The sequence below is a fragment of the Colius striatus genome, chromosome 11 (genome assembly GCF_028858725.1).
Source record: "Colius striatus isolate bColStr4 chromosome 11, bColStr4.1.hap1, whole genome shotgun sequence".
In the NCBI taxonomy this organism is placed as follows: domain Eukaryota; kingdom Metazoa; phylum Chordata; class Aves; order Coliiformes; family Coliidae; genus Colius; species Colius striatus.
In genome coordinates this window covers 2606743-2677168 of record NC_084769.1, presented here as the reverse complement: position 1 = coordinate 2677168, position 70426 = coordinate 2606743, and the positions used below count along the sequence as shown (strand labels likewise).

At 47.6% G+C, this 70426-nt stretch overlaps 2 protein-coding genes across 3 annotated transcripts; one reads left to right on the top strand and one right to left on the bottom strand.

The window, feature by feature from the left end:
* The first annotated feature begins 30817 nt into the window (after positions 1–30817).
* On the top strand, positions 30818–39010 carry LYPD6 (LY6/PLAUR domain containing 6). The gene is made up of 4 exons (XM_062005146.1): positions 30818–30932; positions 34775–34873; positions 37612–37742; positions 38807–39010. The coding sequence occupies exons 1-4, from the start codon at positions 30818–30820 to the stop codon at positions 39008–39010; spliced, it is 549 nt and encodes a 182-aa protein (XP_061861130.1).
* A 10271-nt stretch (positions 39011–49281) lies between these two features.
* Positions 49282–61160, bottom strand: MMADHC (metabolism of cobalamin associated D). Of its 2 annotated transcripts, none has more exons than XM_062004698.1 (8): positions 61089–61142; positions 60615–60665; positions 58081–58225; positions 57624–57841; positions 55100–55205; positions 53779–53909; positions 50842–50928; positions 49282–49606 (listed from the first exon to the last, which is right to left on the bottom strand). In XM_062004698.1, the coding sequence occupies exons 2-8, from the start codon at positions 60621–60623 to the stop codon at positions 49412–49414; spliced, it is 891 nt and encodes a 296-aa protein (XP_061860682.1). In that variant the 5' UTR covers positions 60624–60665; positions 61089–61142; the 3' UTR covers positions 49282–49411. The 2 variants fall into 2 exon arrangements, with proteins under 2 accessions (XP_061860682.1, XP_061860683.1); XM_062004699.1 differs by having other exon boundaries at positions 49424–49566; positions 61089–61160.
* Positions 61161–70426: the final 9266 nt, after the last annotated feature.

The window sequence follows — 70426 nt, the reverse complement described above, 5'->3', positions numbered from 1 at the left end:
CTGTATCCCACCACCAACCCTGGGAGGTTTGGGAGACTTAATTCATTACCTTTTGTGCCATGCTTTGACAGACCCTGGTCAAAGGCACAACAGGCATATAGACTAGTAGTATGTTGATGGAAGGTGAATTTTAAAGTTGCAATACTGCACACAGAGGAAGAACAGCAAGAAAGCTTCTACTGGGGCGAGATTGAGGTTGTCACAAAATGATGAGCAGCTCCCCTGGCAAGTGTGAGTGGAGACAGGCAGATGTGCTTGCATTTTCACACAGACCTGAGAGAAAGAGTTAATGGAATACAGAGCTATCAGGTTCATTTCCAATTTTCCACCAGCCTGTAATGAGATGCCACAATGCCTCAAACCAAGCCTCTCATTACTTTCCTTATTAGTTTTCACTCTAGTAAATAAACTAATGGTGCTACTAGCAGTTAATAGTAGGCAATCAGTCTCTTTCATGCCTGTCACTTTTCTCCTTGCTCTTTGCAAAAAACACCAGCTTGTAGAAAAGAAAACAGCCCCCTTTTTATTCCACTAATTCTCCTCCCTCCCTTTCTTTTGTTTTAATCCTTTATTTCATGATGCCACAGGTTTTGTGGCTGCTGCTGATCCTGAAGCACACATCTGGTGAAGCATCCTTCATCTAACAGAAAGGCTCCTGACTCATTCCTCTGGTTGTTGCCCACCTCTGCAATTCCTTTCCTGGCACAGAGGTGTCATCTGGCAGTGAAGGCAAAACATGCCCTAAAAACACCTTGAATGCTTGTGAGCATTGTTCTTGCTGGTACAACAGGAATAGTGAAACCAGAGTTTATGAATTGCAGAGCGTGTTGTTCAAACATGTCACACGTCTTCAACAGCTCCTGCTAGGGAATACATGGCTGTGTGGCAGTATTCTGGTGCTTGCTACTTGCCTACAGCTTCTGTCTTGTGTTTCTTAGTGACTTGGGCACTTTTTAATCTTAGAAAAATGATTTCAGGCATGTCTGTGCTGCTGCTGTGGCACAGAACCCTGCCCTACCTGATTAATCTAGCTTCTTGTCAGGCAGAGGCTGGCAGGTCATTGAGGATACAGGGATTTCCCATCTCACAACCATGGATTATCTTAAATCATCTGTTCCCCTTTCCCTCCCCTTGCATTATTTCTTCATGCTGTTACCTCTGCTTTTTCCCTCCAACTTTTATTTCCCTGCCCATCTTCCTGGAAACCTTCCCTCATTCTTTCCTGTAGCATTTTCATCTTGATTCCATTTGAATAAAGGGAGGCTTTGTTCTTACAGCAGGTAGGTGTTATGTTTTGTTCTCTCAAAGGAATGTCCAGAAGGAATTATGTTTGAGAGTAACCATTTAAAATGAGAGGATGCTCAACTGGTGTGAAATCCTTTTCTTTTTGAGATCACCTTGGTGGTTGGGGTGTTGGACTGGATGCAATTAGAATAAATAATTGATCAGCTCCTATTTAATCCAGGAAGTCTGAAGCCAAATGATGAATACAAGAATGTCCAGTAGATCCTGTTCTTCATGAAATGCTGTGATTTAATAGTGTGTTCCCAGTTTTACTACTGGGAAAGTACTTTCCAAATGCTAGATACCAGTAACACCATAGATATTTACCCTAATTCCCTCTGTAGGACTGGAAGATTCAGTCTTGCTGATGCCATAAAAGGCACCCATTCAGTCTTCTGGCTCTGAGTGTCTGTTGAACATCATTGAATGCTGTTAATTATGTCACTAATTCCATATGAAACCAAGGGCTGTTTGGGCATGCAGGATCCTGAGCCTGACATTTGTAACATGACCATAAAACAACGATAGTTTGGGATATGTCTCCAAGGTCTTGTCCTTGAATCTTCTACCAAATGAGCCAGTTGGGTAGAACTTTGGTAGCAATGGGACTTGGAGGTTCAAAACTCAACACTTTGGACTGTGTTCCTTTTGGTGTAAAGGGGAATATCCTTGTCACTGGTTTGGAACTCTTTCTTGCTGGGTTTTGGGTGGTGGTTTTTGGGCTCAGCACACCAACACCTCATTTCCCTGAGGTTTTTAGGAAGCAGAAGGGAGCTGGAGGGTTATAGTTTGGACAACCTCTTTGTATTTCTCCTGTATCTCTGATGATGTGGAGATTCCATTCCTGTCAACAAGCAAAATGGTCATTACAGCACAGCCAATACCTGGAAGTGTTGTGTTTTACCATCTCTTTATAGTCCTTTTTCTCTCAGGCAGTCAACAGCCAGGAGAAGATGGGCTGGAAGGGCTGCTCAGAGGTGTGAAGCATCTGAGCACCTATGTCTTGCCTTGGCTTTTGTACAGCCTGACCATGGGTGTCCAGCCCTAATTCCACCAAGGCCAAAGGTTCATGATTTACTCATGCTTTGTCTTCCAGAATCTCAGTCTAACTTCAGGAGGTCTGGGGGCTATCTGCTGCTGCAATCCCCACCCTGTTCTTTCAGAGAGACCAGATATGCTGGGGGCTCTTTTCAAAGCTTCAGCAAAGAGAGAAAGGTGCTTAAAATTGGCAGGAGGCTTTTAAAACAGAATATAGCAAAAGCTAATTTAGACAGATGTGTTTATATTTGGTACTGGTAGTGGTGAGCTATAAATAGTAGTAACAAGGGTACTAATAGGAGAGTTACTGTTCTGAGACACAGATGCAAAGCAGCTCAGCCTTTGTGCCTAAACTAGACTAGGTCATGATGGACACAGAGAGTGAAACGATAATAGTCCCAGTTTAGCTATTTTCCCAGTGCTTAGGGGGAATCTGAGGAATCCAATCTAGCAGTGCTAAGAGCCCCAGATGCACACTGCTGCTTGTGTAAGCTACAGAAACGGCTTTCACGTGCCCCAGCTGTGAAGTGGATCACTCATGAACCGTCACGAGCGAGTGGATGAATCGAGTGCATTGAGTGCTGGCACAGAAAGCAAGGGCTGCACTGAAGATACTGTTAGTATTGTGTTTTCATGCCTGCCCAGTTAGGAAGCGTCTGAGGAGATGTGAAGATTTTCAATCTATTTTTACATAGTGCACAAAGGCAGAGTAATCACAGCACTTTTAAGGCCCCCCCCAACCCCCTCCCAAGCATTTCTGAAGGGATAGCTATCACTCATTCATTCACCATAAGGACAAAGCAAGGGTTTGCTATCAACAGAACTGATGTTGCTGGCCAGTTGTTAATTCTTTCATGTCATCTTTTCACTTAATGAATTCATAATAGGTATTAATAGCTGGCTTTTGGTGCTTCAGGATTGCCCAGTTTAACTTGGCACTTACTGGAATCGCTGTGGTTAATTGCTGCTCCCAAGCCTGCTCAAACACCACGTGCCAGTGCTCAAGCTCCCAGCAAAGGGATGTATATTGATGCTTGGCTGTAGTGAGCAATCCTCCCTAGGAGAAGAAATAGATGTCTTTCACAATAAATTGCCTAGCTCTTTCAAGATGAACATTGACAGTGTCTTTAATCCTCGAGTCTGTAGGGGACTCTTAAGAATACTTTACAGTTTATTTCCTAACTTAGGTAATTTCAGGAGTGATTTTAACAATGGTGTTGTGTAGCAAGTTTCCAGACTCTGAAGTAACTCTCTAAATGCAGGTGCAGTCAGGTAGGAACACCTTGTGTGGATGCTGATGGAGTGAGCTGGAATAAATTGATTCCTATAAAACTCTTTTCAATTCGACATTTTGACCTCATAATCTCCTTACAGAAACACAAGGCTTTCGTAACCCTCACGAGACTTTACAGCCCTTATAATCCCCATACTGTTGTGGCATTTCTTGCCTGTCCTTTTCAACTCTTTGTCTCCATGATGCCATCCCATAGCCTTGCTGCTCCCTTTGTCTGCCCCTTAGTAAGCTCCTTGTCTGTATTGTTATGATTGATTCCCTGGGATGACTCACGAGCTCTGAAAGCTCCAGCCCATCTCCCTGTTCATGGTAGTTGGGAGAATAACTCTGAAAGCAGTTACTAATTATTAGACCCTGTCTGTCACCTTTTTTGGGTGGGTTTTTTTTGGTCTGAGGCACAATCTTTGAGCTGAGTCAGGAAATCCAGCGTGCAAACCCAGTCAGATCCCATCCCTTGGCCCAAGCAATGCCCTCTGTCAGACTGGGACTGCCATAGCTTCCTCCTCACATGGGCTTCCTGGTTCCTGTCCTCTCCATCCAAGCCCTGCCTGCTCAGCACCAAGCTCCCTGCCTCCACACCCAGCCCTGACTAAGGTCTTACACCCAGAGCTGGCATCTGCCTTTCAAATCACCTGCCCCAGCAGCTCCTTGTCCAGAAACACCCAGCAGCTCTGGTCCTGCAGCACGGCAAGGAAGATCTGGCCCTACCCACCCAGAGGTATGGTCCTGGGTCCCTTAAAGGCTTTCCATTTATTGCCTGCTGTGCTGGAACATTTCCCTCTTTCCCAGTCGCTTTAAGTCCTCCTTCAGTCTTTAGCTGACTTGTTGGATAACAGAGGTCTAAGGAGGTCTGTCCTTGGCTCTTACTTTTGTCACCTTGAGTCAGGGCTCCGTTCTGCAATATTTCTCTTGCAAACCTCTAGGGAACCTGTAAAATGAGTATTTATGCTACAGTAACCCTAAGAGGAAAACACAGACCTCTCCAAGTTGCCATGTAGGTAAAACCTAAGCAATTAATTCCAGAATTGGGTCTGACTTTACAGCCTCTCCCGTGAGTGAGTGATGGTTTCATCTACAGAGCAACTCTTAAAAATGATATTATGCATAGGAGCCTGGCAGTGCCCAAAAACTCTTTGGTGATGCTGGAGAAGTGTTGCAGTGAGCTTGGGATTCCCATCAACATGGCAAGAGGCGACGGGCACAGCGTGGAGCAGGAAAGACTGGTGATGCTCCTGATCTGTATGCTGGGAGTGGGGGACAGGTTGTGTAGCTTCTCCCATCAGCGAGAGCATTCCTGGCTTTATTAGAAGCTTTCAACTGGCAGCCAATGCTGATTTCATTTAATACTAATGCTTATTTTTTTTGATGAATTGTTGCTTAGTCTGTTTTGAATACTTTCGGCATGACTAATTAATGCACCGAAATGAATTAAGCCGTGGCGTTCAGCTTCACGTTCCTATGTGCAAACAATGGGCTGGGAGTCCCAGCTCCTCTTCAGCGTTTTATCTAATCTTTGCATTCCCAGGGACGGGGCATCGCTCGTTATCTAAACGCCACTTAACTGAGCTAAAATGTGATGTCACGCTTCTCTAAATACGTGTAGGTATTTCTGTTCAGTCTCTTGAGCAACAGGCTCGAATGCAGCGAGATAGACGTAATTAACGTTCTTTTAACGATAACAAAACCCACTTGGAAATTGGCAAGAGATGAAAAACCTGCAGGCTCACGGGAGGGAGTTTTGCTTGAGCACAGCGTTCTGTAACATTAACGCTGGGATCAACCGGCATGATTCATCGCTGGAAAGACACTCCCAGGCGGAGCAGAGTTAGACATCACTCCCCGCTGCCCCTTGCGAAGAGCGGCAGCGGCCGGCCGGAGCGCAGCAGCTGCCGGGACGAAGGTAACGCCGCAGCCCGGGGCTCCCGGCTCCGCGCGTCCCGGCCGTGCGGGGCGGGCAGCGATCGCTCCGCTCCCGCTCTGCCTGCTTCCCCCGACGGCTCCCCAGTCCCTCTATTGTCCGTAGATTATTTATTTCCCCCCCTCCTCCCCTCCCCACCTCCGAAACAAAGCCGACTCGTGTAAGAGAGCAGAATAACAACGTCATTGTTTGCCGTGTGTATTATGCTCGAAATCACCCACCACCTAATTTTTAACGAAGCGTGAAAGAAAACTAGAGCTCGGCACAATCCGTGCCCGGCGAAGACCCTAATCTTTCCCCCTTCCACCAGCGCCGGAGAGCTGCGGTGGGCGCGTTTCGTTCCATGCCCGAGCGGCTGGGCTGCCGCTGGCCCCGGGCACCGAGCCGGGCGCCGGCCCGTGGGAGCCGCGGGGCCGTAGAGAGCAGCGGGGGCGCGGCCCCGGGCTCTGCCGACGGAGCCATGGAGACCCCCTGAATGAGGAGCTGGGAAAGACAGGCTGCAAAGGTACATCCCCCCCGCACCCCCTTCCCGTCCCCTTTTGCGCAAAGTCTTTTGCCTCTATTACGGAAAAATGGGCTCTGAAGCTAAAAGTCACCTCGGCTGACACGGGCTTAGGAAAACGTACCGAGTGTTGTGTAAGGTCAGAGGGAAACCTGAGCCTTTTTAGTTCATTCAGCTATCCCGTCCGATCGTTTCAGCTCCGGGTAGCGATTAGTCGCTCCATGAAGGGAGCAGAGCCGGACCCCGAGAGAGGTCTGGCGGGGTCTTTGCGAGAGGACCGGCGGGGATGGAGGTCAGCACGGTGATGCTGAGCCCCAAAGGTTGGTACTTACAGGGCAGAAAGCCGTGTCCCGCCGCTTGTCCGACTGCTTTTCCGCCGTGCAGGTGTGGTGATGGAGCGGGCAAGGCACGCTGATGTGTCTGGCTGGTCCTGCCCTGCTCCCCAGTGGGGTTATTGGGATTTGCCAGTGAGTTTTGAGTTGGTTTGGGGTTTTCTTTTGAGGATGTAGTTCTTTACAAGTTGTTTTCCAAGTTAAAAGCAAACGAAAGCGTTAAGTGTGAAGTGAGTTTGCGAGAGAGAACCACACCGCTGATGCAAAAGAGTTCTCACTCTACCTTGTTGTTTAAAAAGCCCCCAAATCGCTAATTAAATGAATTTCTTAGACAAATGGTTGTGTTTCCAACTGTAGCCAGTGCATGTGCTCTTCTCTGCTAAAGTATACTCTCTTTGGAGGGAATAGTAAGAGTTTATTATCGTTCCATAGCAAGTTTCTTCGTTAGGATTCCCTTTTATAACTAGTGTGATGGAAAACACCAAATGACATCACTTGCCAGTACAGCAGGCAAGCTGCATGGTTCTTTCATGCATCCATATGGTTTCCTTTCATTTTGGAAGCTTTTAGTTGTTGACAGGGATGAAAACCTGCCCAAACTGTGGAAGTTCCTGCAGGAGTGCCCGTTGTGTTTCACAGCACACATTGTTAGGTGGCTGTTTGTTGGTTTGTTTTCTGAGCAGCAGAAGCTCAGGCTGCACGGAAGGGCTGTGGTCTGCCTGGTTTTTTGTCTCTGTGAGATGCACTGTAAAGCCACACCAGAGCACAGGGCTGATGGTTATCATGGGTTGTGAACTTCCAGTGGGCAGAACTGGCACAATATAGGTATCCTGTCTCAAAACAAAACTCCTAAACCTTATATTGCCTCAGAGATCTTGTTCTGTGGAAATCAGTGGCAAATAACAAAGGTTTCAATGTGAACTGAGTGGACATCCCCAGAGTAGCCATTAACATACCTTCAGAGCTGTCTTTGTTGAGTGGTTATACTTTCTTTTGCTTTTATTGCTGTGGAATCCCTATTTTGCACCAAGACACAACTGTCTCTATGGATCAGAGCTCAGGGCTGCTGCTGGATGGTGGTGTTGGGGCTGGGGGGATCTGCCTGGCTCCAGCACCCTGCTTGGGCTTACAGCCGCCCAGCCCCGAGGATTTCACACCCATGTGTTTGCTTTTCTGGCCTGGAGATGTAACCATGTGTACCAAGCACTAAGGGAAGGACAGCTGGGATGCAAATGGAGCTCCTTCTGCTTTAGCATGTGATGAGTTTGTACCCTGTGTGCGTTGGTAGAGAGAGGAGGTGTCGGGATGAGGTTTCTTTCATGTTTGCTTTGCTGTGGAACGATTTAAAATACATCACTGGTGAGGCGCTCACAGGTCGGTGCTCACTGCAATAATCACAGTGATTTAGCTCATTAGTGCTGCTCAGATAAAACCATTCCCAACACTCCACTGATTAGTTATGCAAACATCCAGGACAGCCGTGTCATCAGGCTGGGTCTTGGGTCTAACCCTGCTGCCTACCCTGCAGCCCTGGGAAGTGCCAGCAGCCAGGGAATCCGACCTTTTGAGTTTCCACCTTTTTTTAGGCCAGTGCTGACATAAAACCCATTTGAAAAGTCCTGCTGGTTGTGTTACAGTGGAACACTTGTTCACTCTCCATCTAAAGCTTGATTTATGCGCCAGCGATCCGCTCGTTTCATTATCTGGCATTCACGTGGCTGATCTTGAGCCCGATTTCCTCCAGCTCTCTGGTGTAAAAGGTAAAGTGTAAGTTACAATGGAGTTTGGGAATAGAATCAGCTATTTTTTTCTCAGGTTTTACTCATGGGTAAGATTGGAGTTTTCCAATGGAAACCCAAGTCACAATCCCTTGGTTTGTTCGGACTTCCCACTACTGCGTTGATCAGTGAGCAACTTAAGGAGTGCTAAAGTAATCACTGTACATCCTTCAAGATGTTACATAGCTATGTATGAACCTGACTGCAGTAAGCTACAACCCTCCTCCTTTTCCTGGGCCCCAAAGTGATGTGATGGAATGGGCAGAACAACTCGCAGGGGCCAAGTGATGCAACAGCCGAGCTTAGAGATGGTGAAGAGATTGAAGTGTGTATTGGTGCAGCTGCTTCAGTGAAGCTCAGTAGGGCATAGTTTTTGTTAAAATGAGCTCATTTGCCTTGAAAACAAACTCTTGTTTTAATCCTAGGGTGGCTGATGTGGTCACATGGTGTATCTCTATTGCTGATAGGTATCTTCCTTCGGTAAGAGGATATTTACTGGGTGAGAATGGCACAAAGTGGTGCTGAGGTAGAATTGCTGGTACTTCTTTGGCACTCTGGATAGTTTTTTCCATTAGACAATACCTTCTTGTGATGGAGCTGGTGAGGAAGGACATGAGCACAAACATATCCCAAGTTTATTTCATCTTTTTCAAGAAAAATAGTGTTGGATTCCATTATGTTTTGAGAGGGGAGGATGGGTCAGTTGGGTTAGTTTAGTTAGAGGGCAGCTGCCTGCTTGCTGGAAAGCCCCCTTTCCCTTGGGAAGGGAATCATTCTTTGAAGTTTTCCTCGTTGTCAAGTATTCCAATAGCTGAGGTGGGCCTTAGATGTCTGTTTTAGCCTGGTGAGTTGGCTTCTGTTTTGTTGTGTGGTTTGACCTCCTCCTTGGAGCATGGTTCTTATCCCCCAGTCACCATATGTTCACAGCAACAACCGTCGTTTGCCAGCGCCAGGAGTTGGTCTGTTGTGTGTACACGGGACTTTAATGCCCCTGGCATGGTTTTTCCTGAGGCTGCTGTGGAAACAGTGAGGGATTGACGGTAGAGATCTGTGTCTGTAGGCAGCAGTGCTTCATCAGGGACCATCCTTAACTTCTGAAATGGTTTTGACAAATGAAGCCCAAATGAAATCAGAGTTTATCACATGTGAAAAAAACAAGGGGAAAGTTCTCTCTGACTGGCACTGCCATTCGTGCATTGCCCAGCTTTGTGCCTACGTGATCCCCAGTTCAGACCCTTCCTTCGCGCTGCGGGGCGGGATTGGGTCTGAATCCACAATATTGCTATTTATTTGCCTCACAGCCGTGCCAAGGCAGGGCATGAAGACTGAGTCTCTCTCAGGAGGGACCCTGCAGATGCACACAGCAGGAGCTGAACTTTGGGCCAGGGCTTGACTTTGCTCTAATAGCCAGAAAATTCTGCCTGGAGACCTTGGAGTCGGACCCTGGGATGTATTTAGGATGAGGACGTAGAGCACCCCGTGTGCTCCCCCGTCGGCGTGCGTTTCTGAGTAAGCTGTTGCAGGGACTCACTGCCTTCCCTGGCTTTGTATGAGCTGCTAAATGTGCTGTATGAACTGCTAAACGTTCTAAATAAAATAGGAAGGGATGGGAGGCATAAAGTCAGTGATAATTAAAAGGGTTTTGTGCTTCCTTTTTATGCCTTCATACAGCGTACAAAATTCCTCGTGTGTCATATTTAAGTTGTGGGAGTTGTATCTGACCTTTCATTCTCTTCCTCTACGGCTGCCTTTCCTTTAATAGAATTACATAAATTACTGTCATTGAATTCTGCCTGCAATTACTCCATATCAGTCAACCTACTGCTCTTGTGTGTATCTGCTTTCATCTCATTAGCTGTTGTACAGACGAATTATGACTTGTAGGTACTTGACTGGCTGGCTGTGGGATGATTCCTTTGTGTACCCAAAGTATTTGGCCAGAAAATGTTAATGTAAACATTTCAGCACTAGGCAGGTTACAAAATTAGTGGGGTTTGTAGTGACAGGGGTGTTTCCATGCTAAGGGATACGCTGTGCTAAAGAAGAAAAGCGTGTGAACAGGTTAACAGACCCAATTCTTTGGATTCAGAACGGGGTTGACACTGCAGCTGAGTAAAATGATTCTGAATGACTGGAAGTCACATCAACAAAGTGTTTTTTTCCTGCTATTTATGTTCAGAGATGCTGAAGGCTGCACACTGCTGACCATCCCTTACTTTGAGCTGATTAGATACAGCTATTAAACACCCAAGGGCAATTTAACAAATCCTCATAACCAAAAAAGAGGTTTTCACAGGGACTCACATGAAGTGCTGCTGGGTTAGTGTTTGGGGTTTATACTCTCTTCTGGGTAGTTGGAAATTGGTATCTCCAGTCCCTCCCCCACCCTTCCCTTTCACTGCTTCCTTTATTCATACAGAGATTTTCAGATGGAATCACTTGGCAATGCAAGTCCACATTATTTCCCACTGTTGGTGGGGGTGATTGTAGCTCTTTGTCCTTTTATGCCCCAATATTCACGTTACTGTTCTGGAAATCAGGGGTTTTGTCTCTGTGGTGGAGGGAGGGGCCTGACAAGCTCATTGCTGGGCTTTCATCAGCTGTGGGTTGGATGTTTTTAAAGTAAATCACGTATGTCTACGGTTGTGCTTTGGAAGAGAGAGATATTCCATAAAGGTTTTGCTCCCCTGCAAACAAGGTTGGTAGGAAGGAGAAGGACAACCAAACCAAAGTGGTTTTCACGGGAAGCACTGCATTTGTTTGCTTGCTCTAAGCTTTCTTGTGCAGATTAGGATTTGTGTGTTGGTTCATATTGGTTTCCTATTGATTCACGTGTGATCTTTTTGGAAGTAAATGACGTAGATTGAGTCAGGTCACTTCTCAGATGTTCTTTTTGAATCAATGAATAAACCCCAGTTTGGGCAGTTGTGTGTATAACCAGTTTCCAAAAATAACGATGATGTGAGTGGGAACAGTGGCTCTTGTCTCCAGAATAATGGAAGTCCTTGATAAAATCATAGCATCTTAAGATACCGCTCTGCGCATCTGGTGCTCAAGTGACCCAGGCTCGTGGGCTTCCACCAACCCAAATCCCAAGGACCAAAGTCTTTGGAATTTAAGCATCCCAGATAAATTTGAATTCCAAGTTTCATTCACCATCCTTTCTGGTGAGTGTGTGGACTTGGCTTGAAAGCAATAAGCAGAAAGGGTGGCCGCTGATGTGTCGTGGTATGTCATGCTCTGTTTCTCACGCGTGTTGTCAGGGGTGAGACACGTGATGCTCGTGTTTGTTTTGGAAAGGCTTCCCTAAATTACAGCAATGCTCACTTTGAGTTGATGGACAAAATGTGTTTAGGCAGGATAACCTGATAGTCCTGATGTGCACGTGCAGTTGGTTTAGACTCGATCCATGCCTGTCATATAAACACCCACCTCGTGGTGCGTTTGCTTGAGCATTGCCCTGAGAAGTTCACGGTGCTTCCGTGGGTCTAAACACGTGAAATTAAAAGAGACTGGTTGAATTTTCAGAAACAAGGCAAATAAAGATGGTTTTAACATGAGCACTAGAGGGTTTTCATGACCAGTTTATCCGATGCTGCTGTGGTATTGTGTGTGTTTAAATGTCCAACAGAGTTTATTTTCACGTACTCTGTTTTTACTACATCTGCTGAGTTTTTTGTCTCTGTGGATACTAATGATCAAAAGCATTCTCAGACTTTGCTGGCCTTAAACATTTAGCCAAGAAAGTTTGTTTCCCTGGCGTCCTTGTGTTCATATGACATGAGCCTAAAGCTAAACCAGCACAGGGCTGGATTTCATAGAAATCCCTACTGGTTTTAGAGCACTCTTCCCAGACGAACACTTGAGGCTAAACTGCTGAGGAAGCAGATGCCAGTCTGCAGATATTAAGAGTTAATATCTCTTGAGATGTGTTCATTCTCTTAAGGAGCTTCCAGCCCCCAGCGAGGCTTGTCATCAGCAAGATAAGAGGGGCTGGCCAGGGGTGGTGGGCAGCACCTTGGGTCGCTGGAGGAGCGGCTGAGCACAGGGTGGGAATGCCGCTGCCTGCTGAGGAGCCAACTGGAAACGTTCAACTTGAACCCCCTGTCACTGGGATAACGACTGGCACTTTGGGAAGGTTTACACAGCTTCCAGACAAGCTCATGTCAAGGTAATAATTGTGCTGCTTCGTAGCATCTCAGGGAGTCGACAACAAGAAGTAGTTTGAGGGGGAGTGAAAACTTTACTGATTTCCCCCAGCCCAAGAAAAGACTAAATGTCCTTGTCCTCCTTGTTTTGCCTCCTGTCTCTGCTGAAGGGTGAGTGTGTCTGCATGCATATAGATGTACGTGTGTGTGTGTGGATGAAAATGCATTAAAAATATAGATATTTGTCATTCTTCAAGGATTGAAAAGGTTTTAAAGTCGTTTTGTCGGTGTCAGTCAAGCTGCAACGTCAGTGTGAGGATTCATTGGCATTAAGAGTTTAGCTTGTGAATACCAAACTATACCCTACTTCAACATATAAGACTACAGACCTTTTTGTTGTTGTTGTTGTGCTTTTAAAATGTTTTAAACAAGAGAGGTTTGAAACAGCTTCTGGCTCTTTGTACCTTGGGTTTAGATCTGATATCCAAGGGAAAACAGCCTTTGCCATTGGCTTTTTTTTTCCTCACGAGCGTTTTTCCGTGGGGCTGCTTCATTGAGCAAATTTCAGTTGAGGCAACCAAGAGCATTGTTCAAGCAATGAGTATTTACCCACTTCACACAAGCTGAGCTTTATATGGACTGAAGCACTTTCCCTGGGTATAACGTTTGGTGTTACTTGGTTTGGTGTTCAGACGACGAAGCCTTTGGCTTTCTGGGACTGATGAAATGCAAAGCTTTTGAGGATGACTCAGTTTTGACAGCAAGGTGCCCACAAGCCCCGTGTCTGAGGAAGCTGGATTCCTTACAGCTTTGTGCTTTATGCTGCTTTGTGGTTTGTAATTCATTTGCACCTAAAAGTTCTCTCTGTTTCTTTCTCTGTTGAGTTTGGAGGTTTCTTTGTGTGGGGTGGAGTTTTGGTGGTTGTTGGGGTTTTTGTTGTGTCTAATGAGGTACTAATGCAAGCTGCAGTGTGTCCTTAACTGAGGCACTGGGAGCATGTGTCCAGTGTGTGTTCATTAGTTTCCCAGCCTCTAGCTCCACATCCAACCCGACAAATGCAACCGAAGGGTCTGAGCGTTGCTTTGGGTGCGATGGGAGCACAAAGGCACGTCGCTACACACGCTCTGCTCCAGGACAAAATCCTCCCTTCCCTAGGAAATCATACTGAAGGTGGCATCAGAAGGAGGAGGATGATAAAGGGAGAAAAAAAGCAGCAACCTAGGCTGCATCAGGTTGCTTTTTTGCCCCATCTCCAGTGGAAGGATATCAAAATGCTGGGGTAACCACTGGCTGACCACTGCATTGAGTGGTGGTGGGATGTGAGGTGGCAAATCCTTCCCTATGGACCTGGGTATTGTTTCCCTCACCTTGAGATTTCGAGGTTGTTACAACTTTTGAGCACTTCTAATGATAGAAAAATACTTATTTCCTAGCTGGCTCTTAAATGCCTTTTAGTGGATTAGTTTGAATCACATCAACTAAGAGCTTGATCATCTGCTAGCTGCTAGAGTTGGGCCAAAGCTTTGTAAATTAATGAGCTCAAGGTGATTAGTACAGGTTTTGGTGCTTTGGGACCAGGCACCAAATCATCGTCGTGCAAGGTGTGTAGCACTGGACGTCTGTCACTTTTTTGCCCCCTTTTAATTCTTATGCTGTGAGGGGTTTCTCCTGGCTTGTCAGTCAAATGAAACACTTAGGAGTCTCTCTAATGCCAGTGATTGAGAATGATATTGAGGTTCCAAAATGTAGGATCAACATTATGATGAGCACTTTGTTCCAGAGACACTGATGTGGTAATTCTCACTCTAGTCTCGATCCATGACCGTTGTGTATGCAGCAGGCTCGTATCTGGTATCCCTTCGCAGGACCTGTTGTGGGAAGAGGTTTCAAAGCCCTGCAACAACACTTTTGCTTTTGTGAGTGGGGGAAAAAACGTGTCTTTGTACGAATGGGTTGGTACATCTGTTGCACAGAGCTGTGGAAAGCTACGCAGAGCTTCTGTGGACAACAGCACACTGCTGACTGCTGGGGACTCCAGGAGAGGAGCTGAGCTGTTGCTGTTACCCAACAAGGCAAGTTGTGCTGATGTCTTTAGCACATGTTATCTGTAGGATTCTTTTTTACAAATAGTTGCATTCAAACATGTCTTTGTGTGTGGGCAGGGAACGACTCGTGCATGCCAGAAGCTCTCAGACAACTTCAGATGGCAGAAAAAATGATGGGAGCTGGACATGCAAATTCAGTCTGGTGTCTGTGGGTCTGGCTCCCATTTCTGGCTTCAGTGTAGCATCTCCTTTGCATATTCTCTCCAAATCTGACTCATAATCAGACCCTTGGCTTAGCTGGGGTTAAAACAATTGTGTCTACAGCTATCAGGACTGGCCAGTAGCTGTGTTACATTAGGATTCAAATGATTTCTTGTAATTCAAAACAAATAGCAACTCCTCAGTCTCTGAGTGGGATTTGAGGTTACATCTCCCACCCCATGCCGTGTCCCTCCACGTTTGGGAAGCGAGGAGCTGGGTGGGAATGTCCTGTGTTGGGCAGATCTGAGCTGGTGGTTTGCTGCCTGCTGCTGTTTTGAAGTGTCTCCGTGTCTGTCTGCACAGGCTTTAAATATAGCCACATCATGTAAGAGCCCACACTGTGTTTGTGTTCTGTGTGTGGAGAAGCTGATAGTGTGATAAGATGGTAACTGTGCCTGGAGTTGGACATATATATTTCTATTAACCCTGAGGGCAGTGGTGTAAAAGTGCTCTTTTGTTTCCAGTTTAGCACAGGAAGCTCATTTTGGCTTGGTTTAGTATTGCTGCTCAAGCTGGCAGGGAATCAGAAACGTAGTTACATGACATCATATCTCTGGCAGAGCAGCATTGCTTGGAGCCTTAGAGAAACCAGCCCCCCCCCCCCCCGGATAATAAATCAAACCCTGAGACATCTCTGCAAGTCTGTCATAACAAGGGAGAGTTGTGCCCTGCATTTGTTTGTTTCCTCTCCTCTGCTGTGAGGAGAATGGAGAAATCTTGTGACCACTTGCAGTGACTTGGACACTGGAGCACGAGCAAGCACGAGGGATGCAGTTAGGGATTTGTGCTCTGGGGATGGGTGCCTGCCCCATCCCCTCTCTGCTGAAAACTCACCCCACTCCCCAGTGCAGTGCCTCCCTTTTGGCCTGGGTCTGCCTGGTTGTTGCAGAGTGGGAATTGTGGGCATTGCACAGATTTCCACTGGCACTACAGAAGTAGTAAACCTGGTGAGAACAGATGGCTGCTTAGCTTGCAGGAGTTGTAGCAACTTTGCTTCTGACATAAAGCTGATTTTATTTTTTCATATATGTGGGGGCTTCAGCTGAGAGAATAAAAAGCAAAGCCTTAAACCACAGAGTATTTCACTTTCTCTGACGAGTCATTTTCTTGGCTAGGGTGTGGAAAACTTTAGGTTGTAGTGAGCAAGTCTGGAGGAAACTTGTGGGGGGACTGGACCTTTTTATCTCTTTTAGATTTCTTGCACAGGGGAGAAGGCATGGATGTGCTGAGAGAGTAAATGCAAGAGCAAACTCTACAAACCCCTGTGCAGTGTTTATTTCCTTCTCTACCATTTTCAACTCGAGCACTGCTGGCTATTTTTCTTTCCCCACCTCCACGGGAGTGTATATAAAGCAATAGGTGTCAGCTTGTGCTGGAAGAGTCAGCTCTGGTGCCTGCCTTCCCTGGAAACAAAGCTGCAGCAGAAAGCACAGACACCTGAGCAGACGTGGAAACCTGTTTTCTCATTAATTCCCGATGCTTCTCACGCTGCTGGATAACTTTATAAGGAGTTCAGAGAGATACTGTTCCCCTGGCTCAGGAGCCTTGGTGGCTGCCTGCCTTATCCTGCCACATCTCAGAAGGCCTAGAATTCATTGGTTACTTGTCCCTTCTCTGCAGAAAGGTGTATTTTAAGAAGAGCTTGCTGTACTGCGTGGGGGTTTGTGTGCTGCAGACTGGCTGGTGGTGGGTGAGAGCGGGAGCGTTTCGTGGTGCCAGCCCCGATGCTGCTGCTTTAGCTCAAGAGCTCGGGGAGAGTCAGGTGTGAACAAACTATTTATCTCATGTATTCCTAGTTGTGGCTCTTGGAGCTGATGAGCTGCTGTGTGCAGCTGCTGTGGGTGCAGGAGGTGCCAGGCCTGGGTGGGTGTCACAGCTCCCTGCAGGGACACGGCAGGCGCACAGCGGTGCTCAGGATTGATGGGAGGATGCTTGTCCTGCCATGCAGTGCCACAGAGGCCCTGTGGAGCTGGTGTCTGGGGTCAGTGGGAGCTTTTCTGCTGACCTAATACCAGAGGAAAACAGAGGAGTCAAAGTGCCTTAATGCTCAAAAGGTTTGGGTTGGAAGGGACCTTAAAGCTCATCTCGTTCCAACACCTTTGCCACGGGCAGAGACACCTTCCAGTAGCCCAGGTTGCTCCAAGCCCCATCCAGCCTGCACTTGGTCTTCTAAGAGATTCTGGTTTCAATATATTTTTGGAGTTAGCTGGGCTTTTCACTTAAATATAGGAGCAAATCCTTCAGCCTTCCACCAAGAGGAGCGTTGAGAATGTAATCAGGGGATAACTGCACGTTTTTCAGGTTGTGTAGTTCTGCCAGCGATCCCTGTGTGCCAGTGCCAGGCTGGAGCAGGAGCTGTGTGTGTGCACACGAGTGCCCAAGCATCCCTGGTCACTGTCTGCTTGTGGGGCTCTCACAGACAATGGCTGGGCATGATGCATCATTTTGGTTGGAGAAGCCCTTTAAGCTGCTGCAGTCCCAGCCCTCCCCTCACCCTGCCCAGCCCACCACTGACCCACAACCTCAGCACCTCAGCCCCACGGCTTTGGGATCCCTCCAGGGCTGGGCACTCCCCCAGCTCCCTGGGCAGCCTGGCACAGGGGCTGACACCCCTCTCAGGGAAACAGTTCTGCCTCAGCTCCAGCCTCAACCTCCCCTGGGACAACTTGAGGCTCTTTCCTCTTGTCCTGTCATGCATGACTTGGGAGAAGAGACCTTACTGCACAGATATTGACTGTTTATTGAAAATACTGAGACACATGAGAGAGAGATTGCTCTATTTACATCTGCAGTTTAGCAGTATGTTTTTTAGTCCAGAGCTCTTAATCCTACTGATGCTACTTCAGAAAGTGTGATTGGTGGGAATGGGATCTGACAGTCGAGGAGTCATCGATGATGAACTGCTTTTCACAGGAAAGAAAAGGAAACAAATAGGAAAGGGGAGTGGAATGGCTCTTCCAAAGTTACATGAAAAGCTTGAAGATACTGAAAGGGATGGTTTGGAGTTGGCAGAGGTTGTGGTGAATGTGCAGCTGATGGTTGAGCCTCAGCCTGGCACTGTTTCTTCTCGCTCCTTTGTCCCCTGCTGAGGGTTATACCAGATAATCACTGCCTCCAGCAATGCCACACTAATGCCTTGCTTTATCAGGTAACCTTGCTGCTTGTCTGTAGTGCTGGTTCACTCCATGAGACAAGTCTCACTTGTTATAGTTCCTTTATAAAAGTCTTTCTTGCACTGGCAGTTTGAGATATTTACAGCCAGCTCATGTTTGACTTTAAGAGAACAGAAATGGAGTAAGGTGTGTTTTATCTATAATATTTTTGGAAAGGCCATCCTTCCTTGGCCTGCCTTAATTTCTCATGAGGCCTCAATTGCATATAAAAGAGAAACTAATCACAGTAGTGCCAGAGAAACCAATTTGGAGTTCCTCTCATCAGCTGTGATCTCATCTATCCTTTGGACCAGTAAGGTTTGGGGAATTTTCAGCCTATTTCCTAGTCAGTCTCTTTGGATTGATGGAGTAAACATCCATTGTACTTTCTTCCAGTCTGATTTAAAGCTTCAGTCTTTCAGTGCTGTGTAAAATCTTTCACATAAGCAGTTCTTACCAGTGCTTGACTTGTTGTCTGGGTTGGGTTTGGTTTGGGGGGTTGTCTTTGACTTGCTTTTCAAACAGTGGCATGGGCCATGTTTGCTGGCCTGTGTCTGCTGTCAGCTCTTTATATCTTGCATGGCAGAACTGGCTGTGCTGTGACCCATGGGCAACACTTTGTTAATGCAGAAGAGCCTTCAGCCTTTGGGAGGCAATTTCTCAGCGCTTAGAGAGAAGGTCTTTGCTAGGGAAGGAGTGTAACGAAATGCAAGGAGTGCTTGAGTTGGAAAGCAAAGCTGTACAAAGCTCCAGTTCAAAGTGTTTTAAAGGAAAATGGGTTTATTTCATCTTAAAAATTCCTCTGTATTTGTTGTGGTAAAAATACAGCAATGTTGTGGCTGTGGCTATGGAGCCTTTTCTATAAGCCTGTTTTCTCCCAAGGCTGGAGGAAGAGATGTCATCTCAGGCTCATTATTTATATGCTTACTGTTAGCACTGGAAGTCATTGTCAGAAAAGGTCAGTGTTAGAGAAATGAGCAGATGAAGAGCAGTGTAATTTCAAGCCACACTGATCAGACACAGCTCTCCTCAACAGGTGGGGGGTAGGACCAAGAGTGGAGCCTCAGGTCTAATGAAAACCAGTAAATGATGATCTTCCAGCAGTGAAAATGCCAGAGGTGACATACAGAAAGCTGGATATTCTGGCCAGGTGATTCACATGTGAAAATCAAGCAACTGGTTAAATCAAGGGGGTAATCACATTCTGAAAACAATGTCTGGTAGGTGAGTGTTTCAGGCAGATGAGTTGAAGCATGATTTTGAGGTATTCTTCAGCTATGTTAAAGATAACATCTCTTAGCTGGCAGACAGTTGAACTACTGATGCTGCTCCATAAACACTCAGTACCTTGGGAAAGTGGTCTTTCTAATGCCAAGGTGATGAGGCAGATAGTGCAGATGAAGAGATAAATGAAGGAGCAGAGGAGTCTGCAGTGAAGCTGCTTCTCCAGGAACCACAGCATCTCAAGGGCTGGAAGGGACCTGGAAAGCTCATCCAGTGCAACCCACCTGCTAGAGCAGGGCACACAGGAGCTCACCCAGCTGGGTTTGGGATGTCTCCAGATGGAGCAAGTTGAAGATGGAGCAGGAGGAGGGGTCTGCCTTAGCTCCTTCTGACTGATAGCAAATACAATACTTAATGCCATATCTAATATTTGCCATCTGGTGGTATGATATTAAAGCATCTCAACTGCATGAAATGGACAGTGGCAGAGGTGGGAGTGCATGGAAAGGTGGTGAGTGGAAGGTGTTAACAGAGGGCAAATGCAAGAGACAACAGGGAGTCAGACTGGTTACAGCTAAAGGCAAAGGGAAGATGAGAATGTCAAAACCTCCCTAGAAGCTGCCTGAGCACCCTGCACGGGCTTATAGGAGGCACAACACTTGAAGGGGTGGCAGCTCTCACTTTGCAGAGATGTTCTGGGATAGAGATAGATGGTAGTTTTTTGAAGTATAAAGCTTAACTGATGCCAAGCAGAGGATATGCTCCAATTCATGTACCAAGCAGGACACACCGACCCAGTGTGACCAGCTGCAAAGTGATGTATGGAGCTCATGCTCCACTGTAGCCCAGCACAGCAAGTCAGGCGAGACCCAGCCCTGTTTGCACAGGTGCAGGAGGGAAGCTCCTGCCTTTTCCTCACTTTCTTATGGATTGGAGCACAAAGGGATGTGGTACAATTGTTCCATGAATGTGGTTTTCTTCCCGTGCTGGACAACCCAATCTCTTCACACCCCAGCTCCTGTTCCTTTTCTCTGCTCATATCAGGCATCACCTACCCCAAGGTCCTGGCTTCCTGCTTTTGTCCTCCTCCTCTCCTCTCCTCTCCTCTCCTCTCCTCTCCTCTCCTCTCCTCTCCTCTCCTCTCCTCTCCTCTCCTCTCCTCTCCTCTCCTCTCCTCTCCTCTCCTCTCCTCTCCTCTCCTCTCCTCTCCTCTCCTCTCCTCTCCTCATTTTCATTAGTTCTGGTTGTATTACCAGAACAAGGGTTTACTGATGGGCACTGGGTGATGGGCCCATGACTCTCAGGATCAGGCTCACAGAGTCTTCACGTGAGGTCCCCAGTGGTCTTCTGCCCCCTCTCTTCCTCTTAGCCACTTTTTAAGTAGCTTAATTCATGTAAGCTTTGTTTCTGACATGAGACAAAATGAATGGATGAATGTAGTTTGTTTTCAGAACCAGGCACCCTCTTTTCAGGCAGATTCCCCCTTTCTATCCTTGTGCACTGCTGTTACTTGAAGGTAACCCTGAATCAACACAGCAAATAACCCACCAGCTCTGGGTAACTATTTCTGGTTGGCTGAAGTAAAAGTGGGGAAGAGAAACAACTGCAAAACAAACAAATACCAGTCTCTAAACAGCATTAAAAGCCACAAAAAGCATCCTTTAATGGCACAGATTATAAATGAATGGGTCTGTTTTTGTGAGAGACCCCAGGGGATGAGCACCTGGCTTTGTGCTTGCACTGATCCCATTGCAACGGGTTTTTGTCTCTGTGCAGTACCTTGATTTACTAAAACCCCACCAAATGTAAATCTGTGCATTGACTTCCTGGCATGTGAGCAGGTAATTCATAGAATCACAGGGGTTGGAAGGGAGCTTTAGAGATCATCTGGTCCAACCCCCCCCCCGCAGAAGCAGGGATGTTTTCCTGTTTAACTGTGTTGTATAACAACATTGCTTTTGATGACAGTGTTGCATGATGCCCATCGCCTTGTTTGTGCAATGTTTAGGCAGGAAAATGGAGGAATGACTGACAGTGAATAGCTGTAAAGTGAAATGTGGAGAGGGGCACAGAGCCTGTGTGAAAATCAGATGGAAAATTAAATGCACGAGGGAGAATGGTGTGATGGGGAAGTAACGTGTCTCCACTTTAGTCCTAGAGTTGTCTGCCTACAGCTGATTCACCTTCTAAGTGGTTGTCTCTGAACTGCAAACAGCATCCATCTCAGAAACATCCTCTGAAACCCAGCCCTGTGCAGCTGGAGCCTTGAAACCACCACAGGAGCGGTGGTTGAAGTGAGGATGGCATTTTACAGCTTCCCATCGCGGTGGAGATGAACGTTGTCTTTTAATTGGCTTTTTTCTTCCATCGAGTTCAAAAAAAGCCCCCAAGGAACTCAGTGGCTTTTTATTTCTGTGAGGACAAGAGCCAAATAATTAATTGGCTATTGAATTCAATTAATGCTTGCAAGCCTTGTAAAGCAGAGGTGGAGTCGTTTGCTTTGACGTAGTCTGGGGTTTGCTTTTGTGGAACCTGAATGAATTAACGATGGTAGTGGTTGTTTGCTGCGTGGATTAACCACCCAGCTGGAAGAACGCTGCATTGCTCAGTTCCAATTTGGGTTTATTTGATGGGATTGTAATGATATGTGGCTTTTCTACGTTTACACCACGTAAGATGTGCATTAAGGCAAGAGGGGAGGCAGTGGGATGGCTTTGAGTAAAGTTTTGCGAAGAAAAGCATCTGTGTTTCGGTACCATGTGATACAGGCTCTGAAATCAGATGGATTTTTGCCTTTTTAATGTAGCATTCATGGAAATTTCTGCAAAGAGAGGTTTCCTACCAGGTCTGGTGCAGTCCTCATGGAGCAAGGGATGGCGACACCACCAACAAAACAGCACAAGAGGAAGGTCCGTCTTACCCCGGTGCACAAAGCAGGCTGTGGATGGCCGCCTCTGACGGGGCTACACGTTGAGTGCACACAAACATGAGCTACTTCTGTCTAGGGAGAGGTAAAAATGAGACTGAGATACTTATCTAAAGGATGGTTGTGTGGGGTGGTTGGTCACGAAACTTTCAGCGGGTGCCGGGCGCGTTTGGCGAGGAACCGTCGCCCCGTAGCCAGCGCTTCCCCCCAGGGCCACCTGCCAGCCTGGCAGCCCCAGCTTCCAGACACTCTCTTTGCAAATGAGCAGAAGCAGACGTGTTGTGTGTCCCCCTCCCTCTTGCCTCTGTGGCTGGATGGGGTTTGGGATGCCTTGTGCCAACGGGAACTCACGTGTGGGTCGGGAAACAGAAAATAGCGTGAACTCTGGGTGAACTGCCAGGGGGGCAGAGCCCTGCTGCAGCCTAATCTGTGCGTGTCTGGGGCTGGGACAATACCACCTGGTGTTCATTAACTGCTACAGAAATATGGCAAATTGTTTAGGGGGGGAAAAAACATGGCACTGCAGCGGGAATAGGCGAGGCAAGGCGGTTCAGTACCGTGCCCATGGCGAGGAGCGGGAACGGCTCAGTCCAGTTTGTGCTGGCTTTGGTGACAAAGCTCTCCTCCCAGAGGGGAAAACTCAAGTTTTGAGTTACTTCATAATACTAAAACCCCATTTCCACAATGTAGCGTTTCCAAGGGCTGATGCCCGAACTTCCACAAGGCTGCTCTTTGGGTGGATGCCGAGCAGCCTGTGACTCGGTGCCTAATCTAGCATGTCAAATGTGTGGGGTGATGTCCGAGGAGAACTGTCACAAATCGCTCTGGAGAGCTGAGGGGGGAAGGCACCAGCAGGCTGAGGACACAATGGTGCAGATTGATGTGTGGTTTTATTAAAGCACAGTTTGTTGCATTGATGGGCAAGCGTTTCGCTTCGCTCCTTTAACATCTTCGTCGCTGGTTTTAACACCAGAAGTTCCTTGTTGCCAATACTTTTGGGTACAAAAATGCTACAAGGAGCCTTGCAGGAAGGTGGAGGGGATAAAAAAGAGGAAGGGTTTGTGTTTGGAGATGCCCTTTTCAACAACTGCACTGTGAGATGTCGCTGTGCTGTGTTTTTAATTTGGCCCGAGCGTGCTTGGCTAATTGGGTAGAACATATTTTTTTGTAATCAGAAGGGTTTGGGCTCCCTGCTTTGGTCTCTCCTCAATTATTCTGTGTAACAGTCTCTTTTCACAGCCAGGGATGGAATCCTGCCCGTTCCGAAACTATGGGTTTGTTTGGAGACCCGTTTTTTCCACAAAGCCCCACCAAACGCGTTCTTGTGGATTGGTGCAACTGGAAATGTTTGCTGCTGCTGCAGCACAGAGGTTGGCTTGTAGACAAACAGAGTTTACCCCCAGGGCTGAGCTTAGGCTCAGCATTTGTGCCTCTGATCCTTTAGAAACACCGAGTTTGTGCTGATGATCTTCCAGGTCTCTCGACTGGCTCCGTTTTCTAGGCTTAATAAAAGTGTAACCTTAAAAGCTTGGTGGGGTCAGCTGATGCTCTTAAAACTCCTCTGTGTGTGTATCTGCTAGCCTGGTATGTAGACTAGAAAACTGTTTTACTGAAGAGTTGTATGGCTTGGTTGCAGATCAGATCATTTGCCAGCTCTCTCTTTGTAAGCACAGGATTCCTTCTCCTGCTCTGTTTGATTTCGCTCGCCTCTTTGGCGTCTCTTACTCTTTGGCTACGTTCTGTTTGGTAACACACTGCAATATTTGCCCCTTTTTCCTAGCAGAGGCATCACACAGCCGTATAGTCTGTGCTTCCCCGTGCTTCAACTGGAATGCTCTTCTTTATTGAGGCAAATCTAAGTAGGGAAGGTGGTCTGGGACGATGCCGCTTGCTGTTGCCACACGGAGCCTCACCCAAATGTAACTCAGGACCTCGTTCTGCTTTTCCCTTGGTGAGCATCACCACCCTGCCTGCTGCCAGTGCCGTTCCATGGTGTGACCACCAGCCCTGGGCTTGCAGCCACAACCTCTCTGCCCTGAAACACCCTTCCCTGGGTGCCCTGGAGCCTTCCACCTCCTTTTACTATGCGACTTTCATGACACGTGGCCCGCAGAAATGGCATCCCCGTGCCTCGGAGAGAGGAGCCCTTGCAGTTGCCCCAGTGAACTGAAATGGTTTCCTAAATAAACAATGAACCCCCCTCCTCCCCTTTGCAGAGGAGCCTGGCTGCTGCAACTCAACGACTGGTGGGTTTGCTCCTTATTAGTGGGAAAATCCCTGGATTTCTGTGCTCACGCATGGTTTCCTTATCCTCTGTCTGTGTGGAGCCGGGCTGTCTGGGGGCTCCCCACACATTGAGGTCAGTGGGACACGGGAAGGGCGAGTGCTGCCTTCCAAAATCCTCAGACTGAGCTGAATCCTCATCTCAGGCGTCCGGTTCAGTTCGGGGCTGGCTGCTCCCGCAGCCTTTATTGGGTGCCGTGTGAAAACCCAGGGCACAGCTCTTGGAGTGATTTATTAGGTCACCTACATCCATCTCGCTGCTGTTTCTCCAGCGTTCCATGGTCATGGTCTTGAATATTGGGTGTGAGTTAAAAAAACCCCTCGTGGTGTCCCAGCACCAGCCTGTGTTGCGTATGCTGGAGGGAAGTGGGAAGGAATTGCACCCAAATTCTCCCAGCCTAACAATTAGTTTGTATAAGTTGTACTCATAGGAAAATCATGGCCTGCCTGATTTTTAAGGTAATTGGGTTTATTTGCCTCCCATGTATGCCAAATACTGTTTGAAACACTCGGATATCTGCTTGGTCTCCCCTCCGTGTTTACCAGAAGCCAAACGTCCCTCTGGGGATGGGTAAATAGAAGTGGCATTTTGCCATAACTCATTAGAAGATGGGGATGTTGTACAGGTCCTAAGAAAAGTTAAGCTTTCTCCAGTCAGGCTGAAAACACAAAGGATACAGGTTGAAGACAGAAGCAAGGTGCTCCTTCTGGAACAACCTTGAAGTCGCATGTTGTCACGGATTAAATTGCATGGAGGGGAGCTGGCGTGAGAGGGAACATATTGTACCCCCCTTCACTTCCCCAGGACGTGGGCTTTTAGCTCAATCAACTACGAGGCTTTGTAATTAGCAGCAAGGCGATTAGATCGTCCACGTTTCTGGGACTAATTGTGTTTGGTCGTTTAATTGCTCTTGCTTACTGTAATTGAGGAGAGGTAGCGAAGCTCTCCTGCAGGACTCGGACCGAAGTTGCCCGTGCTCCTCTACATCCCGTGCTATCAGGAGGGTAACGTGCATTTAACCATTCCCAGGGCCAAACCACACATTGTCTGTTCTCCAAATGGCAAGTGGAAAGGAGCTGGATTCAAGGAGCTGTTCAAACACATTCCAGCCTCTGTTCGAGGCTTTTCTGATGCCTTTGGACCAAAAGGTAGGGAATAAATGGAATGGAACCTTCCAGAGAAAGAGGTCAACAAACAATTCAGCAGGATCGAGGTGGAGAGGCTGCAGTTAAAGAGTTGGGAAAGTTGCAAATAGTCTCAGGGATTGCTCTCCAAGATCCTGCTTCCATTGCAGTTTGGATTTGTGTTTCAGCTGAGCCAGCACGACACCAGAGATCTGGGGTTTTTGAAGAGAACTAATGCATATAAAATGAATGCATATGTTATAATGTCAGTAGTGGCTTTATGTGGGCTGGAAGGAAGGCAGGAGGGAGTGTAAAGCACAGCCAATGAACTCCTGCAGTTGTTGGGGAAGTCTCGTTGGTGATGTGCAATGAGGAGGAGGAACTGCTGTTGGGTAGACTTTGCATCCAGGAGATCTTCCAGCATTGGCACAGTGGTTGTGGGTCCTTTGGTTTGAATGATCACGGTGAATAGTCACTGTAAGGTAGCAGAAGGATGATCCAGCTGACCTGGTAACAGTGGCATTTGCTGGGGCAAGTTGCTCTTGTGGTGGTTTCTGCGGTCTCTCGCGGAGGCTGCTGCTTTAGGATGCTGTGTGTGATGCTGCAGGGCTGACACATCTGCTGCCTGCTCTGAGGGAGCTTTTGTTTGCTTCTGCTCTTCTGTTTCTCTGAAGGAAGTGTTGCTCCAGGGCACTCTGAGGTGGAGGCTCTTCCAAGTGAAGAGATAAAATACCTTCAGGATGAAATGAGGTAGTAAGCTGCAAAACTTTGAGATGGAGCCCAGGCAGCGAGGAGAGGTGAAGCTGAGATAGCAGCAGAAGTTATCCCAAGCATCAGCCTCCTCTGAGACTGGGCAATCTCTTGTCTGCATCAGATGTCTAGAGAGAGCAGGACAACACTTCACCTCCTGTGGGAGATGAACCCCACAGCACATGTTGTACTGCCCCGAGGAGGACAACCACATAAATGCCCACAAACCAGCAATTCCTTCATGCCTGGCTTTGGCCACATATTGATGTGGGCAGATGTGGTGTCTGACTTCTTTCTTTTCCTCCTGAAATGCTGCAACATTTGCTGGTGCTTTCAGTCGAGGCCATCTAGCAGGTACCTACTGAGCTTTGAGAAGGACAGGAGGGACAACTCGGTTGCTGTCTCTGCCAACACACCTCCCCCAGGACCCAGAGCTCTGATGTTAGGCAGTGCCTCTGCTCAAGGGCTCCCCACCCCTCCTGGGAGGACAGGGACCTTCCATTGTCCTCAGCATTAGTGACAGGGAGGCTGAGACGTCGCTGCCCTAATGAGACCTGACAAATGGGCAACCGGGCTGCTGCTCGGGGAGTTTGATGGTTCATTTCCACAGCGCCGTGTCAGGGCAAAGGGCAGGAAGAAGTAATCCTGCTGCAGAGCCAGGATGGGGGATGCCTTTCCCTCTCTGAAAGGTGCTGCTGAAGCTGGAAAGATTGAGTTAACCAGCATTTCTGTGTCAGCGCCCGGGACCTTTCATACACAGGCTGCATGAGCTAAATACCGTGTGACCATTTCCTGGCTGCAGCCTGGAATCGATTCAGAGCGAGCCATGCCACCTTCTATTAGGCTGCTGCATGCGCTCGAGGTTGCTCTGTCTGGAAAGGAGCTGAGAGGATTCAGAAGGGAAAAAAACCCTGTGTCTTTACACTGGAGAGCGACTCTGCTCTGTGAGCAGAGCTGCAGCAGCGTTGTAGCTGCTACCTCAGCAACAAAGAAAGGTAAAGGGGGCAAGAAAAAGCCTTTGTGCCCTTGATGTGGTTGGACTCGATGGTCTTAAAGGTGTTTTCCAACAGTAATGATTCTATGAAGCTTCTCACAACTTACAGGCTTCATGAAGAGCAGCCACCTTTGCAGAAAAATACCATTTTGGGTTAGCTTGGAGGGAAAAAAGTGAAGTGGGATAAACTTCTTGTTGAACAGCTGCAGGTTTGAAGACAGGGCATCCAAATATCTACACATGGCATCATAGATTGGAAGGGACCTTTCTATATGTGTCTCTTTAGAACCAGAAAAGAGGTTGTATTTTATTTCTCTGGGTGTAAAAGTGTGCTGAGCAGTGATTATTGAAGGCATTTGGCTGTATTCAAACCAGCTTTTCATATCCCCCCTCTGTGTGAAATCCGTTACCTTCAGCAAACCTCTTCTCCCCTGGCTGTAGCACGTTTGCTGCTGTATTTTGCCCCCCTTGTGGAGGACAGAGCTACGTGTGCCTGTGTGTACATGCCTGAAACATCATGTTTCTGACAGTCAGTGCTTCTGTGTACCCAGCAGGATCCATTGTTATGCCTCTCCTTTTTATGCCCAGGTTGGGGATGTGCTTGCTGTGCTGAGCAGGGACTGTGGTGGTGGCAGGTACTTTGTTCAACGAGCCCTTTCTGCTTCAGGAATTGCCAGAGTTCAAAGCAGTGGCCAGGCTGGCCTTGCTCTGCCCTGCTCAGGAGCCTTGTGTAACACAGGGAGGTGTTGCATTTGAGTGCCTTGCCTATAATTAGGTCTGTGTCAAACACGTGGAGCAGAGGTGGGGAGCTGAGCTCTGCATATTGGTTTGTGGTTCTTGCAGCTCGTTAGAGGTGATGTTGGCAATTAAGGTACTTGCATTTACCAGAGGAAGGATGTGCCTATGTGTATCGTGCAGCTGGAGGATTTCTGCTGCCCTTTCATGCAGGACTAACAGCCACTTGGCCTCTGTATCTGGTGAAGAGGCAAGTACCAACAGCTACCCCCAGACATTTGGAGATGGGCTGAATAAGCCCATCCCATAGGAGGGAGTATGTACCACAGAGGGAAAACTGGTGTCCTCAACTGGAAGGCTTTCATCAGTACTGTAAATACAACAGCTTTTAGTGATGAGAAAACCCAACAAATTCTTCTTGGGAGGAATTCTTGCCCTTACTTTAATCTTGCTGTGTTTTAACACAAAATATTGCCATCTGCCCCACATGTTCTCCTTTGATGAGGTGTGGTAATCATAGGTTGCTGGTGAGAGTTTGCATTGAGCTATGAAGAGCTGCTCCTCTCTTTGGGATAGGGCTCCTACTGCTTTTGTACTGGAACTCAGGATTGCTGCTGAGACCCTGCAACCTGACAAAGGGTTTCCCTGCAAACTGCTGATGTCTCAAAATGAGTAGTGGGGCTATGTGTCTATGTGCTACAGCCTTGGGGCAGAGGGGCTTCAGAGTTGTCTTGAGGAAAAGGAGCTGGGGGTGTTAATCAGCAGCAGCTCAACATGAGCCAGCAGTGTGCCCAGGTGACCAAGAAGTCCAAGGGCATCCTGGCCTGGATCAAACACAGTGTGACCAGCAGGGCCAAGGAGGTGATTGTCCCCTTGTACTCGGTGCTGATGAGACTGCATCTCAAATACTGTGTCCAGTTCTGGGCCCCTCACTACAAGAAGGACATGGAGGGGCTGGAGAGTGTCCAGAGATGGGCAACAAAGCTGGTGAAGAGTCTAGAGAACAGGTCTGATGAGGAATGGCTGAGGGAGCTGGGGATTATTCAGCATAGAGAAGAGGAGGGTCAGAGGAGACGTGAGCACTCTACCTGAAGGGGAATTGTAGTGAGGTGGGAGCCAATCTCTTATCTCCAGTAATGAATGATAGGACACAAGGAAATGGGCTCAAGTTACACCAGGGGAGGGTTAGCTTGGACATGAGGAAGAACTTTCTCACTGAGATGGTTATTAAGCATTGGAAGGGGTTGCCCAGGGGGCTGCTGGAGTCACCATCCCTGGAGGTATTCAAAAGAGGCATAGGTGAGGTGCTGAGGGATATGGCTTAATTCAGTGATGGGCTTGGCAGTGTGAGGTGAGGGGTTGAATTTGATGATATTAAAGGTCTTTCCTAACCAAAACAATCCTGTGCTTCTCCGTGGTGCTGTCGCTTCTGCAGCCGATGGCTCCTGTTGCCCTCAGCTCAGGACCCTCCTGGCAGCAGCAGCATCTGCCCAGCTCAGTCCAAGCCAGGGTGTGTTTAGCAATGAGGGACTAAAACTGATGTGACTAGTGCTGAATCCTCCCTCACCAGGGTGGGCTGCAGCTGCCTTTGCTGGGGGCTCCCCCTGCAGACCCCACAGAGGGCCGTTGGTCCCCTTTCTTTCATCTCTCACGTGCTTGGCAGAGGTTGGTTGTATTTCCCTTCTGCTTCTAATCAGGATTTCATTTTCCCTCTGCTGATTGGCATCTGTGGAGCAAACCCATTGGAAATTGGCATTTCCCTCTTTGCATGGGTAAAACAACACAGTGTCATGCACATGTTCTAATGAAAGGGCTGTTTCCAGATGAGAGCCAGGGATAAGGACAGCCCCCCCTCCCTGTGATTGCCATCATGCTGATGGTCCTGTGTGGGTCTCTGCTGCAAGACCAACAATGGGAGGCAGAGGTGGAAGGTTACATCCCCACCCCTGCAACATCTTTCCTGACCCCCCCCCACAAATGTGATGTGTTAAACAATAGGCACCACACTTTCAGAGTTGCTTGGGAAATATCTGGCTGTTGCAGATCTCTTGGTCAGCCTGGGTGGGAAAAAAATACCTCAGCTTTGTGTGTTCTGGATGGATGCCAGTGGCCAGGGGAAGCCAGAGGCTCCTGTCTGGCTCAGCAGCCACGTCCTCTCAGGCCTTTCCTGTCCTGCTGGGTTTTTGAGGCACATTTTTAAGGAGCTGTGTTAATATGAGCTGTGTATTTCACTCTGCACTAACGGTGTCTGTTCCTGGAGGGCTCCCCACAGCCTGTGCACAGGGACTGGGATGTTCCTGAAAGCTGCTGGATTTGGGATGGCTTCAGGAGTTTGTTTCTGCTTAAACTAGTTCCCTTCACTCAGGGATGTGGGAAAAAAAAACCCTCTGCATGGTTTGTCAGCAGCACCCCAGAGGGAACAGAACCCTTGGGAGCAGGGATGGGGAACGTGACAGCAGCCAGCAGAGCTTAAAGACAGCCTGCAGCAGCTGGAGCTCCTCACCTCTCCTGAGATACATCCTGAGTCACGGGGAGTGTCTGCTTTGACAGAAGGGATGTGAGCCTGAGCTGGAGTGTGGGTGTGGGGCACCCATCCCTGCTCCCCCCCACACCCCAATGGGCCTCCAGCCACCCCCTTGCCTTTCTCATCCTCTCATTTTCCAGTGCTGGCTAAAAGCAGCAGTTAAATCCTGCTACAGTGCAGTCCCCAAGGGCTTTACCCATGTGCCTAGTGAAGGTTGTGCAAACCACTCCTTCCCCTTGGCTCCCATTTGCAGCTCTCTAGGAGAGGCTTTGCCAGAGCCCTTTGCCCAGCTGGTGCCAGGGGTACCCACGCTGCTGCCCGCCGCTGCGGGTTATGGGGGGCACGGTGGTTTGGGCGAGGTGGGGTTGCTGGGGGCTGAGGTGGGGTTGCTGGGGGCTGAGGTGGGGTTGCTGGGGGCTGAGGTGGTGGCTGGCTTTGCTCTGCTCACCGCTGTTGTCTGCTCTCTGCAGGGCAGTGTTTGCAGCCGCCGCATGAGCAGGGGCGATGCTGTGGCGGCCCCGGCGGGTGCTGCTGCTGCTGGGCGTGCTGGGGGGCTGCCTGCCCCCCCTCCAGACACGGGACTTCACACACAAGGACATTGTCTACCTCCATCCTTCCAGTAAGTCACTTCCCCCGGGCTGCAGGGCCATGGCAATGAATGTTTCATGGGATTGAAACACCGGGGCTGAGCTGAGAGATGAGCAAAGGATCACGGAACCCCAGCGTGGTGAAGGTGGGAAGGGCCCTGCAGAGCTGCTCCAGCCCCAGCCCCTGCTACAGCAGGTTCCCCTGGCTCAGGGGGCACAGGAACATGTCCAAGGGGGTTTGGAAATCTCCTGAGAAGGAGCCTCCACACCCTCCCTGGGCAGCCTGGGCCAGGGCTCCCTCACCTCAGCACAAAGGACTTGCTCCTCCTGGGCCAGTGGAACTTCTTGTGCTCCAGCTTGTGCCCATTACCCCTTGTCCTGGCACTGGCCACCACAGCACAAAGACTGGCCTCATCCTCTTCACACCTGCTCTTTAGGTACTTATAAGTGTTGGTGAGTTCCTCCCTCAGTCTCCTCCAGACTGAACAGCCCCAGGTCCCGCAGCCTTTCCTCATCAGGAAGATGCTCCAGTCCCCTGATCATCTTGGTGTCCCTGCACTGGCCTCTCTCCAGCAGTTCCCTGTCCCTCTGGAGCTGGGGAGCTCAGAACTGGACACAGGACTCCAGATGGGGCCTCACCAGGGCAGAGTAGAGAGGGAGAAGAACCTTCCTCGACTTGCTGCCCACACTCTTCTTGATGCCCCAGGATGCCATTGGCTTGTTGCCCATGAGGGCACATTGCTGGCTCATGTTTAAACAAATAAGCACCCCCACTACTCATAAAACCAGTTGATATAAAACCAGACCATTGCTTCCCAAAGTGATTAAAGGACAGAGAGTGCTACAGGCAGTTGCTGAGTGTGTCAGGGGCTTTGTGTTCACTATTTTCTGCTCCTTAATAATCTCTGTGGCCATGAGCTCAAGCTCCACAGCCTCATGGTTTGCTGGAGCACATCAGTAACTGTGAGAAGAGCCCAAAAAGTGACTGTCAGCAGCTGCAGCACCAACTGTTCAGTAGCTCCCTGGGGCAGTGCTGTAGCCACGTTCTGCATCTTCAGATCTTCCACAGACTCTCCTTTCATCAGTCTGTTCATCAGATACACAGTCTTTAGGAGGAGAGCTGCACCTACCACTCACTCCCAGATAAAATTTGCTGCCTTTATGAATTGGGCTGAAAAACTGACATCCTGCACAAGCCAGATGAAATCCCTGATTTATGCCACAACCCAAGGCCTGCCAGAGGGCCAGGGTGACAGGGGTAAGCTAAGGAGTGCTGTCATGTTGTCCCACCTCAAGCTGTTCCTTGAGGCCAATGTCAGCCCCACCAGAGATGCTCTCCAGGGACTTTGCTGGTCCTTACCCTGAGGAGCCTGGGGAAACAATTAGCAAATGTCTCATGCTCAAATGGGGTCTGCTATAGAGCCAGTGGGCAAGAGGAGGGAGAGGTGACATATGGGGCTGGGGAGGTTTAGCTCACTGAGGGGTATGTGGGGAGGTTTAGCTCCTTGTGTGAGTGTATGGAGAGGTTTAGCTCCCTGTGTGAGTGTATGGGAAGGTTTAGCTCTCTGTGTGAGTGTGTGGAGAGGTTCAGCTCACTATGTGAGTGTATGGGAAGGTTTAGCTCCCTGTGTGAGTGTGTGGGGAGGTTTAGCTCCCTGTGTGAGTGTATGGGGAGGTTTAACTCCTTGTGTGAGTGTATGGGGAGGTTTAGCTCCCTGTGTGAGTGTGTGAGGAGGTTTAGCTCCCTGTGTGAGTGTGTGGGGAGGTTTAGCTCCCTATGTGACTGTGTGGGGAGGTTTAGCTCCTTGTGTGAGTGTATGGAGAGGTTTAGCTCCCTGTGTGAGTGTGTGGGGAGGTTTAACTCCTTGTGTGAGTGTATGGGAAGGTTTAGCTCCCTGTGTGAGTGTGTGGGGAGGTTTAGCTCCCTGTGTGAGTGTGTGGGGAGGTTTAGCTCCTTGTGTGAGTGTATGGAGAGGTTTAGCTCCCTGTGTGAGTGTGTGGGGAGGTTCAGCTCACTATGTGAGTGTATGGGGAGGTTTAACTCCTTGTGTGAGTGTATGGGGAGGTTTAGCTCCCTGTCTGAGTGTATGGGGAGGTTTAGCTCCCTGTGTGAGTGTGTGGGGAGGTTCAGCTCACTATGTGAGTGTATGGGAAGGTTTAGCTCCCTGTGTGAGTGTATGGGGAGGTTTAGCTCCCTGTCTGAGTGTATGGGGAGGTTTAGCTCCCTGTGTGTGTGTGTGGGGAGGTTTAGCTCCCTGTGTGAGTGTATGGGAAGGTTTAGCTCCCTGTGTGAGTGTGTGGGAAGGTTTAGCTCCCTGTGTGAGTGTGTGGGAAGGTTTAGCTCCCTGTGTGAGTGTGTGGGAAGGTTTAGCTCCCTGTGTGAGTGTATGGGAAGGTTTAGCTCCCTGTGTGAGTGTGTGGGAAGGTTTAGCTCCCTGTGTGAGTGTATGGGAAGGTTTAGCTCCCTGTGTGAGTGTGTGGGAAGGTTTAGCTCCCTGTGTGAGTGTGTGGGAAGGTTTAGCTCCCTGTGTGAGTGTGTGGGGAGGTTTAAGTCACTGTGAGTGTATGGGGAGGTTTAGCTCCCTGTGTGAGTGTGTGGGGAGGTTTAGCTCCTTGTGTGAGTGTGTGGGGAGGTTTAGCTCACTGAGGGGTGTGTGGGGAGGTTTAGCTCCCTGTGTGAGTGTATGGGGAGGTTTAGCTCCTTGTATGAGTGTGTGAAGAGGTTTAGCTCCCTGTGTGAGTGTGTGGGGAGGTTTAACTCCTTGTGTGAGTGTGTGGAGAGGTTTAGCTCCCTGTGTGAGTGTGTGAGGAGGTTTAGCTCCTTGTATGAGTGTGTGAAGAGGTTTAGCTCCCTATGTGAGTGTGTGGGGAGGTTTAACTCCTTGTGTGAGTGTGTGGAGAGGTTTAGCTCCTTGTGTGAGTGTGTGGAGAGGTTTAGCTCCCTATGTGAGTGTGTGAGGAGGTTTAGCTCCTTGTGTGAGTGTGTGGGGAGGTTTAGCTCCCTGTGTGAGTATATGGGGAGGTTTAGCTCCCTGTTTGAATGTATGGGAAGGTTTAGCTCCCTATGTGAGTATGGGGAGGTTTAAGTCACTATAAGTGTATGGGGAGGTTTAGCTCCCTGTGTGAGTGTATGGGAAGGTTTAGCTCCCTGTGTGAGTGTGTGAGGAGGTTTAGCTCCCTGTGAGTGTGTGGGGAGGTTTAACCCCCTATGTGGGTATATGGGGAGGTTTAGCTCCCTGTGAGTGTGTGGGGAGGTTCAGCTTACTTTGCCCCATGGAGATAAATGTGACCTGTTCCCCATTTGGCTTCTGAGAAGGTGGCAGCATCTTGAAGATGTATTGAATGCGCTACAGAAGCTCTGCCAGGAGCCCACTTAAGAAGTTACATTCTTCATTTGGCAAGAGGAATTAGGCCAGAGCCTGCTGTTAAAAACTTGGAGGCTCAGCAAACCGATTTTCCTTTCCTTTGGGGACACCAGCCTGCCTTCCAAAGGGGCAGCTCGTTTCCTTGGCAGGACAGCTTCCAGAAGCATTTTAATCCATCTGATATAGTGTTATCAGCGCTGATAAAGCAGCTGAATTGGATATGAGCTCTGGTACCAGGAGGATAAATGCTTCTTGCTCACATTAACTCCCTTTGAAGTGAGCAGTGGGCACCACTTCTGGGCAAACAGAGCTGAACTGAGTCTGTATTGTGTCTGCATCACTGCTGGGGACAGAGCTTTTACCAGTCAGGACCAACTGGGTGAGGCTGACGGCTTCACTCATAGGAAGATGTGTCTAAAGGGAACCAATGTTGCTGTGTGGCTCTGGAAAGCCCAGCAGGACTGAGTTCCCTGGCTCCCTGTAACTGCACTGCTGTCTATTCCCTGCAGCCACGCCGTACCCTCACGGATTTAAGTGTTTCACCTGTGAGAAGGCAGCAGATAATTACGAGTGCAACCGCTGGGCTCCGGATGTCTATTGCCCAAGAGGTAACCAGCCAGGGGCTGGCATTTCCCTTAACCCCCCCTACACCAAGCCCTCACCACGGGACAGCACTCAGCACCCCCTTATTCCCTGAGCCTACACAGACACTGGGGGCTGCTGCTCCTGCTCGTAAGTCTCCTCCACGAGAAAGATGTGTAAGTGATATGAGTAATCCTTTAAGCTTTTCTGGATGAAGTCTGGGACTTTGATCTACTCTCTGCACTCCTCTAGCTCAGCTGGAAATTAAATCAGGCTGGTGTTTGTTTCAGGGTTTGTATTTCTCTTACTGGGGGGTACAGGGCCAGTTCTTGCTTTGTTTGCTTCCCCTCCCCTATGGCACATGCCTGAGGGCCTCTTCTTGGTTGGCATCAAGGTACTTTCAGTATCTTGGGCTCATAACTCCCACTGGAGTCTGAAGTTGGGCACAGCTTAGAAAGGGCTTTGGGCTGCAGGCACCCACATACCAGTTGGTATTGCTGAGATCTCCCTCCCCTTACTGCTTCTCTTGTGAGACACTCACAAGGCATTGGGATTGTCCACAGCCCCTGAGGAAGCCCATTTAGTTGTCTGTGTCTTCACCAGAGCGGGGAACTCGATGTGGGCAGAGGGATGGATGCTGCTGGGGCTGCCCAGGCAGAGGGATGGATGCTGAGGCTCCCTGCTGCCCTAGAGCCTCTCTGTGCTGGCAGCACTGATCCAGGATGTGTGTGATCTGCTGTGGGACCACTGCTCTCAGTAAATATTTCTTTTGGAAGGAGAGAGTGAGTGACCTGCAGTGAGGGGACGAACCAGCTGTGTTTGCTTGTGTCAGAGCGTGTTATCTGCCTGGGAATTTATTTGCTCTGAGCTGAAACCAGCACAACATCCCCAGGGATGAAAGGGACAGGGCTGTCTGGCGTCAAATGAGACCACTCTGTACAGACACTCCCTGTTTTGTCAGGAGTTAAGTGGTATTTGAATGTGGATGACTGTGCAAGGAGAGGTGGGACTCCACCTCTGCCTCTGGTCAAGGAATGACTTGACCAAAACACAATGCTAACCTGGGGAGTGAAGTTAGTGCTTCATGACTGTTTGGGGAAGGGGAAACCTGTGCTTTGGTGTCTGTAACTCAGCAGCTGTGTCATCCTGACCAGAGCTGCTCACGGGCCCCAGCCCAGCTGCCTGCTGGGACAAACACCCACTGTACCCTCATGCAGGAAAGGTGAGGTTTTAGCCCCCATGGGAAGGGGCTGGCTGGAAACCTGAGTCTATCTTTAATCTTCAGCACAGAGGACTTTTATCTCCTTAAAGCAGAGGGATCCGATACCGCTCCACTCCGGGCACGGCGTGTCAGTGCCCAGGCTGCCCTGAGTTCAGAGGAGCAGGGAACTGGGGAAAGAGGATGGGCACTATGGCTTCAAGGCTCTGTCCCTACCCTGCTGCAGAGCCAGAAGCAAAGCTCATCTGTCACTGCAGAGATCAGCCATTGCCTTGCCATGCCCCGTTGCCTGGGGCTGTGCTTGGCATCTCTGAGCTCTGCATCCAGAACACTTCCACATCAGAGAGCTTTTCCTGAGGCAGCTTTGTCCTTTGTTCCTCTGACTCTTTGGAACTCAATGTAAGCTGGAGTTTAGGGAAGAAAAGGGCAGAAACAGTCAGGTTGGGGCTGTGCTGGGCTCACAGGGTAGTCAGAGGGTAGCCTGTGGTGTGGCCCCGCTCCCTGCAGCCCTCAGACCCCGTCCTGCTTTGCTTAGGCCAGTTGTTGGGAGAAAACAGCAACTCTCCATCCTGCCATCCTGAGTTTTAAGACAAAATGCTATTAAACCCAAGCAAACCGAAACAATTTCATCAGCTCCAAGGTAGGACCCAAAGGGAACCACATTTTTTGTGTAACAAGATCCACTATGATGGAGAGTAAAGATGTGAGTCCCCCAACTGAGGAGAGGGTAGAAAAAGCATTTCCTAGCAGGCAGCCCCCTGCCATTAACCTTGTGCTCTGGTATTTATTGGCTTCAGCTCAGATGTCTAACACAGCTTCTGCCTAATTTGTATGGAAAGAAGCCCTCCTAGCACCCTGTTCCTGGCTTGTGGGCGGGCTGACAGCCCTTGGTGATGGCTGTGACCATGGAGGGGATGCTCAGCACTCTTGGGGGTTATGGTTTGGGAAGTGGCTTCTCAAAAGTTAACACATGACTCTGGGCCCTTAACAATACCACATTCAGTGTTTCTCCACTGGGTTTAAAGCAGAGAGGTCCAGTTTCTCCTGCTGGGTCTCAACATGTGGGGCTGGTTTGAATCATAGGATCATGGAATCATAGAACTGGTAGGTTGGAAAAGAGCTTTAAGCTCACAAACACCTCACATGCCAAGCCCATCACTAACCCATGGCCCTGTTTGCTTGCATTTAACCTGGATGTTGCTTTGCACTGTGACTTCTGCTTTCAGCAGCTGCTTTCTTCATTCCTGCTCCCTTCAAGGGAGGTGGCCCAGCTGCTCTGGGGCTGAAACACAGAGGCCCACAACAGTATTGGGAACCAATCTCCATGTTCCAGAGTGCTCTGAAACCTCAGGTTGGTGCCCAAGCTTGGGCTGTGTTGGTGTATTCAGTGACATGTATATATTGCATTAAATACACCAAAATCCTCTTTTCTAAACGAATCCTAAGAGCTGGAACAAATCTAAGGCTTCTTTCCTATTTCTTCCTATTTGTAGACTATCACCCAACTCGAATTTGGCAGATAAACATCTTTCCCTGTCTCTTCAGGTACAAGATACTGCTTCAGCCAACACATGATGAAGGTCACTGGGGAGAGCGTCTCGGTCACCAAACGCTGTGTCCCACTGGAGGACTGTCTGTCCACGGGATGCACCTACATCAAGCATGAGGAATACAAGGTATGGCACAAAAATGCTGCCTTTTTAGATGAGAACTGAGCAGAATCCTTCTGGCCTCTGCCAGGAGCCTGGCTGGTTCAGCAGGGAAATCAGCATCCTCCAAAATGAAGTTTCTCTCCCTAACGAGCTCCAGCTCATTTCCACTTGTTACAGACACGAAGGAATAACCTCTCCCAGAACAAGACAATCATCTCTTTCAATAACTCTCCTGCCAGGAGCTCAGGGGAGTCAAGCACTCCCTCCTGGCTGAGGGCTTTGCCTGCAGAACCACGCAGTGTTCCATCCCCTCTGCCCTGCAGTGGATGCCCACCCCCCTCCTGGGGTTTCCCTGCTGGCATGGAAGGGGGAAGCCCCCAGACCTTTGGAGCAGATGCTTTAGATCTGAGGCAAATAGTTATTCAAGATTTCTTTATTTTCTGAAGGTCAACAGTTGATCTCTTTGGACTTCTCCAAGAGGTTAAAGAGCTTTCTGAGGTGCCAGCACTATTTCTGTGTTGCACAGGAGCTTCTTCTCCAGGGCTCTGTGCTCCCTTGGTCTCAAGTGTGTTGCTCTTGGTGCTCTCAACCAGTGTGTGCTCTGGCAGGGTGTTGTAACCAGCTCTTCCCAGCCTTGAGAAAGCCAAGCTGCAAGTCCTTGAGGGCTGACACAGCAACTATCTGTCACCCCAGTGCCTGCCCACCAGTGACAGGCAACAAAAATACCCCCTATACGAATAAATAGCGACGACTTATTCTTTTGAGCTCAGGCTTGTGACTCCTACTTCAGCCAAACAGCATCAGTCTTTATCAGAGCAGAAAGTGAAATAACCTCTTCAAAATGCATGAGTCCTCCTTTTGCATCAGCCAGTGGTACTGTTCCTGGATGGGTGAAATCGTTGTCCAAGTCAGATGGGTTTAAAAAACAAGAGGGGGAGGAGGGGGAAAGAGGCAAAAAGAAAGGGGGGATTTCAGAAGTCAGCCTGGCCCCTGTGCTGCTTTGCAGATGTCATGTCCTCTTCCCCAAGTTTTTGTTGAGGAGCATTGCTATTTTCCCAGTAACCAAGCTGTAACGTGCTTGCTTCCAGGTCTGCACGTCCTGCTGCGAGGGCAGCATCTGCAACTTGCCCCTGCCCCGCAACACGACCGACGCCGTATTCACAACCCTCTCCCCCCTCAACAAAACACAGAGACTCTCTCCCCCTGTGCTGCTGACCACGGCGTGTCTGTGGCTGGGGCTGATGTCCCAGCACTGGGTCACCCTGTCCCCCAGGGACAGAGCCTCTGCATGAGCCTGCAGCTGCCCCAGGGCTGCACAGCCGGCTGAGCCTCCTCTGCGTTGTGTTGGTGATGAACCAGAGAGCCTGGCGTGGAGACCTACTTGAAGGGGGTAAAGCCAGCATGTTTGTCTACTGAAACTCATGGCAAATGAGACATTTTCCTCCACACCTGCCTTGTGTCCCTGAAGAACTGTTGGTAAGAGCAGCACATCCCTGCTGCTGCCACCAGCGCTCAGAGGGTGGGACCTGCCGCGTTGTAACCTGCCACACACTGACTCTGGGGTCTCATCAACCTGCTGGGAGAGCACAGGGGGGATAACACACAGCCAGTGTGTCTCTGCAGCCTCCCCACCTCTGCTCCAGGCAGCAGCAGCTGGAAGGGATGAGGCCAAAGGAGCAGCAGCAGCTTAGCCAAGGCCAGCGTGGTACACTGGTGCTTCCTCTGAGGTTGGCCACCAGCAGCACCAAGAGTCACCCCCAGAACCCCCCCTGGGACACCCAGAAAATCACCTCATGTATGGAACTAGAGAAAGCCCAAAGCCTCTGGCCCTGAAGGAACCAGAGAGGGGTGTGTGGCCCCTGACCCTGTGCTGCCAGGAGCCCACGGGCACCCCCTGCTTTGGGCTCTTACACATCCTCCCCTTTAGGCACCCAGCCCTACAGCTGAGAGAGCTGGTTCCCAAGGGCTTCTGGGATGGTGTTTGCTGTGGGGCATGGACTGCTGCATGCCTGCTGCCTCTTGGTGACCCCTCTTGCTTGTTTTGCTCCAAAATCACGTATGCAGTATTTATTTTTCTATGTTGAGCAGGGCCTAAAGCATTGGAAGGGATTCTTAATGGTGATACAGCTGGGCAAAGTGGTTTAAGCCTGTAATATATAAATTATCATAAATACAAATATATATATGTAATGTCTTGCATCACCTTTAAAAAAGAATCACCTTTGTTTTGCAAGGTCAGGGATGAAAGCAGGCTGTCGGGGGCTTGCTTCAAACTTCTGCATCTTCCCATGTTTAAAAAGACCATTATAGTCATAAATTGTTCTTCTGTGAGCTGGTTTGTGGCTGCTCGTGCTCCAAGGTAACTTCTGCTTTATCAGGTCACAGGGTGCTTATGCTCTGAAGTGCATGATGAGTGAAGCCAAGGCTGGAATCCTAACGCTTGGTAATGTGCTCCTAGAGGGCAGCAGCCATCTCTCACCTGTGTAGACATCATAACCCAGTGAGAGATCTGCAGGGCTGAGCCCAGGAGGTGCTGCTGCAGTGTTGCTGCCTTTGGAGTGGGCTCTGTTGGCACTGCAGAGGAGGAGGAGGAGGAGGCCTGAGAGCAGCACCCACTGCCCAGGGAGTCTCAGGTGGATGGGTGATGGATAGAAACATCACTGTCAAAACTGAACTCTGAAGAGTTTCATTCCTCTTTTTGCCTTTCTTATATAAACCCAGGTCCTTGGAGCAAGGGCTGGCTGACCCTGCCCACAGGCATCCCTTGCAGCAGCCCAGCCCACCCGGGCCTTGCTCGCTCATGGCTGCTAAGAGGGGAGTTGCAATCTTTGTGCAAGTTAGACCAAGCTCTGGAGCCTCTGAAAAGATTAACCCTGCATCATAGAATCCTTCTGGTTGGAGAAGACTGTTTAAGCTCCTGGAGTCCCAGCCCTTCCCAGACGACCACTAACCTGTGGCCCTCAGCACCTCAGCTCCAGGGCTTTGGGATCCCTCCAGGGCTGGGCACTGTCCCAGCTCCCTGGGCAGCCTGGCACAGGGGCTGACACCTCTCTTAGGGAAACAGTTGTGCCTCAGCTCCACTCTAAACCTCTCCTGGGGCAACTTGAGGCCATTTCTTCTTATCCTGTCATTCATTGCTGGGGCAGCAGAGACCAAACTCTAGCTCACTCCAGCCTCTTGTCAGGGGGTTGCAGACAGTGCTCCTGTCTCCCCTCAGCCTCCTGTTGTCCAGGCTGACCAGTGCTGGTGGTCCCTCTTCCTCATCAACCTGCCACACTCATGCTCTTCAAAAGAGACCTGAGCCCTGTCCAGCTGAGCTGCTGCCCTGTGGCAGGAGGATTATGGACACTGAGCTGAAAAGAGCAAATGAAGGTGGTGGGAGCAGGTGGGGAACCTGCAGGGGACCCTCCCTGTGCCCCATCAGCCTGTGGAGCTGTGGGGAGGGTTTAAAGCACATAAATGCTGACCTGACCTGCACCCTATTTATTTTGAAGCTCTATATGTGGCATTGCTTTTAAATGTCTAATTTTTTAACCCTTGTAAATGCTGTACATTTGTATAAATAAATGTTTCCCATCCTCAGGTGGTGTGTGAGGTGCTGACACCAGCGTCTGCTGGCACACTGCTGGCTGCTCCCCTCCCTCTGGTGTCCTAAAGCACAAAAAAGGTGGGGGGAAAGCTCAATTCAGAGCATTGTAGCTAATGAATCTTCCCCATGATTTGCTCCTGTTGAGCTCCCAAGGTTATCTGTGACAAATTGTTATGTATTTAATAAGTGTGAGGAGGTTCCTGTTCAGTGTGTGACCCTGGGATCTTCCTTTCCCTCACCTGCTCTGGGAAAGCTTCACCTTGGCCATCATTGTGCCACCACACTAATGTAGTCCCAGCATGTTCTAGGGGGGGGTTTCATGCAGTTATTTCTCATGTCCACCACCAATTCCTTGGATGTAAACATCCTCATGTAGCCAGTGAAAGGCTGCAGACAAAGTGACTTGTGGGGGCAGCCCACAGTGTTTCTGCAGAGCCCCTTTAGGATGAATCAGTGCCATGTGCAGCAGCACAGGTAACTGCAGAGCACTGACCAACAGCCCACTCACTTCCCTGCAGTCCTACAAGAAGTTTCTCTCTGGGTGTCTGGTGTTGGGTGACTTACAAATGTGCCTTTGTTATCCCCCTTCAAGAGGTGGCTCTGGAGACACCAGTCCCAGCTCAGGGCCAGGATAAGCCTGAGGCACGCAGCCCTGCAGCCCTGAGCTCAAGGCTGAGTTACTGATTACAGGGAGCTGAAGGCAGAGGACCCTTAAACACTCTGCTTTCAGTTCTGCAGAGCAGCTGAATTCATTGGCACTAAAAACAACTCAACTTGCCTAGTAGCTCTCTTCCTCCCCTTAAACACAAGACACAGCCTTCACCTGCTTTGCTGGGCAAAATCATCCAGCAGCCCAAGTCATACAAAGCCCACCAGCAGCAGGGCAGCCAAAGCAACACTGAACCTCCCTAAGCCTTCCTTTTTTGTGAGTACAGAACATTGCCACAGTCCACACAACACCCATTTTGAACCAACTGCCTGGGCAAAGCTTTCAAGGGCATTTTTACCCCCTTGAAGAGGCTCAGGCAGCCAGGACAGCTCCTGCCCTTTGCTGATGCCTGGGGGTTCCTGCACATTCTCTCTCAGGGATGGGGAGAGGCCTCTGCACCACAACCTGCTCTTTCCAGCAAGACACTGCCAACAACTTAAACTCTGATTCTGATAAATGGTATCACTGTACCAGCAAGTCAAGAGAAGTTCTCCCCTTCTTCTCTGCCCTGGTGAGGCTTCATCTGGAGTCCTGTTCTGGGCTCCCAAGTTCAGTAGAGACAGGGAACTGCCCAAAGCAGCACCAATGCAGAGCCCAAAAACCTAGCTGGGAGCCAGCCCTCTGAACCACAGTCCTTGTACAGCCCACAGCATCCCACTCCCTGCTGCACCTCAAAGGCAGCTTCCAACTTCTGTTGCACCTCTCTAACAGGCTCTTTACAATGCCAGCCTCAGGAGATCATTTAAGCAGTTCTTGTACCGTTTCTCTTTGCTGGTCTCTGGGTGAGATTTCCCCCTGACATTAATCCTGACATCCATTTGGATTCCTCCTTAGCCAGTCATTGCCCAGGCTGATCTAATAATAACTTCATCCCTTTAGCATTGACATGATAGGTCTGAAAGCACTTTAAACATACCTATTTCACCTAAGATGTGTTTCTGCTTTAGGGTTTATGGTTTAAGGTCTCTCATGCCCTTTTCTTTTATGATTTCATCAGGTTTTAGACACATGTTTACACATTTCATCACACAGAGCTCAACCCTACAAGCCTTCTCTTCCACATGATGGCCCCTACCCACAGTAAAGGCAAACCAACCCAACACAGGGCTGATGCTACTGGGAAAACAAAGGAGGTGACACCATGCTGTAAAAAAACCAAACCTCCCAGAGGTTTTTATGCAGGGAAGCAACCTGAGGAAGCCATCTGAGCCTACATTTATAAACACTTCACATTCATCCTACATTCCATGGGAAATGAAATAGGTTTCACTTGTGTGACACATGTGCCAACCAAGCTCCACTGAAGATGGGCTAAACCTCACCAGTCCATGGGTGTGTGTTGGTAATAGCTAATCCCAGCCTCCTACTCCAAAAGCACTGGTTTGGGATGGGAATAAGGGGCTGCCAGACAAGTCTTTTCTCCTGCTGGGTGCTGGAATGGGAGGATTTAAAGTGGTTATCTTAAGGGGGGAACTTGCTCAGGCTTTCCTGTAAAAGCACAGCTAATCCTCAGCAGCACAAGGGGAAACAGGCAGGAGCTGGAACACTGCGAGTTCCACTTGAACACCAGGACAAACACGGAATCTTAAGGGTTGGGAGGGACCTTGGAAGATCATTTAGTCCAACCACCTGCCAGAGCAGGACCACCTAGAGTAGGAAACTCACTTGGTGCTGAGGTGAGGGAGCCCTGGCCCAGGCTGCCCAGGGAGGGTGTGGAGGCTCCTTCTCGGGAGGTTTCCAAACCCCCTTGGACATGTTCCTGTGCCCCCTGAGCGAGGGAAACCTGCTTAAGCAGGGGCTGGAGGAGCTCTGCAGGGCCTTTCACATCCCCACCACGCTGGGATTCCTGCCATGAGGTGGTCTGCCATGCAATGCTGTATCTGGACAGGCAAAGAGCAGCCCACAGAAGGTGTCAGGGGAACAGGAGGTTGTGGTGTTGGCTTTGCTGGCCCCATCACTGACCACTGGTCACACTCAACTACTGCCTCATCAACCCCACACACGGCCTTCTCACAGCCAAAAGGATGAGCTGACCCCTGAAAGCATCCCACTAAGCCCAGGTTTCTCCAGGGGCAATATATTCTAAGTGAACTTGCCACCACTTCCTAGCAGCCATCACTTGGTCTCCATGGGATATCACCATGTCTCTTTTAGACACAGACCCCTCCCCAGAGCCCTCAGACTACATTTGCTTCTCTGAGAGCCTTTCCAAGCTGTCAGATGCTGCAGTTTGAGCACCAGAGATTACTTTCTCAGTCAAGCATAACACCCAGCTGCATGAAATTTCAGTCTCCTAATCCTGTTAGGTTTCCCCTGTCAGACTGCAGGCTGGTGAGACCTTTGTGTTTGTGCAGCTCCTGAAACAGCAGCCTAAGCCTTGCTGCAAAACAAAATTAAAGCAAGAACTGCCATTGCCAAGGTGAGGGGTTACAATTTTACATGCCCATGGAAGACAAAAGCCTCAGTCAGTTTGCAACTGTTATTTACTTTTATGTGGACTGTGGGTTTGGGTGCCAGTCTCACAGCTCCACCACCTGCCTTTGGCTTGGCTCCAGGCAAGACCAAGGCTTCTTTCCTTAAGGGATGATGGTGGCAGACTTGTCAAGAGGAGAAAAAGAGACACAAATGGCTATTTCTTATCCTTGCTTAGTGTGTAGCAGAAAACCCTGTTCATTCCACTAGCATGTTGGACACAATAGATGCTGTTTCATTTAATCTATCACTGAGACTGTTTCACTTGTATTCAGTGGGTAGGCAGGAGCAGGGATGGAAGGAGTTCATTTTACTGACAGTCTGGCTCATCAACATCTCAGGGGCTTTTCAAACTCCTGGCCCCACAGGGAGCAGGGGTTAGACCCTTCCAACACCCAACAGTCTGCAGCAAGTTTCCAGCATCAGACCCAGCACAAAACCTGAACAGCAAGAAGACAGCAGAAGGAGAAGCTCTTCTGAAATGGCACACCAGGAAACATCACCTGTCAGTGTTGTTTAGCAAATCCTCCCTTACAAAGGACTGCTGTCAGGTTATTTTCAGCCTCTGACTCTGTGCAAGCATATGAAACCTCAACTGGTGTAAAAGCCAGGCAGGCACACTGCTGTGCCTCTGTCTGCAGGTACCACACTTCTTTATATACAGCACAGGCCATGCATCTGTATCTGGTTTTTCACAGAATGCAGTTAAACACCTGGGTTTCCTTTGATTCCTACCTGTAAGAACTACTGCTGTTGTCTCTGCTTCTGCCTCTCCCAACCTCTTCTCATCTCTCCCTCTTCTCTCCCCCAGACTTCAAAGTACCAAGTCTGCAGCACCCCTGCCTTCTCCCCTCACACACTTTGTCTTCCACATCTTTACACAAGCACCTTCCCTCCTGCACCTCTGAGGTTTCCCTTCACCACCCTCTGTCAGTCAATATTCTTGACATTTCATGCACTTCAGGATTTCAGACACACACAACATTCCCCCTTGGAGGGAGCAAAGATCAGTGGACAAGACAAGCAGAGGAGTGCCTTTAACTTCTGCAAGTGAACAAAGCAGTCCTGGAAAACAACTGAACAACCACACTTATCTTGTCAGCTCCACTCCAGCATTTAACTTCTATTCCAATCAGTAAATGACATGTTTCAAGGTCTTTCAAGTTTTCTGGAGCTAAGACACCACCATGATGTGTCAGCTGGAGGCCCTGGGGCTGAGCAGCAGCCAGCTGGTCTCTGCAGGACAGTCAGCCCCTGGGAATCCCCAGCTGACAAAAAATCACCCAAGTGGTTTAGTGACACTGCAGTTCACTGAACATCTCGAGGCTTTTTCTCCCTGACACCACATCAGCTTCGTGCAATTCATCTCCTCAGCCCAGCCCTTCCCCAGCACAAGCCCAGTTAAAGCCCCTCCAAAGCCTGTAGGATGTCTAGAGAGTCTTGACCACCTCAAGACCCCAATACTCACACAGCAAATGATTTTCACAGTATTCAGAGCCCAATACTCACACAGCAAATGATTTTCACAGTATTCAGAGCCCAGTACTCATACAGCAAATGATTTTCACAGTATTCAGAGACAAAAAGCTGAGAGCACCTCTCAGACACAACTTACCCACGTCAAGGCAAAACACCAGTGACTGAATCCTGTCAGAAGAGTCCAGAGCAAGTCCAGGAGCTCAGGCTGAGGCCCCTCCACAGGCCCATGCTGCAGGACAAACCAGGGAGGGCTGGGACAACCAGCTGCAGCACATTGAGCCTCAATCACTCACCTGCTATAAACTTGCCTCCCCAAGAGCCAGTGGGTGAAGGGAGTTCTGGTTCATTAGGAGATGGGGGTTGTTTGATGCCTTCAGCAAATCCAGCTTTGCTGAGTTGATGGTAGAATTGCCTGTTTTAAGACTTTCTGTGCTTGAATGTAATGTTTAGGATGTGACCATGAGCAAATGACTGTGTTTCAGCCATCTGGCTATGGCACAGCCATCACCAGGTTAGAGGGTCAGGGCACACCTTGGTGTACATACCCTGTGGTTAAACCCTCCACGTTAACAGGGCACAGAAAGCCCTCCCCACAGCAAAAATAAACTTTGCATCTCTAACACACACATACTACCAGAGCTGCATGTGTCCCCTGGCAAAGCCCTGCTCCTGACAAAGGGAGCTGCCAGCTGCTGTGCTCCCCAGGAAACAAAGACAACTCTAACGGAGCAGGGGCCTGTGAAAAAGCCAACACATCACTTATCCTTGCAGCTGATACAAGCTGTGATTGTTGTCACCCAGCAGCTGCTGTGAGCCTTGGGTGTGTGTGTGCATATGGGCATGTAGCTCCTGGACAGCTTCCACGTGTAGGGCACAGGTCCCCTGTGCAAGTGCCAGCCTGCATGAGAACCCAGGGGCACAGAGGGCTGCAGCAGCCCTGCCTGGCAGAGCAAGCTGGAAGCTCAGCAATGCCCAGCCTTCCTTCAGCCATTCAGGCATGATGAGCTGTACCTTGATTTGATGGAAACTTCAGTTCCAGCTCTGCTGGCTTCAGTAACTGAAAAGAGTTGCCCAATGCTCCCCCTCCCAATAATAATACACAATGTATTGACAGCAATTAGCTGAGGTGAAAGGATTCACTTTGTACCACTGAGAGCTGGTTTAGTTTTTATTACCCCAAGTCCAGTTACACTGTATTCAAACACTTGTGTTTCATAGCAGCAGGGTAACTGCCACAGTAAAGCTCCTCTGACAGAAGGAGTTAGAACTGGAGTGGCCTCAAGCTCTTCCAAGAATCAAGATGTGTGAGGAAGAACTTCATTCTTCTAAAACAATTATCAGGATATTGATGTTTTCTCAGGAAATCCTCCCCCCCTCACAGGCTGGTATGAAACATGAGGATTAGAGAAGGCAGAACTCCCAGTATTTTCAGGGAGCTTTCTGCCTTGGGTTGAAGCCATTTCAAGAGCCACTGTAAAAGCCCTTTAATGAGACAAAACAGAACATGAACTCAAAAACCAGCAGCCCAAGCTTGAAGAGCTGCCTGGCAGCTCCCACACTTTATGTAACACAGAAAGGTAAGTACAGCAAAGTCACCTGGAGAAAAGACAGCATCAAGTCTTAAAGGGTAAACACAAGCCATTTGACAGAACTTCTGTTGTTGATGAGATGCCAGCCCTCTTAGCAAATGAGCCAGTTTGTGCTCTGCATTTTGCAAGCAGACAAGACACAGTGCAGCTTCTCAAGCTTTTTTAATCCTCTTGCTGAGAATAAGGGAAAAAATGTCAATAAAAGACTCTGAAGCAATACATCTCTTCTTGGACAGCAGAACAGAGGTCAACTGCGTTGGAAATCCAGCACAAATGCATGCTGAAGGGATAAATCCTGCCTGGACAGCCACACACTTCCAACTCAGAATGTGCATAGGCTAAAGCCACGAGGGATGGCTAGGGAACTCCTGAACTGCTGCTTTAGGGAGTGAACTGGGAGCAGACAGCACTCACTTCTTCCCCACTTCCCCCTGGGAGCCAGCAGAGTTCTGGGTGTGTAGCAGTCCTTAACAAGGATGGACACAGGCACTTGGTAAAGGATCTGGTTCTAAACCTATTAAAGCCAATAAGAAGACTTTGGTGATAACTGGCTTAGACCCTGAGTTGGGAACAGAAGCAGTACACAAACCCAGCACGAGCTTTAAACCCCTAATTGTTAGTCAGCCTTGGAAAAAGACCCAAAGATTACAATCCCTGGCTCTCTGACAGGAAGCCAACCCCCTCAGATCAGCACCAGCCAGAAGCTGCAGCACGGCTGGGGTGGGGACTGAAGGACTCCCATAGCTGCAGGAGCTGTCACACCGCTGCAGCACTGACTACTGACAGCCAGGAGGAGAAAACCCAGTGAGGGGACAATCTCCCTGCTCTGTGATGAGGCAGCTGATGGGTCTGCTACTGCAGATGTCTTGAATCTTCTTCACAGTTCTTCCTCCAGTAACTGCAGTTGACCTGGTTGTTTTTACAATACATGAAGAGACCAAGTTGGCTGCAACCCTCCTGATGAAACATTGTTATAATTGATCTTAATTGCAATAATTGATCATAATTGCTCTTCATGCAGGCATTTCAAAACTCCACAGAGACAAGTCCAAATTGCACCTAAGAATGGGAAAACAATGGTGATACCCAGGCAGTGCCCTGTTATCTTCTTTTCTCTTCCAACAACGACCCAAGGAAGTTACAAAAGTGACTTTCAACTAGAGTTACATACATGAACTAATTAAACAGTTTTGGCTAACGCTGAGAAAACAAAATCCCAAGCAACAGGAAGACAAAAGCTTTAAGAGATGACTGATTCTAGAGTAATTGCAGACTTTTTACTGAGCCTCTGGATGCAGCAACCAAGTGAACACTTCCCTGCTGAAGAGATCACTGCAAGCTTCTCTCCTTACCCTCATTTCAGAACACCAAAGGAGTGATTAACCCAGCGTTAACTTCTCCAGGTTTTATTCAGCTCTGCATTCTGGGAGAACAATTTCATTACTTTTGCATGTTTTTGCCACTTACCTCTTCCAGTAAGAAAGTGGCATCTGGGTTTTTTGGAATACTAAGAGCACAGATTAGTCAGATACTGCAAGGAAAATGGCCAGGAAGCGTGGCTTGTGAGGTAACACCAACAGACAGCTATGTACAGGGGTGTTTAAAGTCATCCAAGACAAAGGAAACTCACAGGTTAAAATTAACATGGCACATCAAGGTGTTTGCAACGCTGACAGTTAATATTCCAAGTCACAAGTGGTGAACAGATATTCATGAAGACTAAAATAAATAAGAGCTACTTTATTATCCCAGAATACTTCCAAGTGTGGCATTTCTTGGCAACGCTCAGGGAGAATCATCAAAGTGAAAGAGCTCCAAGGTCGTTAAGAACTTGTGAAAGCCTGATGACTGACTGCTAGTTTCCACTCAGTTTCCTCATGATGGGGCTGTCAGGTTCAGCATTGGTGAAAATGCTGCCCACCACCACGTGAGTGCCCCAGAGGTTGTGCCGAATCACTTTGCAGCAGCCAAGATCATCCACGGCAAATCCCAAGTGGCGGTAGCGCTCGTCTGTTTCAAACAGAGTGTTGTTTGTGTAAGGTCCAAAATACTAAGTGAAGGGGAAAAAAAAACACACAAGAGAGACAATTTTTCACCTGAAAGTTTAAAATGTCAGAACTATCCCTTTTTGAAATGAAACCTAAGCCCAGAAGTGCCAGTTTCATCTGCTGGGGGAAATCTTACGTGGACTTTTTAGTCCACTTTTTAGTCATGAAATCTACAGAGAGCACCTCTGGTTATACCACTATAGACCACATATTTAAAGGCTTTCAGGGCTGAAGGCAGATCAGGGTTTCTGAATGTCTAATGAATCATATGTACAAAACCCCTCAAGTGCTTTGGAAAGGTTCTGCTACTTCTACAGGCATTAAGGACAGAACCCTGCTGTGAAACAGCAGAAACAAGACACGCCTCCTGTAAAGAAAGATGCTTTGAAGAGCAAAAACGTGTGTAAATTAAAAAGAGGTGTTTCAATTGATCTACTTCAGGAGGGAGCTTCAGCCCTAAAGCCTACTCCTGATGAACAGGCAAGGATGTTCCTGCCGAACTGCAGCCCACAGAAAGAACCCTACTCTCATCAATCTGTAACTCTTCCTGAAGGGCATGGGATTCCTGGGAAGCTTTTAAGAGCCATGCACACCACCCACTGCCTGTTCACCTTACAAATATCCCCTGCTAAACCTATTTGCCTCTGTTGACACAGTCACTGCCCTTCATGGTGTATTTAAAACCCACTAAACTGAGCTTTGCCACGATTATGTTCAACCATGACATGGTTTTAACAGTAGTTCTCAGACAAAAACACAGATATATGCTCATGTTTGCCAGGAGCTTCCTTGATTCTCACTTGGAAGCTTTAAGACTCATTGTGTTTCACAAACATCTTGGTAAGAAACTGTCAGCTCCTCCAGAGAGCTGCTGTGATCTGATAATCGATGCCAATGCTGTTTAACAACAAGCAGCTGTTTATTTTTTTTCCAGGTAAGAAAGATATCATTACCCAGTGCAGAGAGACTTTTAAATCCCCTCAGTTTACTCCAGTAGGGGTCAGGACTACCAAGTTCCCTTGGAAGGCATAATCAGACTTTTGTGCAGTGCTTTTGGGCATAAAACTTCCAAAAGCTATCTGAAATTCAACTTCATTGATACATAACATTCTCCAAGGTGGCAACTGCAGTGACAGGTGACAGTATGGGAACTTGGGCCCATTGGGTTTAACCCTTACAGAACACAACTACAGCTACTGGGCAGCCCACTGCACGTTCCACACAGCACATAACTTACTGCCAGTCCTGAGGATGGATCAATGAAGTCAGCCCAGTAGCCTTCAGAACAAATGGCATAGCAAATTTCCTTGGCACCATTAATGAACTGCAAGAAAATGAGGGGAAAGAAGCACATTAAATGAGATTGTCCCACACACACACACAACGTTCTGGAAGTGAACACACAGAGATTTCTTTTGGCCTCTACTGATAAATGAGGAGTTCAATATACTTTAAATGAAAATAGTAATAACATTAGGAGGATAAGAATTAATGGTATTCATTAGGCTACACCAATCACACAAGATTTAGACATGTTCCTTGTGCCAGTCAGTGATGGATTAACAGCTTGTACAAGGAACAATGTAGTTGCTTTGATTATTCATGCAATCATACCTGTTATCCTCACTAAGAAGCCAGCCCTTACTTTGTGCCATTGGTGCCATTTCCCCAACTTTACACATCTCAGCTAAACCTCACAAATTTGGCACTAAACGGAGCATCAACTATATTGGTATAAATAGATGAAACACTCAGTGTCTCAGTCAACAGGACAGCATAATGTTGTCCTTCTTGCACAACAAATGTCTCAGTTTTGCACTGTGATAGCACACAGTTCCCTAATTGCTTTGCTTTTACATCCACCTACACCAATTCTCTGGTAATTCACTGGTGGTCAGGATGAACCATGACTTCAAACTCTCCCACTATTTGTTTGTCAGAGCTGCAGGTCATGTTTCAATTCCACTGCAGGACACCAGCTCCTGTTCCTGAAGATAGTATTTTCAATTGAGACATGCCAAGAAGTTCCCTGTTCTGCAACACATCATCAAAAACCTCCCTCCTCTGAAGAGGCAGCTTAAAGACCCTGATTTTTGGGCAGCAAACTTTTCACATCAGCTTATTTGATAAATAAAACTTTCTTTATTTGCACTTTAAATCTTTGGTGTTGAGCTGCAGTTTTGTATGGAAATGTTTGTCAGATACAGAAGAAAAGGCAAGCAGGTAGATGTAAAGCTGTGCTCCTCTACTCTGACATCACAACACAAGGCACAAGATAATGACCCATGGATTACACAGCATATTTTTTTTCCCCCACAGATCAAACAGCAACAACAGGAGACCTCAATTACATGTTTTTAATCACCTAGATCAGTATTTTTCAGCTCATATTATGAGGGACAGGAGAGGTCCATAAAAAACTTCAGAAGAAACCTGCAAAGGTCAGCAAGGAAAAAAACCTCACCAAAGCCAAGATGTCTGAAGGTTCTAAAGCCATCCAAGCACTCTGAGAAAAACACATCCAAGTGCAAAAATCGGAACAGCCAAATACTCTGAGCTAAAGCACGAACAGAATCCACATGGCTCCCTCAAAACACAAAAGAAACCCCTCAGATAAAAAATAGTTCTAACTTTAGAATCAATATAAAAGCTTTACTTTCAGTTATAGAAGTTAGATTGTTCTCTGTAACTCATGTCCTTAGCAGCTCGAGGTTTCAAATGCACAGAAACATTATCATGATTACTCAATGTCATGATACAAAATAAGGGAAGATTGTCTTTTGCAGTAATCTGTTTTGTATTTTGAGGTTTGATGGCTCTGGTAAGTTGCAGTTGAAACCTAGTCACTCAGGTCACACACATAAGTGAGCCCTGTGAAGGCAGCACCTTGGGCATGACATTTGTGACACGGTGCATCTTTTGATCCAGTGCTGTGAAAGCCCCCTGTGACTCCTCTCACGCATAAACACTTGAGATTCACCACTGTAAACATTTACATTTGGCTGTGCATGACCCTCATTACTTTAGCACACGCCTCTCACATCACATCAGTATTTTCCAGGTTACTCCCAACCATGTAGGAAGCAAACAAACAGCCTGTTTTCTTGTGAACCTGCTGTTAGTAACCTTTAGGGCTGGAGGTTACATCCAACATCCTGACACCCCTACAATGACTGGATTAAACTTGACAGGGACTTGCACAAGGAAGAAAGATGCCAATTAACATATAATTAGACCAGATTACAATGCCAAAGACCAACAGACCATAAATAATTCAAAGAGAAGAACACACTAAAACGAAGGGGATTTTAATTGGTGTGCAGTTTTTACTCTGATCCTTCGGACTGCATCTTCCTTTGCTGTGGTAACCCTCACACTGCTTCACACAGGCCACATGTGCAATTCATGGGGTTGAAAATGACATCACCAGGCTACTCTAAAACATAAATATGACCCTCACTGCACAGATGAGAATCCCCCAGGATGGTTTTTACTAGTTTTAGGACAATTGGAACAAGTAATGTATAGAAACGTTATGCTTTCGGGTGCTGAGAGAAAAATGCCAGTGGTGGTGAACAGCGTCACCTGCTGGAATACACACGGAAAAGTGCTGAAGAATGTGCAATAAAGGGATTTTCAGAGAGACCTCTAGTGGCAACAGCAGGAAGGCAAGGTTCGTGAGGATACTTAACGTGTAATAAATATAACCCACTATCAATACGGAACAACATCCAAATAAACTGCTTTTCACGAGTCAGCACACACCCTGGGCTGGAACACACAGCAAAAACACACAGAGCAGTGAAATCCTACCAAATGCACTGTACTGAAGTAGAAATCAGGTGAGGAAATAGTTGCTGTCCTTTAACTGCAACTGGGCAACAATCAAGAATCTTTGGTAATCTATTGTAGCATTTTAGCACACTTTTGACTCGCCCCACTAGAAAAAATCCAATAGTTCTAGGAGATATTTCATGTGGAAGAGTGAAAAAGCTACAAAGATGGAATAAAGGTTCTCTCTGTTTCATCAGTAAGAGAACAACAAGATTAACTGCAAAGTGTTCTAAAAAGGAACACAGTGTATTACCGCCAGAGTTAGAAATGGATCAAAATACACACATAGTTCACAAAAGGTTCAACTACAAACAAAAAGAAGCTGCTGTCAGCTACTTACATTTTCTAACAGCATTTCTCTCTCATCTTCCACTTCCTGACTCCACACAGTCATATCATTTTTAGTCTTCTGGGTGACAGTTAACACGGTTAAACGGCTGGCGTTCACTTCGGGAAACATCAACTCAAAGTCTAAAAGGCAGTGAAAGCAGCATTGATGGCTTGCTCTTACAGTTTACTTACAGCTTTTCAGCCTCAGACAAGTTACTGACCCTACTTTAGAGCCCTCCTTTCACTTAAATCCAAGATGTATGCCGGTTTTTTTCCAAGGCAGATGCAGCTGGTTTGAAATGCCGATGTTGCTTTTGGAGTAAGGGCCCGTTAAAAGCAACTTAGGGAGCGGAGTTGGCTGTTTCAAGACTTAAAAGCTCCACTCCTCTACACATTTTAGAGGGTACAGCCAAGATACTTTCTTGACAAAGATATAAATCCAAGCTTAAGGATACTGTAGTATTCTGAATGGACCACCACAGTCCATACATGAGAGCTGGCTAAGCTACATCATGTGGTGCACATTGATTTTGACATGGTATCCGTCAGCAGAAACATCTCAGGATGACTTTGTAAGACATGACAGCAGACCCAGTAGCAGCAGTGCACTACTGGCAAGAGCTGTAGCAGCTCCTCCCTTGAGCAAAACCTATCCCAAGTGTCTCTCTCCATCATCTGCTGGACTACAAACAGGAATGCAAGTGAAGCAGCTAAAACACGATGAGGCTTCACAGAATATTGTTTCCAGTGTGGGAGGAAGAAAGTACTTTCCAGAACTAAAAATCCAAAGGTTTAATTCTTTTAGACTCTGAAAAGTCTGCCTTTTTCAGCATCTAGACCAAGATTTCAGACAGATTTCAGCCTCCTCTCTTTCAGCATATCCTTCTGAAATCAGGCTTTATTGCAATTCAATTTCAATCGTTTCCTTCCTGAACAAATGAAAGATACACAACCAATGCCTTCAGAAGCTTCATCATTTCAGCTTGCTGTTTGACTAAGAGGTGCCAAAAAGGTTTGATTTTTGTTAAACTGGATTTTGGATACTGAACTAGCTCCAGAATCTACCTCTCACTAAAGGAAGCAGCTGAAAGTTACTTCCCACCCTAGATGACCTTGAATGTAAACAACATTGAGTTGTATAAGGAATACTATGGATTTTCCAGAGTAAAGCTTCCATCTTCATTTTTCTTTGGTAAAGTGTTAACCCTGGATTAACCCTTTTCTACCACACATTCTGTGCCATGACTTACACCAGAGTGTGTACTTACTTACATGTTTTCACCCTTCAAAAAGCTGGCATGTCTCAGCTGTCAGAACAAGTGCCAACGTACCTTTTCGCAGCAGTTCGGGACAAGCTTGTACTGCACATTCTACCTTTGCATTTTCAAAGTAGGTTTCAGCACTATTTATCTGCTGTTTCTGTGGAACATCAGTACCCTGGGGAAAAAAATAAAGAAACTTGAAACTTTCACGTTTGTTGACATCAAACAGGATGAACTTTGTCCACCAAGACTATGGTTTTGTGACTGAATTCCCACTGATAACACCCAAGCAGTTTCAGAGAAAGATAATCTGCAATGAGACTTAAAATGTTTAAAGCATTAAAAAGTGCAACAGACACAGGTATTACCTGTAACTTAAACAGAAATGGTACACTTTATTGTGAAGGTGTTATCTCAAAGCCTTAACCAATGCAGAAATCAATACACTCTCTGAAACAACAGCCTTAAATAATCAATCATCAGCGACTGATAGATTTCAGGCATACACACACTTAAGTCTTATTCTGGCTCAGGGAGAGTTACACAACAGTGCTAGAGCTCTGAATGATCAGTATTTTCAGCTTTAGCTTGAAAAGCAGAACAGTTTTAGTTCTTATTCCTAACAGTTCTAGTTTCTCAACCACGTCACCCCCCAAAACTAGATTCTCAAGGGTATGCTACAAACAGAGTAAGTCAGATATCTAATATTTAAGCTTAAAATGGCTCTAAGGATGTACCAACAACAGCTCTGGGATATTTATGTAATAGATTGCCCTCAAAGTTTTTCTAGCTTTAATTATGCCATAGTTTACAAGGAATTTCAGGACACTTTGCATGACTGAGATCACAGTGTTGAGTAGTACATTAAGTCCTACCTAACACCTGCTTGCACCTGAAAAATCCCCCTAGAGAAAACAGACACTACAAACACAGTGTGGCTAGCAGTTTTGTTCTAGAAGTTAACAATCAAGATCAGGAAAAAAACACCTCCAAAAACAAACCCTCAGAAAATAACAACAAGCAGACGTTAGAACACGTTTCACATGTACCTTGCATTATGATCACACAGTACTTTAAGCCTGACAAGCCATGCCATTATGCTGGTAAATGCCTTTTCCTTTTAACTGTACGATGCTGAATGGTAGTTCACTGAGATTTCTTGTCTACTGCTCCCATTCCATTGGCTACACAACACTGACACATAGTCCATATACTTATACCAGCAATGCCATCATCATACAATCCCAGAATGTGGGGGTGGGCAGGGCCCTGCAGAGCTTCTGCAGCCCTACCCCCTGCTAAAGCAGGTTCCCCTGGCTCAGGGGGCACAGGAACGTGTCCAGGTGGGGTTGGCAACCTCCTGAAAAGGAGCATCCACACCCTCCCTGGGCAGCCTGGGCCAGGGCTCCCTCACCTCAGCACCAAACAAGTTCCTCCTTGTGTTTAAGTGGAACTTTTTGTGTTCCAGCTTGAGCCTATTACCCCTTGTCCTGTCTGGCTCAAGGACCAGACTGGTTGCAACAACCTATGGGAGATTCCTGTGTTCAGCAAACCCATGACTCAAACTCAGGTGCTCTCCTCAGACAAGCAGTGCAGCATTTTCCTCAGATAAATGCTGTTCATGGATTCCTGAGGCAGTACAGCTGCTTCTTGTTGACTGCTTGGTTGCAAAACCTGTGACTGCTCTGACCAGTTTCTCCCTTTCATTGGAAATGAAAGGCATTTTATCATACAGGGAATCTCACTAAAAAGCAGACATGTATTCAGTGCAGCTGCTCTGCACTAAACAGACAAATGACAAGAACTTTCTGTTGGACTTTTACCAGAAAGTATGATCCACACAAGCCAAAAACAGAATCCAAGGAGCCTACCAAAAGCTCATGTTTCCTGAATACTTTGGAATACAATGCTGCATCTCGAAAAACCACTACACAATAGCACTTTCACGATGGAGACCTGCTAGTTGACTTTTAAAGCCTGAGCATGTCACAAACTCAAAAAGCCTGCAAAGCTGAGTCAGCAGCCAGCAGTCCTAAACACCTCCTCAAACGTTGCAACCACACTAGCAATTATGAAGCTGCTTACTGTTAATAACACATCTGACTCGCTGAAAGCTCTGCCACTGCCGAGATGCAGTCTCAGTGACAGACCTGAGGTTCAAATACATTGATCTGCTGCTCCTGGGTGAACTCAACAGTTGTCAGAACTAAAGCAGGCAGATGGAAACACAGTCTAAACTATATAGGTCCAGATCCATTAACTGAAATGCTGAAGAAACGACTAATTCTATTTGATAAGAGGTGGTGAGCCCTGGTAAACAGCAAGTTTTGAAACAGGAGTTTCCTTTTCCCATATCTATATAATTAAGTCACTACTGAGTGGTTACTTCACTGAGCTCTGCTTAGTCAAAACAAACTTAACCTAAATATTTATTTCTCCTAAAAGGGAAAACTTCATCTCAGTGCTATGTGATCTCTCCTTCACCCCAGTTAAGTTCATCTTTCAAAAGGCACCTAGAAAAATCAGTTAGATCTCTTTTACGTTTCTCTTAAACATGACATACCCCTTTCACACAGAAACAGCCACTTCTTACCTGAAATTCATTTATGTATTGTGCCATCACAAATTCATGCCTTTCACTTGCTGAAGGCTCTGCTAATATATCAGGCAGGCTTTTTGAAGCTTGGCTTTTCTTCTGAGAAGCAGTGCCATTTAGGTGGCAGTCAAAACCAATATTACCAGGCAACTGGAATCGCTGGTCCTGAGGACCAAACGGGCCCATTACTTCATCGGGCCACACAGTTCTTGGACCTGCAAAAGTCAAGGCCTTGCTTTAGTCATCACATCTACAAAGGAAGAACAAAAACCCAACAGACCCTCTCCCACACAAATGCCTTTGATTGCAATCATATGTAATCAAATAAACCACAATGCACAAGTAGAAGTAATGGCCCTGACATAAAAAGTACACTTCAGAGCTCTCAAATTTATTGGGATGCAAAGTTCTGACAGCGTATCAAGTCAAAGAAAATGAATTTGCTTTTTCTTACATAAATCAGGAGGTGTAGCAGCAACATGAGGTTCATCTGAGCCAGAGGAACCTGCTGTAGAAAAAGCCTTGGGATTTACAACTCTTTTGACTAAGGAATAAAACCCTGGGAGGTAGGTGACCAATCTTGCTCTGTTACAGAGCACCTGAGAAGACAAAACCAAAATAAGCATTACATACTGCTGGCAACATACTAGTTCAATTACAGCTCTGTGGATCACAAAGAGAAATCTTCACTTGATAATTAAACTACAACTTTGATTACAAACAACTCTCTTCCTGTAAAATCAAGTTTCAAAAGGATTTTGTTATTAGCTTTGTCTTTTACTAGTAACAGCATTCTAAGTGAAGGAAAAGTCTTGAAGACACTTAATGAAAGGCTTCCTCCTGTGAGGGGAAACAAACCAACCTGAAGAGCTTCAATAGCACCAGTGACACTCCACAACCTAAACCAAGTTATGGGTGAGGATCACTTCTGTGATTATTTCCATGCATGTCATTGTTTCCACGGTTGTCACAATTCAATCACGAGGCTGATTATCAGAAATACCTGGAAACGTCATGTAAATGCTCATCTCCAAGACATTTTTGCCTTGAAGGTTGGCACAAACATAAACCAGCCTGCAACCCTACTTCTTGAAAGGTTGGAAAGAGAACACAAAATAGCATCAGGTCAGATTCATCTTGGAGCTTCATCTAAAAGTACTCATGCTGACACACATTTGCTCACCACCAAAGGAACCAGCAGCTCTGAATTGTGCAGGCACACGAGTGCATCAAAACCAGCAGGAAAAGCAGCTTCAGCTTCTTTCTTTTGCTCACAAACCCCACAAACATTTAACATGCAAAACTCAGGCCAGTGCAGCAGTGTTATTTGGACTTGCAAACTCAGTACATTCACGTATTTACAAACAAGCCTGACTGCAAACAGATCAGCACTGTGGCCAAAATGCCAATAAAGCCATAAAACCTTTCTGAATTCCATGGTCTTGGGGTACACTGGAAAAACTGCTTCCTGCCACAGAGCTCTACTGTCAACATAACTCTCAATGGCTGAAGGTGATTCCATCAGAAACTGGTTCAGCCACACAGCAAGCAGAAAATGATGCAATGCCATCTCCCTGAGCAGGCAAATGGGTTCAACAATGGGGCTCCAAAGAGCTAAAGGCTCCTCACCAGGAGGGCTGAGCTCTGAGGCCCAATGACAGTGTCTTAAGCAGCTGTTACTGGCTTTTCTTGTGGGTTTTGTGGTTTGGTTTTTTTTTTTTTTTAAACAAGAAATATCCAGGTGTTACAATTCAACTGAAAAGTCTCATCTATTTTCACACTTTCAAAAACAGATTGAGAATTTTTCAGGATGCACTGACACATGCACAACAGAAAAACAACCAATCATGCACTCAGAATGAAGAGCTGAAGGGTAATTAAACAAGATTAGAGACTAGCACAAAACTGATGCTCTTGACTACAGTTACACCAAAGCATGCATTACTGGAAAACACAGATCCCACCTGCCACAGCACTTGTGCCTTCACAAAACTTTCCAGCTGAGGGAAAGAAACTGACCTAAATGGATTTTTCCTTGAGTGCAGTTTTCTTGACTCTAGGCAAGTTTATGCATGTGTTTACCATCACTATGTAAGCAACACGGTTACTTCAAAGGAAGTGAAGAAAGTGTTACTATTTGTATGTTTGAAAACTATTCAGTGTCAGTTTCTCACAACACTGCCTCTGTGAAAACAAACAATGGCTGGTAACTTCCACCAATATCACAAAGGCTCAAATGCATAGAGGCAGACTTGATTTTAAAAGCTGCTGACTCCACTTCAAATGGGCTTTATCCTCTATTAGTAGAAGCACTATTGAAATCCATTTTTTGGGTGATTATTGCAGATAAAACAGATGTAAACAATTAGAGACAACACATAATTACAAGGGGGAAAAAAAGGCAGGTTTTTTTCCTTATAATCAAGATCACTTAATCTGGAGATGTTAGTGTTAATAACAAATACCTTGGCTGAGCTCACTTATGCAAATATTTACCCACCTAGCATTACACAAGTGTAAAAACACCGAGGAAATCAATACATTATTCATGTCTCCCTGGCAAGACTAAATCAAGAAAGCCACGTTTCATTCTCCAGCCTGCAAAAGCATCCTGGTGAACCCCAGCATTTCCTCTTGACTGATGACATTAAGAAATTCCCAAAACGGATCCTACTTAATCCTCAATTCGAATACCCCCACGATATCCATAGGAATCGGCTTCCATCTACGGGATGACGGTATCACTGCCTTCCAATATAGATGTACCTTGGTATAGCTCAGCTTTTTATCAATGACTTCCCCATCAGCGGGACGACTTAAAGGCAGCTTTAAAGAGACAATGAAATGCCAGCATCCCGCACGCCACGGCCTCGGGCAGCCCGCCGCTTTGCCTTCTCATCGGGCCGCATTTATAGCCGCCCCGTACCACAACCGACAGACAACGGGGGAATCGCTACGGCTCGGCAGGCGGGGAGCTGCGGTACTCACATTGGCCATCGCAGACGGTGAGCTCACTCTCGCCTAAAGGCCCGGCTGCCCCTGCAAGAGAAGCGAGGGAATGGCCACGGGGAGAACAGCCAGCGAGGGAACGGCTACCGAGCGGGCCGCGTACGGGCTGGACCGGGGCATCCCGCGCACCTCCCGGCCTCGGGGTGGCTTCACCTGCCCGCCTCTCATCACCCGACCGGCGGGACCCATCATCGCCCCTCACGGCCGCAGCGGCGGGGCCCATCGCCGCCCCTCACGGCCGCAGCGGCGGGGCCCATCGCCGCCCCTCACGGCCGCACCGGCGGGGCCCATCGCCGCCCCTCACGGCCGCCCAGCCCCAAACCCCATTTCCCCGCCAACGGTTCCACAGAGCGCTGCGGCGCTGGCCGCTCGCCGCAGGCCCGCGGGGAAGCGCTGAGGGGGGAAGCGCCGAGGGGGAGCAGCAGCGGCGGCGGAACCCCCATCACCACTCACCTCTTCCTGCAAAATGGCGCCGGGGCCGTCCCCCCGCGCAGTCACGCGACGGGCGTCAGTCCCCTCCCGTCCCTAAGCCGAGCGAGCCGATCCGCCGGCACCTCGATTAAGAGCAGACAGAGCCCATGCGGAGCGAATCGTTCGGCGGTCGATTGCTCGGGGCCGGGGAGGGGGCGGTGTGAAGGGCCGCCGCGGAGCTGCCGCGGCCGCCGGGTGATCGGAGGCGGCGGCGGCTTCTCTGGAGCCGGGTCCCCGCACCCGAAGCCGCACCCGGTGCTTCTCCTCGCCTGGACGCTGCGGAGAGGGCCGGTAGCCGCCCCTGCGGTGGTGTCCGCAAGCGTGTGTGCGGTGCCGGCGGTGCAGTACCCGTTGTGTGCAGCAGGAGTCAGTCGCGTAGCGTGAAGCGCGCTGCCGACACGCCGCCGGCCCTTCTCCAGCCCTCAGACGGGGCTTTCTGCGGCCGGGGACAAAACAATAAAGTCACAAATGGATAAAACCGCGGCGTTGTCATTGAAGGAGGCGCCGGGGAACACCCCAGCCAGCGCCAGGCCCGGGGGGAGGTCAGTGGGAGTGGGTAAACGCATCATGTGCGGGCGAACCCGGCCCTTCAGGGTCACACGTTGTCTCCTCGAACAGCTGCTTCACGAAATATGGCCAAACCCAGTATTCAGTGAACCAAAGGCTCTTTTTTTCCACCGCCTGTGCTCCTTACTGGGGCCTGGGGTGAGGTTTGCTCACAGAGCCTCCTTTGCTGCTGCGAGCTGGATTGAGGTGATGCCACGGGCAGGGCTCTTCAGGATGGGTTAATTCCAGGAGTTAAATGTCACTTAAATTGCAGTGCTGAATTTCAGTACATAGTTGGTTGGCTGCAGAAGCAATTTACACCGATGCCTATGCACACAAAGAGAGCGTTCTCCTTTGTGTGGTGATGGGCAAGCGTGTGCAGGCAGGTCTTTGTCACTCCAAGAACAATGTGAGGGTAGCTCAGGTTGGTTTGGAGCCCTAAGACAGTGTGGGTTCTGCTGAACGGATAGATTCCTTACCCGTGGGATGTATGTTGAATATATGCACAATGTCAGTGACATCTATACACAGTCAGAGTACTGATTCCAAAGCCGTGCCCCTGCGTGTGTGCAGAGCTCCTGCACACGCTCCCTCTTCGCTTGCAGGACTCTGCTGCTTTTCCAGTACCTGCCTGCTGTTCAAATTGCCCATCCTCTAGCTTTTTTTCCATGTCAGCTGGTCCCTGACACGTTTGTCCCCCTCTGACCTGGAGTGTTTTTGTAGGGAACATCATCTTCACTCCTTTTCCATCTCTGCCTTTCTCCTTATCCACTTCAAACACTTTAGCCATCATGCCATTCATAGCAAATCTATGACTTCTCACCAAAGCTGTCTTTATCATTTCAATTCTGAGTGGGGAACAGCCTTCCACAGGCACTGTGCTGAACAACCTCCTCACCTTTGTCTTCAAGATCAGTCTGCCTTCTTTGCTTAGCACAGGCAAAGCTCACTCTACATCTTGCCTTCTCGTAAATCCTGGCTGTGATGCAGAGGGGAGGGAAGAAAGCCTTGCAGCTAGCTTAAGACTCAATGTTGTTTTCAGGTAGCTTATTTTTTGTGTGTGCTTTTTCTTTCCATATTGTGATTTAATTTAGATTGTGAGTTCTTGGAGGCAAACCCCCTCCCTGCTTGCACGTGTGGAAAGTGCTGTGCATACTAATGCAACTATTTAAATGCTGCGTTAAAAATGTCAGGGGAGAGGTGCCCAAACCCAAATCTTCTTTAAAGCTAATAAAAAAAGAGCTGTATTGCTGTTTGCTTCTGCTATAGAAGGGAAATATACACCAGCCACGATGGAATACTGGGATTAAGTCTCTTCTATCTCCTTTTTTTAGCCATTTCTTTGCTGTCTGTTCAAAGCAAAGGAAAGGTAACTTTAATGCCTTGCATTCAAAACATGAGACTGAGTGTGCAGATCCCTCAGTGAATGTGCACATGGCCTTTAATTCACTTATAAACCAGATATTTCTGGACAGTTTGGTGGGGTTTTTTGTTGCTTTGCTGATGGGTTTTGAGCATCAGCCAATTCTAAAGGTTTCAATACTTGATAGGCAAAAATTAGAGCAAGGAATTTGTTGTTCATAGTAATAGGATTCAGCCATTCTTACATTTGATAGAATTTCTGCTTTATTTTATTAGGCTCAAGAGAAAATTCTTGTATCCAGTTCTAAACAGTAAAATATATTAATGGCAATCTTGCAGTTTTGATTTTCATATCTTTTCATGAGGACATTTGCCCCCTGATGCATGCTGCTCAACTGTTTTATTAATTCAGTGTTAGCACACTTAATTCTCATTTACTTTTAAATGAAATATTAATGCTGAATCTCTGAACTTCAGCTTTAACTCCTTGCAGAATGTAATTTATTGCCTCTAACAGGAAAGCACTCTGGATTACATTCAGTCTATACTGGCTTATCCTTAGGCAATCCCAATTCATCTTACCTCCAGGGTTAGCACTTGAAGATACTCAAATCAATCAATGAGTTGCCATCCCCTGAAGTTTGTGGCCTGAATCCATAAAGATTCATTTCAATAAAGTTTCCACCTCTATTCAAAGGAAACTGCAAAATCAAACGATCCAATTACAGATTTATCAAATATTAACCAGGAAAAATCTTCCAGATCTTTCTGATGCCAATATTCTTCTCCCCTGGTGTCAGGAAACTAATTAGCAGCTGGCTTTGATTACATTCTTCCCTCAGAGATTACTTTTCTCAGTTTGGGGGAGAGGAAGGAGTGCACACGAGGTGATACCCTATTCCTCATTTTAAAGCCTTTTCTGTAAAACAAAGGTAGGTTCAATTAACAGGACACTTCCTTCCATTAAGATGGAAGAAACAGTCTCTGTCCAGGAACCTGCCCCAACTTTAACAGTGAAATCTGAAGTGCACAACCAGCTTTTCCTGGTGTATTCCTTTCCTCTCCTCTCCTCTCCTCTCCTCTCCTCTCCTCTCCTCTCCTCTCCTCTCCTCTCCTCTCCTCTCCTCTCCTCTCCCCTTTCCTTTCCCCTTTCCTTTCCTTTCCTTTCCTTTCCTTTCCTTTCCTTTCCTTTCCTTTCCTTTCCTTTCCTTTCCTTTCCTTTCCTTTCCTTTCCTTTCCTTTCCTTTCCTTTCCTTTCCCTTTTCCCTTTCCTTTCCCTTTTCCCTTTCCTTTCCCTTTTCCCTTTCCTTTCCCTTTTCCCTTTCCTTTCCCTTTTCCCTTTCCTTTTCCCTTTTCCCTTTCCCTTTCCCTTTCCTTTCCTTTTCCCTTTCCCTGGGCAGCCTGGCACAGGGGCTCACACCCCTCTCAGGGAAACAATTCTGCCTCAGCTCCAACCTCAACCTCCCCTGGGGCAACCTGAGGCCAGATGAGGTCCCAGAAGGACTGGAGAGCTCCAAAGATCCAGCATGGAAATGTATCTTTTCCTGTGCTCACGTGCTCCTGTGTTGATGAAAATCAAAGGACTTTTCTCACACAAGCATCAAATGCTCCTGGACAGTTCAGTGTTTGTCAGACAGCACCTGCATTAGTACAGGTAGATGTGGCATCTTCAGTAGCTGAATGCCAGACCTGAATCAAAACCTCTTTCTTTTCATCTTTATTCATTAGCTGAAAGGTGTTTTTTTTCTAAAGTCTGTCCAAACAGAGACTCTTGGAATTCTTCCTTAGGCATTAAGGTTGCAGCTTCTGCCTGTTTTCCCAAAGCCAGGGTTTCATCCTTAATGTGGCTCTTTGCTGCTTTTATGGCCCAGCTCACCTGGCAGTTAGTCAGGTGTGATCCAGCTGAAGGCAGTGGAATTATACCCCATTATGAAGGTGGTAGTTTTCCCTTTGTAAGTTCTTATCTGAATACTGCAGGAGCTTGTTAAGTGCTCATAAAAATACTGGGAGGGTATTTATTATTATTATTGTACTTACATAAGAGACTTTCAAACACACTTTAAAGTATCTCCATTTCTGTGCAGTGATGGATAGTGCTGGTGCTTGCCATTCACCTAATGGCATCCATTAAACTTCATTAGGACTTGGTTAAACTGAAGTTAAAATCATTGACATTGATTTTTGATGTCTAAAACCTGCCTGCAGCAAATCAGTAACTGAGCATACCAAGAGGCAGTCACATTGCCTGTGCTTCAAAGGGGCTCATGAGCAATGGCAGAGGGAGGGAGGGAGGGAGGGAGGAACTCAGCCTGTGGTCCTGGTGACATTTAGGAGCACCATGGGTCTGACCTGCTGAGTTTAGCCCTGGGCTCTTGCTCTTTTGAGTTGACAGTCCTCAGCCATCACGTTGCCTGCCCGTGTCACTGCCTCGTTGGGAACTTCTGGTCTCTAAGCTTTAACTCAGCCTCTTTGTTTATTCATTTCATTCCCTGTATTTATTTTCTATTGCATATACAACTGTGGCTCCCTGCTTTGCTTGACCTGCTAAACCTCTTGTTTGAGATGAGGAATGTCTGTTCCCAAGTGCCAGCGAAGCGGTGATGAAGTAGAAGGGAAGAAAGGTTTTAGCATACCCTTTCTCTAGAAAAGTAAACATCCTCTGGCTATAGGAAGAGTAAACTTCCCCTGGAAATGTATGTGTTTATATGAACAATCTCTTTCTTCTGGCATTTCCAGATACTAGGCTGGGAGATTTGTTCTCCACCGCTGAGAAAAGAGGCTTTTTAGTAAGTGGTGCAAATGCACAAGATAAGTCTTAGCATGATTTGTTTACTTTTTGCAAAGACATCCCCCCTGGATATATTTCTGTGAACCTGAAAGGGATTTCCTCCTTTATCTCAGGGCATTGCTCTGTGTCTCATGCAGCTCCCCTGCCCGTTTGACCATACAGACAGAGGAAGTGAGTGTTTCCCCCATAGCTGCCTGGCTCTACCTCTGCCACAGCTTAGGGAGCTTTCCTGCAAATCCTTTACCAGCAGAACTTCCCCTGTATCTGTCAAATTCCAGCCTACATTTTCACCAAACCCAGAATCTTACCAACCATGCTAAACTGGGATGGGCCATTTCCAGATGTGGCCACCTCCTTCGAGCACGAGCCCTGGCTTGTGGTTACTCCAATGGATCTGAGGCTGTAAGGCAGACACTAATTCATCTCAATTCTTACTGTAGCTTTTAATGTTCAACTGAAGAGGGGGAGGTTGAGCTTTAAAAGCTTTATAATTTGCTTGCTGGGGATGAAACAGGCATAGTTTTCCTTGGCTGGCAGCATGAGCTGCTCCTGCCTTCAGCCTTCCCCACTCACAGGGGTGAGGTGAAGGGATTCCTGTCCCCTTTCTCTCCAGATATCAATTCCACCAGCTCCTCTGGGATCCTGCAGCATCCAACGTGGCCAAATTGCCTGGAAAAATGGAAAAAAGAGGTGTTTTCAGGTTGGGTATTTACATTTCAGGAGGTATTTACATTTACAAATGGGAGGTTATTGCTCTTGCTCTGACTCTGCTTCCTTGTGAGAGCAAATAGGGAATGTTAGGTATCAAATGCTCAGTGCTGAGACTGCCACCATGGTTGGAGGCCAGAAATAGCCTGGGCTAACCTTAGTGTGCCCCAAATTTGTTCCACATTGAGCCTGAACTTGAAAAGAGACTGTTTTGAATCATGCCTACACCAGAGCATTGCTATTCTGCTGTCCCAGGTCTTGGATGGGGTGATCTACGAGAAGGAGGAAGAGGAGGAGATGGAGCTTTCTCTTTTAATCTCTTGGTGGGAAAGACATCAGGCTAGGCAGGCTCTGAGTCCTGGCTGTGGTAGTCCTCATCCAGGCATCTGCTCTGAAACATGGTCTTCCAGGAGCTTGGCTCTGGGTCTGTGGGCCAGATGTGGTAGGTGGCAGGTAAGGGGATGGATTCCTATCAGAACTGTATCAAAATCAGCCTTTTTATAGGGTTTTATAGGGCTTTCTATTTTGGTAAATCCTTATTTTTTTCCATCTGGAAAGCATTCTCAGAAAATCTGAGAAGTCAAACTCATGCTTAGACGTAGTGCCATGCCTAATGGGCCACTTACTCCACTAGATTCCTCCTTTATTGTTATTTTTTAAATGTATGAGGGTCATGCTTTTTAACCCTTGTGGTTATGAAGTAGATCTGGCACAAAGGTTTATGGCATCATGTGTTGCCTGTGAATTATGAGACTCTGTTCCTGTCTGGCAGGGAATGAAAGAGCCCTGCATCTGGCAGTCTGTAAAGCCAGATATCACAAAACTTCCCACTTGGAGGGGATGGGGTGGGTGATGGATGTTGTGATAAAGTATCTCTTTTGACATGTAAGTCAGGACAGTTGGAGGCCCTTTCTGTAAAAATTTACAGAGCTTAACCAAAACTCCTGCCTGGAAGTTTGAGGGAATCAGTCCCTGTGAAGCATGCCACTGCCTTGGGGTAGAAGGGATGCTTAAAACCTTGTCCTCTTTTGTCCTGTGTGTTAGGAGCACATCCAGGACTAGGCTCTGTGGAAGAGGGACGTGAGCAGTGATCAGAATTTCAGGGGTCAGTCCAGAAAGCCTTCTGGGAAAGTCTCACCAGGATCTTTGTTACCAACATTCAGAGCCCATTAAAGCCAACAGAAGACCTTCTGATGCCTTTAGTGAAAACTGGAGTGAAAAAATAGACATTAAGACACGCTGCCTATTAGTAATGCTCCAAATATTTCTTATCATGAGTCACTGAATGAGACAGAATTCACATGTTAAGTGTCTCTGTTCAGGCTTCTGCAGCAATCTGGTACTTCTGGGGTGAAATTCTTACCACAGAGCAGCCTTGGGTAGAGACAAAGATGAGCTGAGAGGCATTGGAGTTACTGCATCGAGCCTTGTAAAATATCTAGAGCTAAATCTATTAACTTGGAGAGCATCTTTATTGCAGAGAGCAGAATGCTTCTGCTAAGAGATCTGGTTAGGTGCTGTTATGTATTTCTGTCACCAAACTTCTTCCTGAGTTACTATTCTGCTGATGTATTTTTGGCCTAATGCCACGGCACAACACCTATTTATGCCTTAGAAAGAATAAGAAAGAGTATAATTTCCAGAACACATTCCTGGTGGGTTTAATATTCTCTTTTAGCAGTTTAGGGCTATCAAAAAACCCTTACCAACTTGTCACTGACAGATTCCTTCTCTCGTGTTGAAATGACTAAAAGAAATGACTGGAAACTACGTTTTGCACGTGTCAGGCTCTTCCTTTCTAAAGCTGACCTAAAGTAAAGGCTCTTCACTTTCTTACACAGACTTCAGAAGGAAACATCAGACATCATCTTCAAAAGTTGTGATAAGAACAGATGAGACATGTAAGATGATCAAAGGGAGACAAAATTTAGCTGAAATGCCCTGCTCATAGGATGAAACCGTAAAATGCTATGGGTTCACGTGCTGCGTTTTGAATTCAAGCCTGTGAAGAACAGCCAAAAGCTTGCTTAGTATAGATTGGTTCATGTTTTCATTTGTCAGTATCTTTAAAACTACTGAAAAAAGAAAAGAAAATCAGTGTTGGAGATGGTCATTTTGTCCTGTTTTCCCCTTGGCTACATACTGATCAAAAGAAACGGGTCTAGTGGGGACAAACTGCAGTGCGACTTTGAAAGGGATGGCATTCTGGGATGCCAAGAAGAGTGTGGGCAGCAGGGCGAGGGACGTTCTGCTCCCCCTCTGCTCTGCCCTGGTGAGGCCTCATCTGGAGTCCTGTGTCCAGTTCTGGGCTCCCCAGCTCCAGAGGGACAGGGAACTGCTGGAGAGAGGCCAGTGCAGGGACACCAGGATGATCAAGGGTATAGAACATCTTTCACACGAGGAAAGGCTGTGGGACCTGGGGCTGTTTAGTCTGGAGAAGAGGAGACTGAGGGGGGGTCTTATTAACATTTATAAATATCTAAAGGGTGGGTGTCAGGAGGTTGAGGCAACACTTTTTTCAATGGTATCTAGCAACAGGACAAGGGGTGATGGGATGAAGCTGGAACACACAAGGTCCATTTAAACATAAAGACAAACTGTTTCAGTGAGGGAGCCCTGGCCCAGGCTGCCCAGGGAGGGTGTGGAGGCTCCTTCCTTGGAGGGCTTCAAAACCCACCTGGACACGTTCCTGTGTGACCTGATCTAGGTTAACCTGCTTCTGCAGGAGGGTTGGATGATCTCTAAAAGTCCCTTCCAACCTCTACCATTCTATGATTCTATGGTCCCTATTACTGATTCCCTGATAAATCTTTAGTTGCATCTGCAATTAATCCCCCAACAGGCTAAGGTCACTCTCTGTGCCCATCTCTGACAGCCACAGCTTTGGCTGCAGTATCATTTAGCTGGAGCTGAAATCAGCATTTGCTCCAGACCTGCAGATCCACCACGTGAGACCCAGAGACGCAGCAACGTGCGTCGTCTTCTTGAGCATACAGTTGTATTTAAGCTCCATACGGCAGACCCAACATTTCATGCTGCCTTCCAGACTCTATCTTTAGCTTCAGTGAGCATAAATCAGTGGCTGGGGTATCTAACAAAAGGCATCATCAGGCATATTTCTCTGTACTTGAATATTCAAACTTGTATCTCTATTCATCTCCCTACCACAGATCCAAAGTTGCTCATCACCAACTATGGTGATAAACCATGTGAGCTGTGAGCTCATTAAAGGCTTCTCTATAGACAGACAAAGAAGTCCCATTGGGTCACAGCAAAATCATCATTTCATCATGCTGAAACTCATCTGCAGTGTCCCCCTGGGAGCAAACCCAGCTCACAGCCTATTCTGATCAACTCCTATACCTCGAGGGAAGGGAGAAGGGTGACTTGTGCTCCTGCTTCTCAGCTTCCACCCATCCTTTCTGCCTCAAACAAAAAGAGTTTTAGAGTGAATGAGTTTAAGGGAAGAATGCTTTGGGGCCAAATATTTGGCTGGGTTAATCAATTTGGTGTGGAAAAGCAGCAGAAAGGCTGAAACTCTTTTCATGCTTTTAATCCTTTTCTGTTGTGTTCACTGTTTCACCAGGAAGAGGCTTTTTGGCAAGCTGCCTTCAGCTGGTGGGTCGTGCTGCTCTATCCCTGTGTACACCAGTGCCTGCACCTATTTCATGTGTCTGCACTGCTCCTTTGAGAGCTTGTGAAGAGTGAAGCGACTGGTGGAAAACAATGAAGTCTCTTGTAGGCGTGGGCACAAGGGGACAGCATTATGGAACTGATGAAGCAAATGTATTTTGAGAGGTCACTGAGGCCAGGTGCCTGTAGTGTATGCACATTATTGCCTGGCAGCCTCACTTGGAGCTTGCCTGGCCCCCAAGCCTTCTTGGTGATGTAAGGAGAGTGTCTGCAGCTCGTGCAA

Bases quoted from the DNA above. Each gene is read 5' to 3' on its own strand.
- LYPD6 (XM_062005146.1), top strand. From the start codon at position 30,818: ATGCTGTGGCGGCCCCGGCGGGTGCTGCTGCTGCTGGGCGTGCTGGGG. The intron at 34,874-37,611 runs GTAACCAGCCAG...CTGTCTCTTCAG, and splicing joins GGATGTCTATTGCCCAAGAG to GTACAAGATACTGCTTCAGC. The intron at 37,743-38,806 runs GTATGGCACAAA...GCTTGCTTCCAG, and splicing joins TCAAGCATGAGGAATACAAG to GTCTGCACGTCCTGCTGCGA.
- MMADHC (XM_062004698.1), bottom strand. The intron at 53,910-55,099 runs GTACGTTGGCAC...ACTGCCTTTTAG, and splicing joins TCCCGAACTGCTGCGAAAAG to ACTTTGAGTTGATGTTTCCC. The intron at 50,929-53,778 runs GTAAGTAGCTGA...ATTTTCTTGCAG, and splicing joins GAGAAATGCTGTTAGAAAAT to TTCATTAATGGTGCCAAGGA.